General features: G+C 52.3%; 2 protein-coding genes across 2 annotated transcripts; both read left to right on the forward strand.

Annotated features, from left to right (window-relative positions):
* Window positions 1–8,734: 8,734 nt before the first annotated feature.
* On the forward strand, window positions 8,735–10,199 carry LOC129148881 (transcription initiation factor TFIID subunit 11-like). The gene is made up of 2 exons (XM_054715258.1): window positions 8,735–8,828; window positions 8,956–10,199. Exon 2 carries the CDS (start codon window positions 9,010–9,012, stop codon window positions 9,667–9,669), a length of 660 nt encoding a protein of 219 aa, XP_054571233.1. The 5' UTR covers window positions 8,735–8,828; window positions 8,956–9,009; the 3' UTR covers window positions 9,670–10,199.
* A 1,551-nt stretch (window positions 10,200–11,750) lies between these two features.
* LOC129148880 (uncharacterized) lies at window positions 11,751–52,416 on the forward strand. Its single transcript, XM_054715257.1, has 15 exons — window positions 11,751–11,844; window positions 11,972–12,517; window positions 15,369–15,533; window positions 18,384–18,548; window positions 21,400–21,564; window positions 24,416–24,580; window positions 27,430–27,594; window positions 30,444–30,608; window positions 33,460–33,624; window positions 36,476–36,640; window positions 39,490–39,654; window positions 42,504–42,668; window positions 45,520–45,684; window positions 48,536–48,700; window positions 51,554–52,416. Exons 2-15 carry the CDS (start codon window positions 12,026–12,028, stop codon window positions 51,884–51,886), a joined length of 2,805 nt encoding a protein of 934 aa, XP_054571232.1. The 5' UTR covers window positions 11,751–11,844; window positions 11,972–12,025; the 3' UTR covers window positions 51,887–52,416.
* The last annotated feature ends 18,273 nt before the right edge of the window (window positions 52,417–70,689 follow it).

Below are 70,689 nucleotides of genomic sequence, written 5' to 3' on the forward strand. Positions count from 1 at the left end.
TACATAATTAGAGGGCAGATACTAAACTCTGAATGTCAGGAAATATGGAGGCCCGTTTCAACTATGTAACTATGCTACAGATAGATATTGTGAAGATAGAGGATAAGGTACCTATTTTTGTTTAGAAGAGTTGTGAAGTTCAAACAAAAGATATGAACTTCAAGCAGGGACATGGTGAAGAATCATATGTTTTGCCACAAGGAACAAAGAAGGCTATTTTATTTCTTGTAGACATAATAGACAGTACAGATAAAGTCGTGAATGGAAAGAGAGGGTCCTTTTAGTTGGATCTCAGATTTTGTGAGAAAGATGTGGATTATGGGAAGTGAGATCAAAATGACAAATTGGGACCCTAGCTGGTTTGGCATCTGCCTGCAGATTGAAGGGTCCCGGGCTTGATTCTGGTCAAGGGCACATGCCCTGGTTGTGGGCTCGATCCCCAGTAGGGGGCATGCAGGAGGCAGCAGATCAATGATTCTCTTTCATCATTGATGTTTCTATCTCCCTCTTCCTTCCTCTCTGCAATCAATAATAAACTGATGAACAAAAATAGATCCAGAGACAGAGAAACATCGATCAGACCATCAAACCTCAGAGGGAAGGTAGGGGAGGGTGGGGGTAAGGGGGAAAGATCAACCAAAGGACTTGTATGCATGCATATAAGCCTAACCAATGGACACAGACAACAGGGGGGTGAGGGCATGAGTGGGGAGGGATGAAAAGGGGGTAATGGGGGAATAAGGACACATATGTAATACCTTAATCAATAAAGAAAAAAATATTTTTTTAAATGACAAATTAGGGTCAATTGTAAAGGGTTTCTTCAAGTTAGGAATTCATCCTCAAGGCAACAGGAAGGAGATGGGAGTTTTAACAGTGGATATGTGATAGCATCCGGTTTGCTTTTTAATGAAATGGAAATTCTAGCAGCAGTGTGGGAGGGAAACTGGTGTCTATGGGGTTGATTCTCCAACCAGAATCTACAGTTAATTTCCACCCAATCTACATTTCCTGGTAACATGCAGTGGCATAGCAGCTATTTAAATTAACACCTGTGATCACCTAGAAAGACACACCCATTGACTATTAGATTTTCATCAAAGGGCAAACCACACTATCTGAGTGTAGCATGCATAGTTTGAAACATTACATTTGATGTATTCTTTCATACTTCTAAAATGAAGAAGTACCTCTATTTATATACAATTCTGTATTAAAAATGGATAGGAGATTTTAATGCTTATAAAAGGGAGGCGTGCCTTCAGAAAGTCTGGAAAGGCTGCCTTAAGTTAGGAGGCTTAGGTCAGCTCACGTAGAAAGTTCCCAGGCTGGACGGCTGGATGCTGAAGCAAGCTGACTATTTCTCAATCCACTTCCTCATCTCCATTCAACTGGTTCCAGGTGCTGTTTTTCTAGATAACGTGAATTTTTTTGTCACATCTGCTGACTCTGCTATCATAATCTGTCATCAACCTCTGATACCACTTCTCCTTTTTTCTGTCAGCACCATCATTTTTCAGCTTTCCAGTGTTTTTTTTAATATATACTTTATTGATTTCAGAGAGGAAGGGAGAGAGAGATAGAAACATCAATGATGAGAGCGAATCATTGATTGGCTGCCTCCTGCACACCCCCTACTGGGGATTGAGACTGCAACCCAGGCATGTGCCCTAACCAGGAATCAAACTGTGACCTCCTGGTTCAAAGGTTGCTGCTCAACCAATGAACAATGCCGGCCGGACCAGCTCTCCAGTTTTTTAAATATATGTATTACATATATTTTGGGTTGAAAAGAATGGTCTTCTCCCACTTGAAGAGCAATATTGTTATCCTTTTTTTTATGATTCATAACTTCTTTCAGCCAAGGATGCCACTAAAGATTGATGACAGATCATTTACCTGAACCAGTTTTTATATCAGTAAAAATGGGTTTTAATGATTATTGCCATGGGGAGACTGCAAAGGTTCTAGAACACAGAATAGGCATTTGTCTTATTTGGTGTGAGCTTGAAGTGACAGAGATGGGCCCTGGGCCAACAGAAGAAGTTGTCTTTGTAATCCACAAATCCTTCATCTCACTAACTGTGGTAGGCAGGAGCAGAGCAAGGATAATGGTCCAGGTACAGAAGGTCACCAGGATAGAAAGTGCCAGGTGCCTAGCAGAGAACAATTGTAGGGTGGGACCTTAATTCCAGGGTGACCTTTCCTCCCCTAGCATATTGCTGGTCATGAGGTTTAGACCACCAACCTTTCCACCCTAGAGATAAAATCTAGGCCTCAGTTGTATTTCATCTCCAGGCCCAGAAAAGCAGCAAAACCAGACAAGTGATCCCTCCACTGACCTCAGGATCAGCTGCATTGGATAATGACCCTGTCCTAGCACCAACCAATCAGTCAATGGAGACCTAGACCCTGAAAGGACACACCTGAAAAGCTGCTGAATATTCTTTGAGATCTTCCCCTGGGTCCTCGACTAAAATCTCCACCCTTAAAACCCTGAGGATGGAGGACCCAGTGTGCTTTCCTTCCTGGGAGCATACCAACACCTTTTCCTCCCCCTCCCCTACACCCAGGTACATTATCATTATTTTCCTCACTCCTAAACTCCTACGGCCCTTCCTTTGCCTCGATATTTTGTTTCTTCAGCTCATTTCTTCTACAAATTACTTCCTCTACCTCTGTCATTTTATAAATTTTATAAATAAATGTTCTCTTATAGTTTGGGTCTTGGTTTTGAATTTCTTCCTCGCCAGAACTCAAGTACTGAGTTTGCTGAACTCCGGTCTGGTCTGACCCCACTGGTTTCACACCTGGCGCCCTTCCCCAGAGAATGACTAGAAAATGGGTTTTCTCTCTTGCCTACCAGATTCAGTCAATTTGGATTGATAGTAAATCACAGTATTAGTAATTAGGGGGATGAGGATTAGAGATTAAAGAAAATATTAACATAGCCCCTTGCCTTCCATCATGACCACAAATCTGAGGGAGACACCATTGCAAAGCCTTAGCGCAGTGTGCCAAAGGAGACAGCTCACATAGAGCCCGGTGTCTGCATTTATACAAAAACTCATCAAAGGTATTTATGTTCCTCTCTGAAAGAACCCAACCCAAGGCCTTCTGCTCACAAATGCTGCTGTCAAGATCCAGTCCTCTCACCCTGGGCTACCCCTCGGACTAGGCAAGGACATTGACCCCAACCATTTAACAACTTTTTATTCTTAAAATTTAATTTTCTTTTACATTCAGACACCAATAACTCACTTCAATGCCAGAACAATCCTGACAGCCCATAGGAGCTCCTAACAGTGCAGACACACAGCTGGCAGGAATTTTCCTGTAATCACAACCACCTGATGCATAAGACCTATGGAATATTCTGTTGCCTTTTATCTGGAATAGGTTTGGATAAGTATAGGAGAGCTGGAGGTAAAACCTTTATAGAAATGCTATTTCAAACACTGGCCAAACTTTTCAAAATTAGAAATACCTCTTCCCATATCAGTGGGAAAATATGGAAATGCATGCCATACATTCAGCAATTTCTGGCCTTCTGTTGTGCTATGTAAACAGAGATCCATCACATGCAAATGAGTGCTTTCACTTTACCTTAAAGGGCACTAAATCCTGCTTACTGCAGATCTGGTGGCTATCAGGATAAGGTTCCCTCAAATCTCATACATTTTACCTTAGCCAAAATAAGAAGGATGTGAGCTCTGAAGAGGGAGAAATACTACCTACACATTCTTAAGAATAAATGACTAAGGGTTTAGGGACAGGGACAAGGAGGGTAGATGTTGCTATAAAAGGTAAAGAAATCTTTGTGACAATGGACCTGTTCTGAGTCTTGTAGTGGTAACTACACAAATCCACACATGTGGTAAAATTGCATGGAACTTTATATGCACGCAACTGATTACATGTTGTAATCAGTTCACAACAAACAAACTAGTGAAATCTGAATAAATTATTTGGACTGAACTAATGTCAATTTTCTATTGTCTATAGTATACAAGATATTACCATGAGGGAAACTGAATGAAGAATGCTTGGAAACTAAAATCTAAATGCTAAGGGCCTTTATTTTTGCTCATTAGTGGTCATAGATTACCATATTCAGATTACTTTCTGTAACATCAGAAAATATATGAACAGCTTTTTTGTTATGTCAGCAGAAAAGCTTTAGGATTTATCTTTTCTCGTGTTTTACATAAAGGCATAAAAATGATGAATCTGATAGATTTATAACCTATGAACTATATTTATGTGTGATTTTTAGTCTATCAATATCCTCTACCAGTCATTCTCAAGTGAGGTTTCTGGAACATCCGTATTAGGAAGGACAGGGGATCTGTGCTTTAGCAACCAATTGTGCAGATCTTTTTGATGGACCTTAAGGTTTGAGAACCACTGCTGTCCTTCAACATTCCTGTAAGATATCTAGCAAACATTCACATTTCAAAAGAGAAAGAAAACTGCCCTGATCAGTGTGGCTCAGTTGTTTAAGCATCCTCCCATGCACCAAGAGGTCTCTGGTTTCAATTCCGTGTCAGGGCACATGCCAGGCTTTTGGGCTTGATCCCCAGTAGAGGGTGTGCAGGAGGCAGCTGATCTATGATTCTCTCGCATCTTTGATGTTTCTCTCTCTCTTTCTCTCTGTCTCTAAAACTCAATGAAAAAAGTATTTTTTTCAAAAAGAGAAACATCCTGGCTGGTGTCGCTCAGTGGTTGAGTGTCGACTTATGAACCAGGAGGTTACCAGTTTGATTCCTGGTCAGGACACATGCCCAGGTTGCAGGCTCAATTTCTAGGGGGCATGCAGGAGGCAGCAGATCTATGATTTTCTCTCATCACTGATGTTTCTCTTCCTCTCTGAAATCAATGAAAATGTAAAAAAAGAGAGAGAAACAAACAAAACATGCACAAATTTTAACCTCCAGAGCAGTACCCTCTCTGTTGCACCTCCCTCCACAGTATGTGAACTTCTAATACTCCCTGAAGACCCCAGCCCATAATGCTAGGTCATATACCTCCAATTTGTTAATTTTTTAACTCTTTCTAGAAGCTTTTTCAAGAATATTGAATGTAAACAAAGTTTGATTAACTGGCATCCAATTCTGTTTAATTAAAGTACTTTCCACACACTAACCTTATAATTCCCCCAATAAATATTCATTGATTATAAATTTTCATATATCCCTGTTTCACTCTGGAATTTCTAAAGAAAAACTGATGATTGGTAAGACTAACAGAGTATGCTGATAATTCAAATCAAATAAATAATCCCAAGTTCATTTCTATTTATCCTGGAGTCAAGCTCATAATTCTTCATTTGTTTATTTTGGTGACAGTAGAGTGTTTTTAATTATACTCTTCTTAAGACAATATCACCAGAGTTCACAGAGCTGGGTTGGTTATAGTTAGCCTGGAACATTCTGGCTGATGTTAATAAGAAAAGACACTAATAAAATTAGTTACAATTAATCCCAAAAATACATTTCTATATTTTCATCTAGCCAGTTCCTTAAGGAGGAGTCACCCAACTATTGGCTTCAATACTCTATAGTGTTCATGCCAGATGTGAAACTCTTCACTGTAGATACCACCCAAATTGATGTATCTTGCTTGGATAAAGAAAATGTCACTGACACTCTCTGATCAGACAATCATACCACATTGTCCCATATGCTTTAAAGTTAATTACTTAAAATCGAATATACTTAGAATGGTAAAATGGAAGTCTTAAAATGTAGGGAAAGGGTATAAGCACAGTTGTGGGCCCAGACCCACACCTGTAGTTACCAATATTCAAACAGCAAGATATAAAATTCCTCCTCTTGGGAATCTTATGCTCTAACGGGAGAGACCAGAGGTTGATTTATACTGAAGCTCGGACAACAAAACGTCAGGGCCCCTCATTTGCACGGTTCTTTCCAAAGAGGTCTTCTACCTAACTTTGAATTCGTGAATTTGAATTATTTTCTTTGAATGAATCACTAAAATTGTGTAAGCTTCAGACCCCCCACAACACTTGGATTCACCCCCGGATTAGATAGATTGTGAGAGAGTAAATATATAAACAAGATCATTTCAAGTACTGGCAAGTGCTATGCAGGAACAAGAAGTTGATTTGATAGACAATGACAGGACTATTTTAAAATGGGAGATCAGGGAAGAACTCATGAGCTAAGACCTAGATAAAAATGTCTTAGAGGGATTTGGAAGTGGAATGACTAAGAGTTTTTAAACATTGCTTCTCATTGAGTTTACTTACATACTTACCATGTATTAGGTAAAAATTTATTCTTGCAGTAGAGTGATATTAAATTTGGAGAGATTAATCACTTTGCAGAAGTTAACCCCTGCATATGTTTTGTTTTTCACAGGTATGTTCAGTACAACTCACAAAAGTTGATCTCCTTTGTGACTTGCAGATTTTATTATCAATACATTGGTGTTTGTTCCAGGTATTTTTATTTTAATATCTCATGACTCTTATAATAGAAACATTTAAATATTTAATATATATGTGAGATTTATTCAGTAAGAATCTATGTTTAAGACATTTCAGTAAGGGCCATGGGAATCCTAAAACAGATAATACAGTGTTCATGCTTCAAGGAGTTTATAATCTACTAAAGGAAGAAAGTCTAAGCAATGACTAAAATACGTTTAAGGAAATATGAATTTTTTAAAAAGATAAAAGATTTTATAACCTGGTCACACAGATCATTTCTACTACGAAGATGCCTTTGTTATAGGTTTGGCAAACATGCCAGCAGGAATACTGACTTGTCATGAAATATTTTCTCGAAAGTATGTTATTTCTGCACTTCCTAAAGACCACAGCTCACTTTTGAGGTGGGTAAGGATATTCCTGCCCTTTCAACTTGGTTGGTTTTTCATGAGGCTCCAGTGATAAAAATTTATAAAAGAATTTTGAGGATTTCTAAATATAAGATAATTTCATTATTAGATCTGAAGATAATGTTTCTGTTTTACCATTTTTAGGAATCAACAGAATCCCATGACAGACTCCTCCCACTTGTCCTTCAAAATCTTTCCTCATTTCTTCTCTTCATGTGGCTGCCCAGTAGTTAAAAGTGTGGCCATCTGCTTAATAAGTTCTATTCCCAGGCCTAAGTCTCAATTTCATGACATGTTTTGTCCCCACTCTCTTCTCCTTAGTCCCACCTGGAATCCAATGAAGCCAATTTCCCCCATGGAGATGATGACATTGCCCAAGGGGAAGATGGAATAATGTTTGTTTCTTTTCCTTCCAAGAGTGCTTTATGTCACCGAGTGGTCTTTCCCACAGTCTCCTGGCCTCCAATGAGACTAGAGATCAAATCCAATCGTCAGAAACACCTGGACACCGGCAGCCAGGACAATTTCCTCATCTGTGCAGGCTCCCACACTTGCCCTAAGGGTCTGAGAGGCCAGCGTTTCCAGGGGCACCTGAATTGATGTCCAAACCTTGTAGGGCGATCCATGGGTTTGGCGATTTTACCCAGAAGCCCTAGAACCTCAGCACCCCAGTCAAGCACAGAGACAGACGCTGTTATTCACGGAAACTAAGCAGGCTTAAAAGGGGGTTGGGGGGGGGGAGGCGGGGGGAGAGCATAAAGACTCCAGGTTTACTTGTGCATGTAGGGCACCACACAACTCTTCCTGACACAGTCCAAGGTTTCCTTCCAAACAACCATCACGGTTCAGAGCACAACTCCTCCGATGATGTCCGCAGTGCTATGGCAGTCTGTTAGGCCTCTGAAACACCCAGTTCCCGCAAAAGCATATAAGCCCCACTCCACTGTGCCACTCTAGTGCTCAAGGGATGGTGTCCTCCACTTTGCATCTCCTCCCAAAGGCAGAAACGATCCCCTTCTCCTAATCCCCCACCACACACATACACATACACGCACACACACACACACACACACACACACACACACAATGGTCTTTTCTTTCTCCTCACATTTCCTTTCAGCCTTTTCAGAGACAGAATCCAAAAGTATGTTGGTGTGCGTTTTCTGGTAAGCTTGGTGACTTCAGGAGAGTAAGCGAGTTCTACTTCATACCAACATACCCGCGCTCTCACACTCTTCTTTACCAACTGACCCATGTGTTTCCTCTGGTTACGATGAGAGACTTCCCAAACACACAAAGCCAAGACATATTCAAAACGCGAGCACGAAAATGGACCCCACACCTGGTCCAGAGAAACGATGAGTCCCATGGGAGTTGGAGGCCCACGGAGGAGAAGAGCCAGAGCAGTCTATGCTGTAGCTCTGTGGGTGTGGATGCGTTTAGCAGCCATTTCACAAGGGCCCATAACGCAACCGAGGAGTCCTGAGTCCTAGGAGACCTGCCCTGAATGACAGGGATGAGAGAGACAGAATCTAGAGGTCCAGTCCTCACTTGGGGATTCCTGTTAAGACGCATCAACAGCCTGCCTCTTCTTTTCCTAAAACGCACCCTCCAGGGACCCTATCCAAGCTGCAAATGGAGAGGGGATGGATGGGTCCAAGGGTCAGTGACCCGCCCTGTGGCCCCTCCTCCTGCTGGGGGTGGCAGGTCACGCCCCCAGCCCACACCTGCTCCCACCCCGCCCCTCCACACCACGCCCCATTGAGAGGGACTGTGGCCACGCCCCCGGGGGGAATTTCCAAGTGGGCGTGGTTCCGCCCTATATAAGGGCTGCTGGCCTCCCCCAAGTCCACGCATCCCAGATCACAGAGCAGAGCAGTGCTCCAGAGCAGGGCTGCTTCTCCTCTGGGCCTTTGCAGAAGGAAGGATCCAGAGGCACATTTCTGACCTGCTCCAGGTCACCGGTGAGTGTGGGGGTTCGCCGAGGGGGTTGCGGGGGACAGGGGCTGTGGGGGGCAGTGGTGAAAAAGTGATAGGAAACCAGCCACCAGCCTGACCCTGACGCTTCTCTTCTTGCCATTCCCTTGGCAGGTCCCTGACCAGGCGTCGCACCACCGGGCCCAGAGGCTTCCCGAGCCCGCCAGGATGGAGAAGGGCAGAAAGCGTCCCAGGGACCACTGTGGCCACTCCACGCGTGTGCGCCACCGTCAGCCCCCTGTGGCCCCCGCGGGCTCCGGGGCTAGCGACACCCACGCCCTCCCGGGACACCGACCTGAGGAACTGAAGGAAGCCTCTGAACCCCAAGGCCAAGGCCAAGGCCCCAGCAGGCGCCTACAGGGCTCCAACCTCCAGGCAGGTGCGAGCAAAGAGTCCCCGTCTTCTCGGCCTGCAGCCCGAAGGCCAAGGCTGAAGGGACAAGCCGCCAAGGAGGAGAAGGAGGGGCAGTGGGTGCCCAAAGGGGACCCCGAGGAGGCCCTGAAGGTGCGAGTGCTGCTGGCTTCTTTTTCCGAGGAGCAGCTGACCCGGTACGAAGTGTACCGCAGGTCCGCCTTCCCCAGGGCAGCCTTGAAGCGTGTGGTCCAGAGCGCGGCGGGCGGCGCCCCGGTGGAGCACAATGCGCTCATCGCCATGGCCGGGGTGGCCAAGGTCTTCGTCGGGGAGGTGGTGGAAGAGGCCCTGGACGTGTGCGAGAGCTGGGGGGAAAGGCCCCCCCTGCAGCCCAAGCATCTCCGGGAGGCCGTGCGCAGGTTGAGCGCCAAGGGCAGAGTGCCCCGCGTCAAGCCCAGAAACGCCTTGTTCCCCTAGGCCGGATGCCGGGGCCCAGCCTGGGTGCGCTGCAGCCCCTCCATCTCCGTCCCTCCTTCCGCGGATGGACCTTCCTCCCTGGACGGATCACCTTCTCCTCCAAACTCCCCAGGCTGGGCCCCCACTCTTTGAAGGCACGCTGGCTGCCTGCCAGGTCCCTCCAGGCTGACTGGGGTCACCTCCTAGGGAAGGGGGGCGGGCACCTGGAGGCAGGGAACTCTCTGGCTAGGTGAGCCCAGCCTGGTCAACAAGGGTGCCTGCCAGGAAGGGTCCCGGCACCCACGGGGGCAACAGCGGCTGGCAAAGAGGACACAGCCTCCCTCCCGAGGTGGCGCCATGCTCTCCCAGGGAACCCGCGAGCCAGAGGAGGCTGGGACTTGGGCGGCTTCTTCCCTTTGCTCCCGGGGACATGAGATCACCCGCACCTTCTCAGGGCTCACCCTCTGCCCTGAAGGATGTGCGCAGAGCAGAAGTGAGCACCTCTGTGCTTGGGAGCCCTGACCTTAAATCCGTGTTGTTGTTGTTTTCTTTTGCAGATCAATAAATTCTTTTTAACTTGCAAAAATAAACTTAAAATCTGCATATCCTTTTGGTCTCCGAAATGACTATGTTTCTTTTCCTTCCCATCGTGCTTTCTGTCACCGAGTGCTCTTTCCCAGTCTCCCGGCCTCCCTTGAGTCTACACACCAAATCCAACCGCCAGAAACACCTGGGCACCGGCCGCCAGGACACTTTCCTCATCTCTGCAGGACCCACACTTGCCCTAAGGGTCTGAGAGGCCAGCGTTTCCAGGGGCGCCCCAATTGTTGTCCAAACCTTGTAGCGAGATCCATGAGTTTGGCCATTTTACCCAGAATTCCTAGAACCTCAGCACCCCAGTTGTTGTTCACAGAAAATAAGCAGGCTTATGGCGGAGAAGTAGCGAGGGGGTGGGGGGGTTCGGACTGGGGGAGTGGGAGGGGGAGAAAACAGACTCAGGTTCACTTGTGCATGTAGGGCACCAGACAACTCTTCCTGACACAGTCCAAGGTTTCCTTCCAAACGGTCATCACCGTTCAGAGCACAGCTCCTCCGATAATCTTCGCAGGGCTGTTTGGCCTCCGAAACACCCAGTTTCTGAAAAAGCATATAAGCCCCTCGCACTGTGTCACTCTAGTGCTCAAGGGATGGTGTCCTCCACTTTGCATCTCCTCCCAAAGGCTGAAACGATGCCCTCCCCCCAACCCCCCACCACACACATACACATACACGCGCGCGCGCGCACACACACACACACACACACACACACACACACACAATGGTCTTTTCTTTCTCCTCACATTTCCTTTCAGCCTTTTCAGAGACAGAATCCAAAAGTATGTTGGTGTGCGTTTTCTGGTAAGCTTTGTGACTTCAGGAGAGTAAGCGAGTTCTACTTCATACCAACATACCCGCGCTCTCACACTCTTCTTTACCAACTGACCCATGTGTTTCCTCTGGTTACGATGAGAGACTTCCCAAACACACAAAGCCAAGACATATTCAAAACGCGAGCACGAAAATGGACCCCACACCTGGTCCAGAGAAACGATGAGTCCCATGGGAGTTGGAGGCCCACGGAGGGGAAGAGCCAGAGCAGTCTATGCTGTAGCTCTGTGGGTGTGGATGCGTTTAGCAGCCATTTCACAAGGGCCCATAACGCAACCGAGGAGTCCTGAGTCCTAGGAGACCTGCCCTGAATGACAGGGATGAGAGAGACAGAATCTAGAGGTCCAGTCCTCACTTGGGGATTCCTGTTAAGACGCATCAACAGCCTGCCTCTTCTTTTCCTAAAACGCACCCTCCAGGGACCCTATCCAAGCTGCAAATGGAGAGGGGATGGATGGGTCCAAGGGTCAGTGACCCGCCCTGTGGCCCCTCCTCCTGCTGGGGGTGGCAGGTCACGCCCCCAGCCCACACCTGCTCCCACCCCGCCCCTCCACACCACGCCCCATTGAGAGGGACTGTGGCCACGCCCCCGGGGGGAATTTCCAAGTGGGCGTGGTTCCGCCCTATATAAGGGCTGCTGGCCTCCCCCAAGTCCACGCATCCCAGATCACAGAGCAGAGCAGTGCTCCAGAGCAGGGCTGCTTCTCCTCTGGGCCTTTGCAGAAGGAAGGATCCAGAGGCACATTTCTGACCTGCTCCAGGTCACCGGTGAGTGTGGGGGTTCGCCGAGGGGGTTGCGGGGGACAGGGGCTGTGGGGGGCAGTGGTGAAAAAGTGATAGGAAACCAGCCACCAGCCTGACCCTGACGCTTCTCTTCTTGCCATTCCCTTGGCAGGTCCCTGACCAGGCGTCGCACCACCGGGCCCAGAGGCTTCCCGAGCCCGCCAGGATGGAGAAGGGCAGAAAGCGTCCCAGGGACCACTGTGGCCACTCCACGCGTGTGCGCCACCGTCAGCCCCCTGTGGCCCCCGCGGGCTCCGGGGCTAGCGACACCCACGCCCTCCCGGGACACCGACCTGAGGAACTGAAGGAAGCCTCTGAACCCCAAGGCCAAGGCCAAGGCCCCAGCAGGCGCCTACAGGGCTCCAACCTCCAGGCAGGTGCGAGCAAAGAGTCCCCGTCTTCTCGGCCTGCAGCCCGAAGGCCAAGGCTGAAGGGACAAGCCGCCAAGGAGGAGAAGGAGGGGCAGTGGGTGCCCAAAGGGGACCCCGAGGAGGCCCTGAAGGTGCGAGTGCTGCTGGCTTCTTTTTCCGAGGAGCAGCTGACCCGGTACGAAGTGTACCGCAGGTCCGCCTTCCCCAGGGCAGCCTTGAAGCGTGTGGTCCAGAGCGCGGCGGGCGGCGCCCCGGTGGAGCACAATGCGCTCATCGCCATGGCCGGGGTGGCCAAGGTCTTCGTCGGGGAGGTGGTGGAAGAGGCCCTGGACGTGTGCGAGAGCTGGGGGGAAAGGCCCCCCCTGCAGCCCAAGCATCTCCGGGAGGCCGTGCGCAGGTTGAGCGCCAAGGGCAGAGTGCCCCGCGTCAAGCCCAGAAACGCCTTGTTCCCCTAGGCCGGATGCCGGGGCCCAGCCTGGGTGCGCTGCAGCCCCTCCATCTCCGTCCCTCCTTCCGCGGATGGACCTTCCTCCCTGGACGGATCACCTTCTCCTCCAAACTCCCCAGGCTGGGCCCCCACTCTTTGAAGGCACGCTGGCTGCCTGCCAGGTCCCTCCAGGCTGACTGGGGTCACCTCCTAGGGAAGGGGGGCGGGCACCTGGAGGCAGGGAACTCTCTGGCTAGGTGAGCCCAGCCTGGTCAACAAGGGTGCCTGCCAGGAAGGGTCCCGGCACCCACGGGGGCAACAGCGGCTGGCAAAGAGGACACAGCCTCCCTCCCGAGGTGGCGCCATGCTCTCCCAGGGAACCCGCGAGCCAGAGGAGGCTGGGACTTGGGCGGCTTCTTCCCTTTGCTCCCGGGGACATGAGATCACCCGCACCTTCTCAGGGCTCACCCTCTGCCCTGAAGGATGTGCGCAGAGCAGAAGTGAGCACCTCTGTGCTTGGGAGCCCTGACCTTAAATCCGTGTTGTTGTTGTTTTCTTTTGCAGATCAATAAATTCTTTTTAACTTGCAAAAATAAACTTAAAATCTGCATATCCTTTTGGTCTCCGAAATGACTATGTTTCTTTTCCTTCCCATCGTGCTTTCTGTCACCGAGTGCTCTTTCCCAGTCTCCCGGCCTCCCTTGAGTCTACACACCAAATCCAACCGCCAGAAACACCTGGGCACCGGCCGCCAGGACACTTTCCTCATCTCTGCAGGACCCACACTTGCCCTAAGGGTCTGAGAGGCCAGCGTTTCCAGGGGCGCCCCAATTGTTGTCCAAACCTTGTAGCGAGATCCATGAGTTTGGCCATTTTACCCAGAATTCCTAGAACCTCAGCACCCCAGTTGTTGTTCACAGAAAATAAGCAGGCTTATGGCGGAGAAGTAGCGAGGGGGTGGGGGGGTTCGGACTGGGGGAGTGGGAGGGGGAGAAAACAGACTCAGGTTCACTTGTGCATGTAGGGCACCAGACAACTCTTCCTGACACAGTCCAAGGTTTCCTTCCAAACGGTCATCACCGTTCAGAGCACAGCTCCTCCGATAATCTTCGCAGGGCTGTTTGGCCTCCGAAACACCCAGTTTCTGAAAAAGCATATAAGCCCCTCGCACTGTGTCACTCTAGTGCTCAAGGGATGGTGTCCTCCACTTTGCATCTCCTCCCAAAGGCTGAAACGATGCCCTCCCCCCAACCCCCCACCACACACATACACATACACGCGCGCGCGCGCACACACACACACACACACACACACACACACACACAATGGTCTTTTCTTTCTCCTCACATTTCCTTTCAGCCTTTTCAGAGACAGAATCCAAAAGTATGTTGGTGTGCGTTTTCTGGTAAGCTTTGTGACTTCAGGAGAGTAAGCGAGTTCTACTTCATACCAACATACCCGCGCTCTCACACTCTTCTTTACCAACTGACCCATGTGTTTCCTCTGGTTACGATGAGAGACTTCCCAAACACACAAAGCCAAGACATATTCAAAACGCGAGCACGAAAATGGACCCCACACCTGGTCCAGAGAAACGATGAGTCCCATGGGAGTTGGAGGCCCACGGAGGGGAAGAGCCAGAGCAGTCTATGCTGTAGCTCTGTGGGTGTGGATGCGTTTAGCAGCCATTTCACAAGGGCCCATAACGCAACCGAGGAGTCCTGAGTCCTAGGAGACCTGCCCTGAATGACAGGGATGAGAGAGACAGAATCTAGAGGTCCAGTCCTCACTTGGGGATTCCTGTTAAGACGCATCAACAGCCTGCCTCTTCTTTTCCTAAAACGCACCCTCCAGGGACCCTATCCAAGCTGCAAATGGAGAGGGGATGGATGGGTCCAAGGGTCAGTGACCCGCCCTGTGGCCCCTCCTCCTGCTGGGGGTGGCAGGTCACGCCCCCAGCCCACACCTGCTCCCACCCCGCCCCTCCACACCACGCCCCATTGAGAGGGACTGTGGCCACGCCCCCGGGGGGAATTTCCAAGTGGGCGTGGTTCCGCCCTATATAAGGGCTGCTGGCCTCCCCCAAGTCCACGCATCCCAGATCACAGAGCAGAGCAGTGCTCCAGAGCAGGGCTGCTTCTCCTCTGGGCCTTTGCAGAAGGAAGGATCCAGAGGCACATTTCTGACCTGCTCCAGGTCACCGGTGAGTGTGGGGGTTCGCCGAGGGGGTTGCGGGGGACAGGGGCTGTGGGGGGCAGTGGTGAAAAAGTGATAGGAAACCAGCCACCAGCCTGACCCTGACGCTTCTCTTCTTGCCATTCCCTTGGCAGGTCCCTGACCAGGCGTCGCACCACCGGGCCCAGAGGCTTCCCGAGCCCGCCAGGATGGAGAAGGGCAGAAAGCGTCCCAGGGACCACTGTGGCCACTCCACGCGTGTGCGCCACCGTCAGCCCCCTGTGGCCCCCGCGGGCTCCGGGGCTAGCGACACCCACGCCCTCCCGGGACACCGACCTGAGGAACTGAAGGAAGCCTCTGAACCCCAAGGCCAAGGCCAAGGCCCCAGCAGGCGCCTACAGGGCTCCAACCTCCAGGCAGGTGCGAGCAAAGAGTCCCCGTCTTCTCGGCCTGCAGCCCGAAGGCCAAGGCTGAAGGGACAAGCCGCCAAGGAGGAGAAGGAGGGGCAGTGGGTGCCCAAAGGGGACCCCGAGGAGGCCCTGAAGGTGCGAGTGCTGCTGGCTTCTTTTTCCGAGGAGCAGCTGACCCGGTACGAAGTGTACCGCAGGTCCGCCTTCCCCAGGGCAGCCTTGAAGCGTGTGGTCCAGAGCGCGGCGGGCGGCGCCCCGGTGGAGCACAATGCGCTCATCGCCATGGCCGGGGTGGCCAAGGTCTTCGTCGGGGAGGTGGTGGAAGAGGCCCTGGACGTGTGCGAGAGCTGGGGGGAAAGGCCCCCCCTGCAGCCCAAGCATCTCCGGGAGGCCGTGCGCAGGTTGAGCGCCAAGGGCAGAGTGCCCCGCGTCAAGCCCAGAAACGCCTTGTTCCCCTAGGCCGGATGCCGGGGCCCAGCCTGGGTGCGCTGCAGCCCCTCCATCTCCGTCCCTCCTTCCGCGGATGGACCTTCCTCCCTGGACGGATCACCTTCTCCTCCAAACTCCCCAGGCTGGGCCCCCACTCTTTGAAGGCACGCTGGCTGCCTGCCAGGTCCCTCCAGGCTGACTGGGGTCACCTCCTAGGGAAGGGGGGCGGGCACCTGGAGGCAGGGAACTCTCTGGCTAGGTGAGCCCAGCCTGGTCAACAAGGGTGCCTGCCAGGAAGGGTCCCGGCACCCACGGGGGCAACAGCGGCTGGCAAAGAGGACACAGCCTCCCTCCCGAGGTGGCGCCATGCTCTCCCAGGGAACCCGCGAGCCAGAGGAGGCTGGGACTTGGGCGGCTTCTTCCCTTTGCTCCCGGGGACATGAGATCACCCGCACCTTCTCAGGGCTCACCCTCTGCCCTGAAGGATGTGCGCAGAGCAGAAGTGAGCACCTCTGTGCTTGGGAGCCCTGACCTTAAATCCGTGTTGTTGTTGTTTTCTTTTGCAGATCAATAAATTCTTTTTAACTTGCAAAAATAAACTTAAAATCTGCATATCCTTTTGGTCTCCGAAATGACTATGTTTCTTTTCCTTCCCATCGTGCTTTCTGTCACCGAGTGCTCTTTCCCAGTCTCCCGGCCTCCCTTGAGTCTACACACCAAATCCAACCGCCAGAAACACCTGGGCACCGGCCGCCAGGACACTTTCCTCATCTCTGCAGGACCCACACTTGCCCTAAGGGTCTGAGAGGCCAGCGTTTCCAGGGGCGCCCCAATTGTTGTCCAAACCTTGTAGCGAGATCCATGAGTTTGGCCATTTTACCCAGAATTCCTAGAACCTCAGCACCCCAGTTGTTGTTCACAGAAAATAAGCAGGCTTATGGCGGAGAAGTAGCGAGGGGGTGGGGGGGGTTCGGACTGGGGGAGTGGGAGGGGGAGAAAACAGACTCAGGTTCACTTGTGCATGTAGGGCACCAGACAACTCTTCCTGACACAGTCCAAGGTTTCCTTCCAAACGGTCATCACCGTTCAGAGCACAGCTCCTCCGATAATCTTCGCAGGGCTGTTTGGCCTCCGAAACACCCAGTTTCTGAAAAAGCATATAAGCCCCTCGCACTGTGTCACTCTAGTGCTCAAGGGATGGTGTCCTCCACTTTGCATCTCCTCCCAAAGGCTGAAACGATGCCCTCCCCCCAACCCCCCACCACACACATACACATACACGCGCGCGCGCACACACACACACACACACACACACACACACACACAATGGTCTTTTCTTTCTCCTCACATTTCCTTTCAGCCTTTTCAGAGACAGAATCCAAAAGTATGTTGGTGTGCGTTTTCTGGTAAGCTTTGTGACTTCAGGAGAGTAAGCGAGTTCTACTTCATACCAACATACCCGCGCTCTCACACTCTTCTTTACCAACTGACCCATGTGTTTCCTCTGGTTACGATGAGAGACTTCCCAAACACACAAAGCCAAGACATATTCAAAACGCGAGCACGAAAATGGACCCCACACCTGGTCCAGAGAAACGATGAGTCCCATGGGAGTTGGAGGCCCACGGAGGGGAAGAGCCAGAGCAGTCTATGCTGTAGCTCTGTGGGTGTGGATGCGTTTAGCAGCCATTTCACAAGGGCCCATAACGCAACCGAGGAGTCCTGAGTCCTAGGAGACCTGCCCTGAATGACAGGGATGAGAGAGACAGAATCTAGAGGTCCAGTCCTCACTTGGGGATTCCTGTTAAGACGCATCAACAGCCTGCCTCTTCTTTTCCTAAAACGCACCCTCCAGGGACCCTATCCAAGCTGCAAATGGAGAGGGGATGGATGGGTCCAAGGGTCAGTGACCCGCCCTGTGGCCCCTCCTCCTGCTGGGGGTGGCAGGTCACGCCCCCAGCCCACACCTGCTCCCACCCCGCCCCTCCACACCACGCCCCATTGAGAGGGACTGTGGCCACGCCCCCGGGGGGAATTTCCAAGTGGGCGTGGTTCCGCCCTATATAAGGGCTGCTGGCCTCCCCCAAGTCCACGCATCCCAGATCACAGAGCAGAGCAGTGCTCCAGAGCAGGGCTGCTTCTCCTCTGGGCCTTTGCAGAAGGAAGGATCCAGAGGCACATTTCTGACCTGCTCCAGGTCACCGGTGAGTGTGGGGGTTCGCCGAGGGGGTTGCGGGGGACAGGGGCTGTGGGGGGCAGTGGTGAAAAAGTGATAGGAAACCAGCCACCAGCCTGACCCTGACGCTTCTCTTCTTGCCATTCCCTTGGCAGGTCCCTGACCAGGCGTCGCACCACCGGGCCCAGAGGCTTCCCGAGCCCGCCAGGATGGAGAAGGGCAGAAAGCGTCCCAGGGACCACTGTGGCCACTCCACGCGTGTGCGCCACCGTCAGCCCCCTGTGGCCCCCGCGGGCTCCGGGGCTAGCGACACCCACGCCCTCCCGGGACACCGACCTGAGGAACTGAAGGAAGCCTCTGAACCCCAAGGCCAAGGCCAAGGCCCCAGCAGGCGCCTACAGGGCTCCAACCTCCAGGCAGGTGCGAGCAAAGAGTCCCCGTCTTCTCGGCCTGCAGCCCGAAGGCCAAGGCTGAAGGGACAAGCCGCCAAGGAGGAGAAGGAGGGGCAGTGGGTGCCCAAAGGGGACCCCGAGGAGGCCCTGAAGGTGCGAGTGCTGCTGGCTTCTTTTTCCGAGGAGCAGCTGACCCGGTACGAAGTGTACCGCAGGTCCGCCTTCCCCAGGGCAGCCTTGAAGCGTGTGGTCCAGAGCGCGGCGGGCGGCGCCCCGGTGGAGCACAATGCGCTCATCGCCATGGCCGGGGTGGCCAAGGTCTTCGTCGGGGAGGTGGTGGAAGAGGCCCTGGACGTGTGCGAGAGCTGGGGGGAAAGGCCCCCCCTGCAGCCCAAGCATCTCCGGGAGGCCGTGCGCAGGTTGAGCGCCAAGGGCAGAGTGCCCCGCGTCAAGCCCAGAAACGCCTTGTTCCCCTAGGCCGGATGCCGGGGCCCAGCCTGGGTGCGCTGCAGCCCCTCCATCTCCGTCCCTCCTTCCGCGGATGGACCTTCCTCCCTGGACGGATCACCTTCTCCTCCAAACTCCCCAGGCTGGGCCCCCACTCTTTGAAGGCACGCTGGCTGCCTGCCAGGTCCCTCCAGGCTGACTGGGGTCACCTCCTAGGGAAGGGGGGCGGGCACCTGGAGGCAGGGAACTCTCTGGCTAGGTGAGCCCAGCCTGGTCAACAAGGGTGCCTGCCAGGAAGGGTCCCGGCACCCACGGGGGCAACAGCGGCTGGCAAAGAGGACACAGCCTCCCTCCCGAGGTGGCGCCATGCTCTCCCAGGGAACCCGCGAGCCAGAGGAGGCTGGGACTTGGGCGGCTTCTTCCCTTTGCTCCCGGGGACATGAGATCACCCGCACCTTCTCAGGGCTCACCCTCTGCCCTGAAGGATGTGCGCAGAGCAGAAGTGAGCACCTCTGTGCTTGGGAGCCCTGACCTTAAATCCGTGTTGTTGTTGTTTTCTTTTGCAGATCAATAAATTCTTTTTAACTTGCAAAAATAAACTTAAAATCTGCATATCCTTTTGGTCTCCGAAATGACTATGTTTCTTTTCCTTCCCATCGTGCTTTCTGTCACCGAGTGCTCTTTCCCAGTCTCCCGGCCTCCCTTGAGTCTACACACCAAATCCAACCGCCAGAAACACCTGGGCACCGGCCGCCAGGACACTTTCCTCATCTCTGCAGGACCCACACTTGCCCTAAGGGTCTGAGAGGCCAGCGTTTCCAGGGGCGCCCCAATTGTTGTCCAAACCTTGTAGCGAGATCCATGAGTTTGGCCATTTTACCCAGAATTCCTAGAACCTCAGCACCCCAGTTGTTGTTCACAGAAAATAAGCAGGCTTATGGCGGAGAAGTAGCGAGGGGGTGGGGGGGTTCGGACTGGGGGAGTGGGAGGGGGAGAAAACAGACTCAGGTTCACTTGTGCATGTAGGGCACCAGACAACTCTTCCTGACACAGTCCAAGGTTTCCTTCCAAACGGTCATCACCGTTCAGAGCACAGCTCCTCCGATAATCTTCGCAGGGCTGTTTGGCCTCCGAAACACCCAGTTTCTGAAAAAGCATATAAGCCCCTCGCACTGTGTCACTCTAGTGCTCAAGGGATGGTGTCCTCCACTTTGCATCTCCTCCCAAAGGCTGAAACGATGCCCTCCCCCCAACCCCCCACCACACACATACACATACACGCGCGCGCGCGCGCACACACACACACACACACACACACACACACACAATGGTCTTTTCTTTCTCCTCACATTTCCTTTCAGCCTTTTCAGAGACAGAATCCAAAAGTATGTTGGTGTGCGTTTTCTGGTAAGCTTTGTGACTTCAGGAGAGTAAGCGAGTTCTACTTCATACCAACATACCCGCGCTCTCACACTCTTCTTTACCAACTGACCCATGTGTTTCCTCTGGTTACGATGAGAGACTTCCCAAACACACAAAGCCAAGACATATTCAAAACGCGAGCACGAAAATGGACCCCACACCTGGTCCAGAGAAACGATGAGTCCCATGGGAGTTGGAGGCCCACGGAGGAGAAGAGCCAGAGCAGTCTATGCTGTAGCTCTGTGGGTGTGGATGCGTTTAGCAGCCATTTCACAAGGGCCCATAACGCAACCGAGGAGTCCTGAGTCCTAGGAGACCTGCCCTGAATGACAGGGATGAGAGAGACAGAATCTAGAGGTCCAGTCCTCACTTGGGGATTCCTGTTAAGACGCATCAACAGCCTGCCTCTTCTTTTCCTAAAACGCACCCTCCAGGGACCCTATCCAAGCTGCAAATGGAGAGGGGATGGATGGGTCCAAGGGTCAGTGACCCGCCCTGTGGCCCCTCCTCCTGCTGGGGGTGGCAGGTCACGCCCCCAGCCCACACCTGCTCCCACCCCGCCCCTCCACACCACGCCCCATTGAGAGGGACTGTGGCCACGCCCCCGGGGGGAATTTCCAAGTGGGCGTGGTTCCGCCCTATATAAGGGCTGCTGGCCTCCCCCAAGTCCACGCATCCCAGATCACAGAGCAGAGCAGTGCTCCAGAGCAGGGCTGCTTCTCCTCTGGGCCTTTGCAGAAGGAAGGATCCAGAGGCACATTTCTGACCTGCTCCAGGTCACCGGTGAGTGTGGGGGTTCGCCGAGGGGGTTGCGGGGGACAGGGGCTGTGGGGGGCAGTGGTGAAAAAGTGATAGGAAACCAGCCACCAGCCTGACCCTGACGCTTCTCTTCTTGCCATTCCCTTGGCAGGTCCCTGACCAGGCGTCGCACCACCGGGCCCAGAGGCTTCCCGAGCCCGCCAGGATGGAGAAGGGCAGAAAGCGTCCCAGGGACCACTGTGGCCACTCCACGCGTGTGCGCCACCGTCAGCCCCCTGTGGCCCCCGCGGGCTCCGGGGCTAGCGACACCCACGCCCTCCCGGGACACCGACCTGAGGAACTGAAGGAAGCCTCTGAACCCCAAGGCCAAGGCCAAGGCCCCAGCAGGCGCCTACAGGGCTCCAACCTCCAGGCAGGTGCGAGCAAAGAGTCCCCGTCTTCTCGGCCTGCAGCCCGAAGGCCAAGGCTGAAGGGACAAGCCGCCAAGGAGGAGAAGGAGGGGCAGTGGGTGCCCAAAGGGGACCCCGAGGAGGCCCTGAAGGTGCGAGTGCTGCTGGCTTCTTTTTCCGAGGAGCAGCTGACCCGGTACGAAGTGTACCGCAGGTCCGCCTTCCCCAGGGCAGCCTTGAAGCGTGTGGTCCAGAGCGCGGCGGGCGGCGCCCCGGTGGAGCACAATGCGCTCATCGCCATGGCCGGGGTGGCCAAGGTCTTCGTCGGGGAGGTGGTGGAAGAGGCCCTGGACGTGTGCGAGAGCTGGGGGGAAAGGCCCCCCCTGCAGCCCAAGCATCTCCGGGAGGCCGTGCGCAGGTTGAGCGCCAAGGGCAGAGTGCCCCGCGTCAAGCCCAGAAACGCCTTGTTCCCCTAGGCCGGATGCCGGGGCCCAGCCTGGGTGCGCTGCAGCCCCTCCATCTCCGTCCCTCCTTCCGCGGATGGACCTTCCTCCCTGGACGGATCACCTTCTCCTCCAAACTCCCCAGGCTGGGCCCCCACTCTTTGAAGGCACGCTGGCTGCCTGCCAGGTCCCTCCAGGCTGACTGGGGTCACCTCCTAGGGAAGGGGGGCGGGCACCTGGAGGCAGGGAACTCTCTGGCTAGGTGAGCCCAGCCTGGTCAACAAGGGTGCCTGCCAGGAAGGGTCCCGGCACCCACGGGGGCAACAGCGGCTGGCAAAGAGGACACAGCCTCCCTCCCGAGGTGGCGCCATGCTCTCCCAGGGAACCCGCGAGCCAGAGGAGGCTGGGACTTGGGCGGCTTCTTCCCTTTGCTCCCGGGGACATGAGATCACCCGCACCTTCTCAGGGCTCACCCTCTGCCCTGAAGGATGTGCGCAGAGCAGAAGTGAGCACCTCTGTGCTTGGGAGCCCTGACCTTAAATCCGTGTTGTTGTTGTTTTCTTTTGCAGATCAATAAATTCTTTTTAACTTGCAAAAATAAACTTAAAATCTGCATATCCTTTTGGTCTCCGAAATGACTATGTTTCTTTTCCTTCCCATCGTGCTTTCTGTCACCGAGTGCTCTTTCCCAGTCTCCCGGCCTCCCTTGAGTCTACACACCAAATCCAACCGCCAGAAACACCTGGGCACCGGCCGCCAGGACACTTTCCTCATCTCTGCAGGACCCACACTTGCCCTAAGGGTCTGAGAGGCCAGCGTTTCCAGGGGCGCCCCAATTGTTGTCCAAACCTTGTAGCGAGATCCATGAGTTTGGCCATTTTACCCAGAATTCCTAGAACCTCAGCACCCCAGTTGTTGTTCACAGAAAATAAGCAGGCTTATGGCGGAGAAGTAGCGAGGGGGTGGGGGGGTTCGGACTGGGGGAGTGGGAGGGGGAGAAAACAGACTCAGGTTCACTTGTGCATGTAGGGCACCAGACAACTCTTCCTGACACAGTCCAAGGTTTCCTTCCAAACGGTCATCACCGTTCAGAGCACAGCTCCTCCGATAATCTTCGCAGGGCTGTTTGGCCTCCGAAACACCCAGTTTCTGAAAAAGCATATAAGCCCCTCGCACTGTGTCACTCTAGTGCTCAAGGGATGGTGTCCTCCACTTTGCATCTCCTCCCAAAGGCTGAAACGATGCCCTCCCCCCAACCCCCCACCACACACATACACATACACGCGCGCGCGCGCACACACACACACACACACACACACACACACACACAATGGTCTTTTCTTTCTCCTCACATTTCCTTTCAGCCTTTTCAGAGACAGAATCCAAAAGTATGTTGGTGTGCGTTTTCTGGTAAGCTTTGTGACTTCAGGAGAGTAAGCGAGTTCTACTTCATACCAACATACCCGCGCTCTCACACTCTTCTTTACCAACTGACCCATGTGTTTCCTCTGGTTACGATGAGAGACTTCCCAAACACACAAAGCCAAGACATATTCAAAACGCGAGCACGAAAATGGACCCCACACCTGGTCCAGAGAAACGATGAGTCCCATGGGAGTTGGAGGCCCACGGAGGAGAAGAGCCAGAGCAGTCTATGCTGTAGCTCTGTGGGTGTGGATGCGTTTAGCAGCCATTTCACAAGGGCCCATAACGCAACCGAGGAGTCCTGAGTCCTAGGAGACCTGCCCTGAATGACAGGGATGAGAGAGACAGAATCTAGAGGTCCAGTCCTCACTTGGGGATTCCTGTTAAGACGCATCAACAGCCTGCCTCTTCTTTTCCTAAAACGCACCCTCCAGGGACCCTATCCAAGCTGCAAATGGAGAGGGGATGGATGGGTCCAAGGGTCAGTGACCCGCCCTGTGGCCCCTCCTCCTGCTGGGGGTGGCAGGTCACGCCCCCAGCCCACACCTGCTCCCACCCCGCCCCTCCACACCACGCCCCATTGAGAGGGACTGTGGCCACGCCCCCGGGGGGAATTTCCAAGTGGGCGTGGTTCCGCCCTATATAAGGGCTGCTGGCCTCCCCCAAGTCCACGCATCCCAGATCACAGAGCAGAGCAGTGCTCCAGAGCAGGGCTGCTTCTCCTCTGGGCCTTTGCAGAAGGAAGGATCCAGAGGCACATTTCTGACCTGCTCCAGGTCACCGGTGAGTGTGGGGGTTCGCCGAGGGGGTTGCGGGGGACAGGGGCTGTGGGGGGCAGTGGTGAAAAAGTGATAGGAAACCAGCCACCAGCCTGACCCTGACGCTTCTCTTCTTGCCATTCCCTTGGCAGGTCCCTGACCAGGCGTCGCACCACCGGGCCCAGAGGCTTCCCGAGCCCGCCAGGATGGAGAAGGGCAGAAAGCGTCCCAGGGACCACTGTGGCCACTCCACGCGTGTGCGCCACCGTCAGCCCCCTGTGGCCCCCGCGGGCTCCGGGGCTAGCGACACCCACGCCCTCCCGGGACACCGACCTGAGGAACTGAAGGAAGCCTCTGAACCCCAAGGCCAAGGCCAAGGCCCCAGCAGGCGCCTACAGGGCTCCAACCTCCAGGCAGGTGCGAGCAAAGAGTCCCCGTCTTCTCGGCCTGCAGCCCGAAGGCCAAGGCTGAAGGGACAAGCCGCCAAGGAGGAGAAGGAGGGGCAGTGGGTGCCCAAAGGGGACCCCGAGGAGGCCCTGAAGGTGCGAGTGCTGCTGGCTTCTTTTTCCGAGGAGCAGCTGACCCGGTACGAAGTGTACCGCAGGTCCGCCTTCCCCAGGGCAGCCTTGAAGCGTGTGGTCCAGAGCGCGGCGGGCGGCGCCCCGGTGGAGCACAATGCGCTCATCGCCATGGCCGGGGTGGCCAAGGTCTTCGTCGGGGAGGTGGTGGAAGAGGCCCTGGACGTGTGCGAGAGCTGGGGGGAAAGGCCCCCCCTGCAGCCCAAGCATCTCCGGGAGGCCGTGCGCAGGTTGAGCGCCAAGGGCAGAGTGCCCCGCGTCAAGCCCAGAAACGCCTTGTTCCCCTAGGCCGGATGCCGGGGCCCAGCCTGGGTGCGCTGCAGCCCCTCCATCTCCGTCCCTCCTTCCGCGGATGGACCTTCCTCCCTGGACGGATCACCTTCTCCTCCAAACTCCCCAGGCTGGGCCCCCACTCTTTGAAGGCACGCTGGCTGCCTGCCAGGTCCCTCCAGGCTGACTGGGGTCACCTCCTAGGGAAGGGGGGCGGGCACCTGGAGGCAGGGAACTCTCTGGCTAGGTGAGCCCAGCCTGGTCAACAAGGGTGCCTGCCAGGAAGGGTCCCGGCACCCACGGGGGCAACAGCGGCTGGCAAAGAGGACACAGCCTCCCTCCCGAGGTGGCGCCATGCTCTCCCAGGGAACCCGCGAGCCAGAGGAGGCTGGGACTTGGGCGGCTTCTTCCCTTTGCTCCCGGGGACATGAGATCACCCGCACCTTCTCAGGGCTCACCCTCTGCCCTGAAGGATGTGCGCAGAGCAGAAGTGAGCACCTCTGTGCTTGGGAGCCCTGACCTTAAATCCGTGTTGTTGTTGTTTTCTTTTGCAGATCAATAAATTCTTTTTAACTTGCAAAAATAAACTTAAAATCTGCATATCCTTTTGGTCTCCGAAATGACTATGTTTCTTTTCCTTCCCATCGTGCTTTCTGTCACCGAGTGCTCTTTCCCAGTCTCCCGGCCTCCCTTGAGTCTACACACCAAATCCAACCGCCAGAAACACCTGGGCACCGGCCGCCAGGACACTTTCCTCATCTCTGCAGGACCCACACTTGCCCTAAGGGTCTGAGAGGCCAGCGTTTCCAGGGGCGCCCCAATTGTTGTCCAAACCTTGTAGCGAGATCCATGAGTTTGGCCATTTTACCCAGAATTCCTAGAACCTCAGCACCCCAGTTGTTGTTCACAGAAAATAAGCAGGCTTATGGCGGAGAAGTAGCGAGGGGGTGGGGGGGTTCGGACTGGGGGAGTGGGAGGGGGAGAAAACAGACTCAGGTTCACTTGTGCATGTAGGGCACCAGACAACTCTTCCTGACACAGTCCAAGGTTTCCTTCCAAACGGTCATCACCGTTCAGAGCACAGCTCCTCCGATAATCTTCGCAGGGCTGTTTGGCCTCCGAAACACCCAGTTTCTGAAAAAGCATATAAGCCCCTCGCACTGTGTCACTCTAGTGCTCAAGGGATGGTGTCCTCCACTTTGCATCTCCTCCCAAAGGCTGAAACGATGCCCTCCCCCCAACCCCCCACCACACACATACACATACACGCGCGCGCGCGCACACACACACACACACACACACACACACACACAATGGTCTTTTCTTTCTCCTCACATTTCCTTTCAGCCTTTTCAGAGACAGAATCCAAAAGTATGTTGGTGTGCGTTTTCTGGTAAGCTTTGTGACTTCAGGAGAGTAAGCGAGTTCTACTTCATACCAACATACCCGCGCTCTCACACTCTTCTTTACCAACTGACCCATGTGTTTCCTCTGGTTACGATGAGAGACTTCCCAAACACACAAAGCCAAGACATATTCAAAACGCGAGCACGAAAATGGACCCCACACCTGGTCCAGAGAAACGATGAGTCCCATGGGAGTTGGAGGCCCACGGAGGAGAAGAGCCAGAGCAGTCTATGCTGTAGCTCTGTGGGTGTGGATGCGTTTAGCAGCCATTTCACAAGGGCCCATAACGCAACCGAGGAGTCCTGAGTCCTAGGAGACCTGCCCTGAATGACAGGGATGAGAGAGACAGAATCTAGAGGTCCAGTCCTCACTTGGGGATTCCTGTTAAGACGCATCAACAGCCTGCCTCTTCTTTTCCTAAAACGCACCCTCCAGGGACCCTATCCAAGCTGCAAATGGAGAGGGGATGGATGGGTCCAAGGGTCAGTGACCCGCCCTGTGGCCCCTCCTCCTGCTGGGGGTGGCAGGTCACGCCCCCAGCCCACACCTGCTCCCACCCCGCCCCTCCACACCACGCCCCATTGAGAGGGACTGTGGCCACGCCCCCGGGGGGAATTTCCAAGTGGGCGTGGTTCCGCCCTATATAAGGGCTGCTGGCCTCCCCCAAGTCCACGCATCCCAGATCACAGAGCAGAGCAGTGCTCCAGAGCAGGGCTGCTTCTCCTCTGGGCCTTTGCAGAAGGAAGGATCCAGAGGCACATTTCTGACCTGCTCCAGGTCACCGGTGAGTGTGGGGGTTCGCCGAGGGGGTTGCGGGGGACAGGGGCTGTGGGGGGCAGTGGTGAAAAAGTGATAGGAAACCAGCCACCAGCCTGACCCTGACGCTTCTCTTCTTGCCATTCCCTTGGCAGGTCCCTGACCAGGCGTCGCACCACCGGGCCCAGAGGCTTCCCGAGCCCGCCAGGATGGAGAAGGGCAGAAAGCGTCCCAGGGACCACTGTGGCCACTCCACGCGTGTGCGCCACCGTCAGCCCCCTGTGGCCCCCGCGGGCTCCGGGGCTAGCGACACCCACGCCCTCCCGGGACACCGACCTGAGGAACTGAAGGAAGCCTCTGAACCCCAAGGCCAAGGCCAAGGCCCCAGCAGGCGCCTACAGGGCTCCAACCTCCAGGCAGGTGCGAGCAAAGAGTCCCCGTCTTCTCGGCCTGCAGCCCGAAGGCCAAGGCTGAAGGGACAAGCCGCCAAGGAGGAGAAGGAGGGGCAGTGGGTGCCCAAAGGGGACCCCGAGGAGGCCCTGAAGGTGCGAGTGCTGCTGGCTTCTTTTTCCGAGGAGCAGCTGACCCGGTACGAAGTGTACCGCAGGTCCGCCTTCCCCAGGGCAGCCTTGAAGCGTGTGGTCCAGAGCGCGGCGGGCGGCGCCCCGGTGGAGCACAATGCGCTCATCGCCATGGCCGGGGTGGCCAAGGTCTTCGTCGGGGAGGTGGTGGAAGAGGCCCTGGACGTGTGCGAGAGCTGGGGGGAAAGGCCCCCCCTGCAGCCCAAGCATCTCCGGGAGGCCGTGCGCAGGTTGAGCGCCAAGGGCAGAGTGCCCCGCGTCAAGCCCAGAAACGCCTTGTTCCCCTAGGCCGGATGCCGGGGCCCAGCCTGGGTGCGCTGCAGCCCCTCCATCTCCGTCCCTCCTTCCGCGGATGGACCTTCCTCCCTGGACGGATCACCTTCTCCTCCAAACTCCCCAGGCTGGGCCCCCACTCTTTGAAGGCACGCTGGCTGCCTGCCAGGTCCCTCCAGGCTGACTGGGGTCACCTCCTAGGGAAGGGGGGCGGGCACCTGGAGGCAGGGAACTCTCTGGCTAGGTGAGCCCAGCCTGGTCAACAAGGGTGCCTGCCAGGAAGGGTCCCGGCACCCACGGGGGCAACAGCGGCTGGCAAAGAGGACACAGCCTCCCTCCCGAGGTGGCGCCATGCTCTCCCAGGGAACCCGCGAGCCAGAGGAGGCTGGGACTTGGGCGGCTTCTTCCCTTTGCTCCCGGGGACATGAGATCACCCGCACCTTCTCAGGGCTCACCCTCTGCCCTGAAGGATGTGCGCAGAGCAGAAGTGAGCACCTCTGTGCTTGGGAGCCCTGACCTTAAATCCGTGTTGTTGTTGTTTTCTTTTGCAGATCAATAAATTCTTTTTAACTTGCAAAAATAAACTTAAAATCTGCATATCCTTTTGGTCTCCGAAATGACTATGTTTCTTTTCCTTCCCATCGTGCTTTCTGTCACCGAGTGCTCTTTCCCAGTCTCCCGGCCTCCCTTGAGTCTACACACCAAATCCAACCGCCAGAAACACCTGGGCACCGGCCGCCAGGACACTTTCCTCATCTCTGCAGGACCCACACTTGCCCTAAGGGTCTGAGAGGCCAGCGTTTCCAGGGGCGCCCCAATTGTTGTCCAAACCTTGTAGCGAGATCCATGAGTTTGGCCATTTTACCCAGAATTCCTAGAACCTCAGCACCCCAGTTGTTGTTCACAGAAAATAAGCAGGCTTATGGCGGAGAAGTAGCGAGGGGGTGGGGGGGTTCGGACTGGGGGAGTGGGAGGGGGAGAAAACAGACTCAGGTTCACTTGTGCATGTAGGGCACCAGACAACTCTTCCTGACACAGTCCAAGGTTTCCTTCCAAACGGTCATCACCGTTCAGAGCACAGCTCCTCCGATAATCTTCGCAGGGCTGTTTGGCCTCCGAAACACCCAGTTTCTGAAAAAGCATATAAGCCCCTCGCACTGTGTCACTCTAGTGCTCAAGGGATGGTGTCCTCCACTTTGCATCTCCTCCCAAAGGCTGAAACGATGCCCTCCCCCCAACCCCCCACCACACACATACACATACACGCGCGCGCGCGCACACACACACACACACACACACACACACACACAATGGTCTTTTCTTTCTCCTCACATTTCCTTTCAGCCTTTTCAGAGACAGAATCCAAAAGTATGTTGGTGTGCGTTTTCTGGTAAGCTTTGTGACTTCAGGAGAGTAAGCGAGTTCTACTTCATACCAACATACCCGCGCTCTCACACTCTTCTTTACCAACTGACCCATGTGTTTCCTCTGGTTACGATGAGAGACTTCCCAAACACACAAAGCCAAGACATATTCAAAACGCGAGCACGAAAATGGACCCCACACCTGGTCCAGAGAAACGATGAGTCCCATGGGAGTTGGAGGCCCACGGAGGAGAAGAGCCAGAGCAGTCTATGCTGTAGCTCTGTGGGTGTGGATGCGTTTAGCAGCCATTTCACAAGGGCCCATAACGCAACCGAGGAGTCCTGAGTCCTAGGAGACCTGCCCTGAATGACAGGGATGAGAGAGACAGAATCTAGAGGTCCAGTCCTCACTTGGGGATTCCTGTTAAGACGCATCAACAGCCTGCCTCTTCTTTTCCTAAAACGCACCCTCCAGGGACCCTATCCAAGCTGCAAATGGAGAGGGGATGGATGGGTCCAAGGGTCAGTGACCCGCCCTGTGGCCCCTCCTCCTGCTGGGGGTGGCAGGTCACGCCCCCAGCCCACACCTGCTCCCACCCCGCCCCTCCACACCACGCCCCATTGAGAGGGACTGTGGCCACGCCCCCGGGGGGAATTTCCAAGTGGGCGTGGTTCCGCCCTATATAAGGGCTGCTGGCCTCCCCCAAGTCCACGCATCCCAGATCACAGAGCAGAGCAGTGCTCCAGAGCAGGGCTGCTTCTCCTCTGGGCCTTTGCAGAAGGAAGGATCCAGAGGCACATTTCTGACCTGCTCCAGGTCACCGGTGAGTGTGGGGGTTCGCCGAGGGGGTTGCGGGGGACAGGGGCTGTGGGGGGCAGTGGTGAAAAAGTGATAGGAAACCAGCCACCAGCCTGACCCTGACGCTTCTCTTCTTGCCATTCCCTTGGCAGGTCCCTGACCAGGCGTCGCACCACCGGGCCCAGAGGCTTCCCGAGCCCGCCAGGATGGAGAAGGGCAGAAAGCGTCCCAGGGACCACTGTGGCCACTCCACGCGTGTGCGCCACCGTCAGCCCCCTGTGGCCCCCGCGGGCTCCGGGGCTAGCGACACCCACGCCCTCCCGGGACACCGACCTGAGGAACTGAAGGAAGCCTCTGAACCCCAAGGCCAAGGCCAAGGCCCCAGCAGGCGCCTACAGGGCTCCAACCTCCAGGCAGGTGCGAGCAAAGAGTCCCCGTCTTCTCGGCCTGCAGCCCGAAGGCCAAGGCTGAAGGGACAAGCCGCCAAGGAGGAGAAGGAGGGGCAGTGGGTGCCCAAAGGGGACCCCGAGGAGGCCCTGAAGGTGCGAGTGCTGCTGGCTTCTTTTTCCGAGGAGCAGCTGACCCGGTACGAAGTGTACCGCAGGTCCGCCTTCCCCAGGGCAGCCTTGAAGCGTGTGGTCCAGAGCGCGGCGGGCGGCGCCCCGGTGGAGCACAATGCGCTCATCGCCATGGCCGGGGTGGCCAAGGTCTTCGTCGGGGAGGTGGTGGAAGAGGCCCTGGACGTGTGCGAGAGCTGGGGGGAAAGGCCCCCCCTGCAGCCCAAGCATCTCCGGGAGGCCGTGCGCAGGTTGAGCGCCAAGGGCAGAGTGCCCCGCGTCAAGCCCAGAAACGCCTTGTTCCCCTAGGCCGGATGCCGGGGCCCAGCCTGGGTGCGCTGCAGCCCCTCCATCTCCGTCCCTCCTTCCGCGGATGGACCTTCCTCCCTGGACGGATCACCTTCTCCTCCAAACTCCCCAGGCTGGGCCCCCACTCTTTGAAGGCACGCTGGCTGCCTGCCAGGTCCCTCCAGGCTGACTGGGGTCACCTCCTAGGGAAGGGGGGCGGGCACCTGGAGGCAGGGAACTCTCTGGCTAGGTGAGCCCAGCCTGGTCAACAAGGGTGCCTGCCAGGAAGGGTCCCGGCACCCACGGGGGCAACAGCGGCTGGCAAAGAGGACACAGCCTCCCTCCCGAGGTGGCGCCATGCTCTCCCAGGGAACCCGCGAGCCAGAGGAGGCTGGGACTTGGGCGGCTTCTTCCCTTTGCTCCCGGGGACATGAGATCACCCGCACCTTCTCAGGGCTCACCCTCTGCCCTGAAGGATGTGCGCAGAGCAGAAGTGAGCACCTCTGTGCTTGGGAGCCCTGACCTTAAATCCGTGTTGTTGTTGTTTTCTTTTGCAGATCAATAAATTCTTTTTAACTTGCAAAAATAAACTTAAAATCTGCATATCCTTTTGGTCTCCGAAATGACTATGTTTCTTTTCCTTCCCATCGTGCTTTCTGTCACCGAGTGCTCTTTCCCAGTCTCCCGGCCTCCCTTGAGTCTACACACCAAATCCAACCGCCAGAAACACCTGGGCACCGGCCGCCAGGACACTTTCCTCATCTCTGCAGGACCCACACTTGCCCTAAGGGTCTGAGAGGCCAGCGTTTCCAGGGGCGCCCCAATTGTTGTCCAAACCTTGTAGCGAGATCCATGAGTTTGGCCATTTTACCCAGAATTCCTAGAACCTCAGCACCCCAGTTGTTGTTCACAGAAAATAAGCAGGCTTATGGCGGAGAAGTAGCGAGGGGGTGGGGGGGTTCGGACTGGGGGAGTGGGAGGGGGAGAAAACAGACTCAGGTTCACTTGTGCATGTAGGGCACCAGACAACTCTTCCTGACACAGTCCAAGGTTTCCTTCCAAACGGTCATCACCGTTCAGAGCACAGCTCCTCCGATAATCTTCGCAGGGCTGTTTGGCCTCCGAAACACCCAGTTTCTGAAAAAGCATATAAGCCCCTCGCACTGTGTCACTCTAGTGCTCAAGGGATGGTGTCCTCCACTTTGCATCTCCTCCCAAAGGCTGAAACGATGCCCTCCCCCCAACCCCCCACCACACACATACACATACACGCGCGCGCGCGCACACACACACACACACACACACACACACACACACAATGGTCTTTTCTTTCTCCTCACATTTCCTTTCAGCCTTTTCAGAGACAGAATCCAAAAGTATGTTGGTGTGCGTTTTCTGGTAAGCTTTGTGACTTCAGGAGAGTAAGCGAGTTCTACTTCATACCAACATACCCGCGCTCTCACACTCTTCTTTACCAACTGACCCATGTGTTTCCTCTGGTTACGATGAGAGACTTCCCAAACACACAAAGCCAAGACATATTCAAAACGCGAGCACGAAAATGGACCCCACACCTGGTCCAGAGAAACGATGAGTCCCATGGGAGTTGGAGGCCCACGGAGGAGAAGAGCCAGAGCAGTCTATGCTGTAGCTCTGTGGGTGTGGATGCGTTTAGCAGCCATTTCACAAGGGCCCATAACGCAACCGAGGAGTCCTGAGTCCTAGGAGACCTGCCCTGAATGACAGGGATGAGAGAGACAGAATCTAGAGGTCCAGTCCTCACTTGGGGATTCCTGTTAAGACGCATCAACAGCCTGCCTCTTCTTTTCCTAAAACGCACCCTCCAGGGACCCTATCCAAGCTGCAAATGGAGAGGGGATGGATGGGTCCAAGGGTCAGTGACCCGCCCTGTGGCCCCTCCTCCTGCTGGGGGTGGCAGGTCACGCCCCCAGCCCACACCTGCTCCCACCCCGCCCCTCCACACCACGCCCCATTGAGAGGGACTGTGGCCACGCCCCCGGGGGGAATTTCCAAGTGGGCGTGGTTCCGCCCTATATAAGGGCTGCTGGCCTCCCCCAAGTCCACGCATCCCAGATCACAGAGCAGAGCAGTGCTCCAGAGCAGGGCTGCTTCTCCTCTGGGCCTTTGCAGAAGGAAGGATCCAGAGGCACATTTCTGACCTGCTCCAGGTCACCGGTGAGTGTGGGGGTTCGCCGAGGGGGTTGCGGGGGACAGGGGCTGTGGGGGGCAGTGGTGAAAAAGTGATAGGAAACCAGCCACCAGCCTGACCCTGACGCTTCTCTTCTTGCCATTCCCTTGGCAGGTCCCTGACCAGGCGTCGCACCACCGGGCCCAGAGGCTTCCCGAGCCCGCCAGGATGGAGAAGGGCAGAAAGCGTCCCAGGGACCACTGTGGCCACTCCACGCGTGTGCGCCACCGTCAGCCCCCTGTGGCCCCCGCGGGCTCCGGGGCTAGCGACACCCACGCCCTCCCGGGACACCGACCTGAGGAACTGAAGGAAGCCTCTGAACCCCAAGGCCAAGGCCAAGGCCCCAGCAGGCGCCTACAGGGCTCCAACCTCCAGGCAGGTGCGAGCAAAGAGTCCCCGTCTTCTCGGCCTGCAGCCCGAAGGCCAAGGCTGAAGGGACAAGCCGCCAAGGAGGAGAAGGAGGGGCAGTGGGTGCCCAAAGGGGACCCCGAGGAGGCCCTGAAGGTGCGAGTGCTGCTGGCTTCTTTTTCCGAGGAGCAGCTGACCCGGTACGAAGTGTACCGCAGGTCCGCCTTCCCCAGGGCAGCCTTGAAGCGTGTGGTCCAGAGCGCGGCGGGCGGCGCCCCGGTGGAGCACAATGCGCTCATCGCCATGGCCGGGGTGGCCAAGGTCTTCGTCGGGGAGGTGGTGGAAGAGGCCCTGGACGTGTGCGAGAGCTGGGGGGAAAGGCCCCCCCTGCAGCCCAAGCATCTCCGGGAGGCCGTGCGCAGGTTGAGCGCCAAGGGCAGAGTGCCCCGCGTCAAGCCCAGAAACGCCTTGTTCCCCTAGGCCGGATGCCGGGGCCCAGCCTGGGTGCGCTGCAGCCCCTCCATCTCCGTCCCTCCTTCCGCGGATGGACCTTCCTCCCTGGACGGATCACCTTCTCCTCCAAACTCCCCAGGCTGGGCCCCCACTCTTTGAAGGCACGCTGGCTGCCTGCCAGGTCCCTCCAGGCTGACTGGGGTCACCTCCTAGGGAAGGGGGGCGGGCACCTGGAGGCAGGGAACTCTCTGGCTAGGTGAGCCCAGCCTGGTCAACAAGGGTGCCTGCCAGGAAGGGTCCCGGCACCCACGGGGGCAACAGCGGCTGGCAAAGAGGACACAGCCTCCCTCCCGAGGTGGCGCCATGCTCTCCCAGGGAACCCGCGAGCCAGAGGAGGCTGGGACTTGGGCGGCTTCTTCCCTTTGCTCCCGGGGACATGAGATCACCCGCACCTTCTCAGGGCTCACCCTCTGCCCTGAAGGATGTGCGCAGAGCAGAAGTGAGCACCTCTGTGCTTGGGAGCCCTGACCTTAAATCCGTGTTGTTGTTGTTTTCTTTTGCAGATCAATAAATTCTTTTTAACTTGCAAAAATAAACTTAAAATCTGCATATCCTTTTGGTCTCCGAAATGACTATGTTTCTTTTCCTTCCCATCGTGCTTTCTGTCACCGAGTGCTCTTTCCCAGTCTCCCGGCCTCCCTTGAGTCTACACACCAAATCCAACCGCCAGAAACACCTGGGCACCGGCCGCCAGGACACTTTCCTCATCTCTGCAGGACCCACACTTGCCCTAAGGGTCTGAGAGGCCAGCGTTTCCAGGGGCGCCCCAATTGTTGTCCAAACCTTGTAGCGAGATCCATGAGTTTGGCCATTTTACCCAGAATTCCTAGAACCTCAGCACCCCAGTTGTTGTTCACAGAAAATAAGCAGGCTTATGGCGGAGAAGTAGCGAGGGGGTGGGGGGGTTCGGACTGGGGGAGTGGGAGGGGGAGAAAACAGACTCAGGTTCACTTGTGCATGTAGGGCACCAGACAACTCTTCCTGACACAGTCCAAGGTTTCCTTCCAAACGGTCATCACCGTTCAGAGCACAGCTCCTCCGATAATCTTCGCAGGGCTGTTTGGCCTCCGAAACACCCAGTTTCTGAAAAAGCATATAAGCCCCTCGCACTGTGTCACTCTAGTGCTCAAGGGATGGTGTCCTCCACTTTGCATCTCCTCCCAAAGGCTGAAACGATGCCCTCCCCCCAACCCCCCACCACACACATACACATACACGCGCGCGCGCGCACACACACACACACACACACACACACACACACACAATGGTCTTTTCTTTCTCCTCACATTTCCTTTCAGCCTTTTCAGAGACAGAATCCAAAAGTATGTTGGTGTGCGTTTTCTGGTAAGCTTTGTGACTTCAGGAGAGTAAGCGAGTTCTACTTCATACCAACATACCCGCGCTCTCACACTCTTCTTTACCAACTGACCCATGTGTTTCCTCTGGTTACGATGAGAGACTTCCCAAACACACAAAGCCAAGACATATTCAAAACGCGAGCACGAAAATGGACCCCACACCTGGTCCAGAGAAACGATGAGTCCCATGGGAGTTGGAGGCCCACGGAGGAGAAGAGCCAGAGCAGTCTATGCTGTAGCTCTGTGGGTGTGGATGCGTTTAGCAGCCATTTCACAAGGGCCCATAACGCAACCGAGGAGTCCTGAGTCCTAGGAGACCTGCCCTGAATGACAGGGATGAGAGAGACAGAATCTAGAGGTCCAGTCCTCACTTGGGGATTCCTGTTAAGACGCATCAACAGCCTGCCTCTTCTTTTCCTAAAACGCACCCTCCAGGGACCCTATCCAAGCTGCAAATGGAGAGGGGATGGATGGGTCCAAGGGTCAGTGACCCGCCCTGTGGCCCCTCCTCCTGCTGGGGGTGGCAGGTCACGCCCCCAGCCCACACCTGCTCCCACCCCGCCCCTCCACACCACGCCCCATTGAGAGGGACTGTGGCCACGCCCCCGGGGGGAATTTCCAAGTGGGCGTGGTTCCGCCCTATATAAGGGCTGCTGGCCTCCCCCAAGTCCACGCATCCCAGATCACAGAGCAGAGCAGTGCTCCAGAGCAGGGCTGCTTCTCCTCTGGGCCTTTGCAGAAGGAAGGATCCAGAGGCACATTTCTGACCTGCTCCAGGTCACCGGTGAGTGTGGGGGTTCGCCGAGGGGGTTGCGGGGGACAGGGGCTGTGGGGGGCAGTGGTGAAAAAGTGATAGGAAACCAGCCACCAGCCTGACCCTGACGCTTCTCTTCTTGCCATTCCCTTGGCAGGTCCCTGACCAGGCGTCGCACCACCGGGCCCAGAGGCTTCCCGAGCCCGCCAGGATGGAGAAGGGCAGAAAGCGTCCCAGGGACCACTGTGGCCACTCCACGCGTGTGCGCCACCGTCAGCCCCCTGTGGCCCCCGCGGGCTCCGGGGCTAGCGACACCCACGCCCTCCCGGGACACCGACCTGAGGAACTGAAGGAAGCCTCTGAACCCCAAGGCCAAGGCCAAGGCCCCAGCAGGCGCCTACAGGGCTCCAACCTCCAGGCAGGTGCGAGCAAAGAGTCCCCGTCTTCTCGGCCTGCAGCCCGAAGGCCAAGGCTGAAGGGACAAGCCGCCAAGGAGGAGAAGGAGGGGCAGTGGGTGCCCAAAGGGGACCCCGAGGAGGCCCTGAAGGTGCGAGTGCTGCTGGCTTCTTTTTCCGAGGAGCAGCTGACCCGGTACGAAGTGTACCGCAGGTCCGCCTTCCCCAGGGCAGCCTTGAAGCGTGTGGTCCAGAGCGCGGCGGGCGGCGCCCCGGTGGAGCACAATGCGCTCATCGCCATGGCCGGGGTGGCCAAGGTCTTCGTCGGGGAGGTGGTGGAAGAGGCCCTGGACGTGTGCGAGAGCTGGGGGGAAAGGCCCCCCCTGCAGCCCAAGCATCTCCGGGAGGCCGTGCGCAGGTTGAGCGCCAAGGGCAGAGTGCCCCGCGTCAAGCCCAGAAACGCCTTGTTCCCCTAGGCCGGATGCCGGGGCCCAGCCTGGGTGCGCTGCAGCCCCTCCATCTCCGTCCCTCCTTCCGCGGATGGACCTTCCTCCCTGGACGGATCACCTTCTCCTCCAAACTCCCCAGGCTGGGCCCCCACTCTTTGAAGGCACGCTGGCTGCCTGCCAGGTCCCTCCAGGCTGACTGGGGTCACCTCCTAGGGAAGGGGGGCGGGCACCTGGAGGCAGGGAACTCTCTGGCTAGGTGAGCCCAGCCTGGTCAACAAGGGTGCCTGCCAGGAAGGGTCCCGGCACCCACGGGGGCAACAGCGGCTGGCAAAGAGGACACAGCCTCCCTCCCGAGGTGGCGCCATGCTCTCCCAGGGAACCCGCGAGCCAGAGGAGGCTGGGACTTGGGCGGCTTCTTCCCTTTGCTCCCGGGGACATGAGATCACCCGCACCTTCTCAGGGCTCACCCTCTGCCCTGAAGGATGTGCGCAGAGCAGAAGTGAGCACCTCTGTGCTTGGGAGCCCTGACCTTAAATCCGTGTTGTTGTTGTTTTCTTTTGCAGATCAATAAATTCTTTTTAACTTGCAAAAATAAACTTAAAATCTGCATATCCTTTTGGTCTCCGAAATGACTATGTTTCTTTTCCTTCCCATCGTGCTTTCTGTCACCGAGTGCTCTTTCCCAGTCTCCCGGCCTCCCTTGAGTCTACACACCAAATCCAACCGCCAGAAACACCTGGGCACCGGCCGCCAGGACACTTTCCTCATCTCTGCAGGACCCACACTTGCCCTAAGGGTCTGAGAGGCCAGCGTTTCCAGGGGCGCCCCAATTGTTGTCCAAACCTTGTAGCGAGATCCATGAGTTTGGCCATTTTACCCAGAATTCCTAGAACCTCAGCACCCCAGTTGTTGTTCACAGAAAATAAGCAGGCTTATGGCGGAGAAGTAGCGAGGGGGTGGGGGGGTTCGGACTGGGGGAGTGGGAGGGGGAGAAAACAGACTCAGGTTCACTTGTGCATGTAGGGCACCAGACAACTCTTCCTGACACAGTCCAAGGTTTCCTTCCAAACGGTCATCACCGTTCAGAGCACAGCTCCTCCGATAATCTTCGCAGGGCTGTTTGGCCTCCGAAACACCCAGTTTCTGAAAAAGCATATAAGCCCCTCGCACTGTGTCACTCTAGTGCTCAAGGGATGGTGTCCTCCACTTTGCATCTCCTCCCAAAGGCTGAAACGATGCCCTCCCCCCAACCCCCCACCACACACATACACATACACGCGCGCGCGCGCACACACACACACACACACACACACACACACACAATGGTCTTTTCTTTCTCCTCACATTTCCTTTCAGCCTTTTCAGAGACAGAATCCAAAAGTATGTTGGTGTGCGTTTTCTGGTAAGCTTTGTGACTTCAGGAGAGTAAGCGAGTTCTACTTCATACCAACATACCCGCGCTCTCACACTCTTCTTTACCAACTGACCCATGTGTTTCCTCTGGTTACGATGAGAGACTTCCCAAACACACAAAGCCAAGACATATTCAAAACGCGAGCACGAAAATGGACCCCACACCTGGTCCAGAGAAACGATGAGTCCCATGGGAGTTGGAGGCCCACGGAGGAGAAGAGCCAGAGCAGTCTATGCTGTAGCTCTGTGGGTGTGGATGCGTTTAGCAGCCATTTCACAAGGGCCCATAACGCAACCGAGGAGTCCTGAGTCCTAGGAGACCTGCCCTGAATGACAGGGATGAGAGAGACAGAATCTAGAGGTCCAGTCCTCACTTGGGGATTCCTGTTAAGACGCATCAACAGCCTGCCTCTTCTTTTCCTAAAACGCACCCTCCAGGGACCCTATCCAAGCTGCAAATGGAGAGGGGATGGATGGGTCCAAGGGTCAGTGACCCGCCCTGTGGCCCCTCCTCCTGCTGGGGGTGGCAGGTCACGCCCCCAGCCCACACCTGCTCCCACCCCGCCCCTCCACACCACGCCCCATTGAGAGGGACTGTGGCCACGCCCCCGGGGGGAATTTCCAAGTGGGCGTGGTTCCGCCCTATATAAGGGCTGCTGGCCTCCCCCAAGTCCACGCATCCCAGATCACAGAGCAGAGCAGTGCTCCAGAGCAGGGCTGCTTCTCCTCTGGGCCTTTGCAGAAGGAAGGATCCAGAGGCACATTTCTGACCTGCTCCAGGTCACCGGTGAGTGTGGGGGTTCGCCGAGGGGGTTGCGGGGGACAGGGGCTGTGGGGGGCAGTGGTGAAAAAGTGATAGGAAACCAGCCACCAGCCTGACCCTGACGCTTCTCTTCTTGCCATTCCCTTGGCAGGTCCCTGACCAGGCGTCGCACCACCGGGCCCAGAGGCTTCCCGAGCCCGCCAGGATGGAGAAGGGCAGAAAGCGTCCCAGGGACCACTGTGGCCACTCCACGCGTGTGCGCCACCGTCAGCCCCCTGTGGCCCCCGCGGGCTCCGGGGCTAGCGACACCCACGCCCTCCCGGGACACCGACCTGAGGAACTGAAGGAAGCCTCTGAACCCCAAGGCCAAGGCCAAGGCCCCAGCAGGCGCCTACAGGGCTCCAACCTCCAGGCAGGTGCGAGCAAAGAGTCCCCGTCTTCTCGGCCTGCAGCCCGAAGGCCAAGGCTGAAGGGACAAGCCGCCAAGGAGGAGAAGGAGGGGCAGTGGGTGCCCAAAGGGGACCCCGAGGAGGCCCTGAAGGTGCGAGTGCTGCTGGCTTCTTTTTCCGAGGAGCAGCTGACCCGGTACGAAGTGTACCGCAGGTCCGCCTTCCCCAGGGCAGCCTTGAAGCGTGTGGTCCAGAGCGCGGCGGGCGGCGCCCCGGTGGAGCACAATGCGCTCATCGCCATGGCCGGGGTGGCCAAGGTCTTCGTCGGGGAGGTGGTGGAAGAGGCCCTGGACGTGTGCGAGAGCTGGGGGGAAAGGCCCCCCCTGCAGCCCAAGCATCTCCGGGAGGCCGTGCGCAGGTTGAGCGCCAAGGGCAGAGTGCCCCGCGTCAAGCCCAGAAACGCCTTGTTCCCCTAGGCCGGATGCCGGGGCCCAGCCTGGGTGCGCTGCAGCCCCTCCATCTCCGTCCCTCCTTCCGCGGATGGACCTTCCTCCCTGGACGGATCACCTTCTCCTCCAAACTCCCCAGGCTGGGCCCCCACTCTTTGAAGGCACGCTGGCTGCCTGCCAGGTCCCTCCAGGCTGACTGGGGTCACCTCCTAGGGAAGGGGGGCGGGCACCTGGAGGCAGGGAACTCTCTGGCTAGGTGAGCCCAGCCTGGTCAACAAGGGTGCCTGCCAGGAAGGGTCCCGGCACCCACGGGGGCAACAGCGGCTGGCAAAGAGGACACAGCCTCCCTCCCGAGGTGGCGCCATGCTCTCCCAGGGAACCCGCGAGCCAGAGGAGGCTGGGACTTGGGCGGCTTCTTCCCTTTGCTCCCGGGGACATGAGATCACCCGCACCTTCTCAGGGCTCACCCTCTGCCCTGAAGGATGTGCGCAGAGCAGAAGTGAGCACCTCTGTGCTTGGGAGCCCTGACCTTAAATCCGTGTTGTTGTTGTTTTCTTTTGCAGATCAATAAATTCTTTTTAACTTGCAAAAATAAACTTAAAATCTGCATATCCTTTTGGTCTCCGAAATGACTATGTTTCTTTTCCTTCCCATCGTGCTTTCTGTCACCGAGTGCTCTTTCCCAGTCTCCCGGCCTCCCTTGAGTCTACACACCAAATCCAACCGCCAGAAACACCTGGGCACCGGCCGCCAGGACACTTTCCTCATCTCTGCAGGACCCACACTTGCCCTAAGGGTCTGAGAGGCCAGCGTTTCCAGGGGCGCCCCAATTGTTGTCCAAACCTTGTAGCGAGATCCATGAGTTTGGCCATTTTACCCAGAATTCCTAGAACCTCAGCACCCCAGTTGTTGTTCACAGAAAATAAGCAGGCTTATGGCGGAGAAGTAGCGAGGGGGTGGGGGGGTTCGGACTGGGGGAGTGGGAGGGGGAGAAAACAGACTCAGGTTCACTTGTGCATGTAGGGCACCAGACAACTCTTCCTGACACAGTCCAAGGTTTCCTTCCAAACGGTCATCACCGTTCAGAGCACAGCTCCTCCGATAATCTTCGCAGGGCTGTTTGGCCTCCGAAACACCCAGTTTCTGAAAAAGCATATAAGCCCCTCGCACTGTGTCACTCTAGTGCTCAAGGGATGGTGTCCTCCACTTTGCATCTCCTCCCAAAGGCTGAAACGATGCCCTCCCCCCAACCCCCCACCACACACATACACATACACGCGCGCGCGCGCACACACACACACACACACACACACACACACACAATGGTCTTTTCTTTCTCCTCACATTTCCTTTCAGCCTTTTCAGAGACAGAATCCAAAAGTATGTTGGTGTGCGTTTTCTGGTAAGCTTTGTGACTTCAGGAGAGTAAGCGAGTTCTACTTCATACCAACATACCCGCGCTCTCACACTCTTCTTTACCAACTGACCCATGTGTTTCCTCTGGTTACGATGAGAGACTTCCCAAACACACAAAGCCAAGACATATTCAAAACGCGAGCACGAAAATGGACCCCACACCTGGTCCAGAGAAACGATGAGTCCCATGGGAGTTGGAGGCCCACGGAGGAGAAGAGCCAGAGCAGTCTATGCTGTAGCTCTGTGGGTGTGGATGCGTTTAGCAGCCATTTCACAAGGGCCCATAACGCAACCGAGGAGTCCTGAGTCCTAGGAGACCTGCCCTGAATGACAGGGATGAGAGAGACAGAATCTAGAGGTCCAGTCCTCACTTGGGGATTCCTGTTAAGACGCATCAACAGCCTGCCTCTTCTTTTCCTAAAACGCACCCTCCAGGGACCCTATCCAAGCTGCAAATGGAGAGGGGATGGATGGGTCCAAGGGTCAGTGACCCGCCCTGTGGCCCCTCCTCCTGCTGGGGGTGGCAGGTCACGCCCCCAGCCCACACCTGCTCCCACCCCGCCCCTCCACACCACGCCCCATTGAGAGGGACTGTGGCCACGCCCCCGGGGGGAATTTCCAAGTGGGCGTGGTTCCGCCCTATATAAGGGCTGCTGGCCTCCCCCAAGTCCACGCATCCCAGATCACAGAGCAGAGCAGTGCTCCAGAGCAGGGCTGCTTCTCCTCTGGGCCTTTGCAGAAGGAAGGATCCAGAGGCACATTTCTGACCTGCTCCAGGTCACCGGTGAGTGTGGGGGTTCGCCGAGGGGGTTGCGGGGGACAGGGGCTGTGGGGGGCAGTGGTGAAAAAGTGATAGGAAACCAGCCACCAGCCTGACCCTGACGCTTCTCTTCTTGCCATTCCCTTGGCAGGTCCCTGACCAGGCGTCGCACCACCGGGCCCAGAGGCTTCCCGAGCCCGCCAGGATGGAGAAGGGCAGAAAGCGTCCCAGGGACCACTGTGGCCACTCCACGCGTGTGCGCCACCGTCAGCCCCCTGTGGCCCCCGCGGGCTCCGGGGCTAGCGACACCCACGCCCTCCCGGGACACCGACCTGAGGAACTGAAGGAAGCCTCTGAACCCCAAGGCCAAGGCCAAGGCCCCAGCAGGCGCCTACAGGGCTCCAACCTCCAGGCAGGTGCGAGCAAAGAGTCCCCGTCTTCTCGGCCTGCAGCCCGAAGGCCAAGGCTGAAGGGACAAGCCGCCAAGGAGGAGAAGGAGGGGCAGTGGGTGCCCAAAGGGGACCCCGAGGAGGCCCTGAAGGTGCGAGTGCTGCTGGCTTCTTTTTCCGAGGAGCAGCTGACCCGGTACGAAGTGTACCGCAGGTCCGCCTTCCCCAGGGCAGCCTTGAAGCGTGTGGTCCAGAGCGCGGCGGGCGGCGCCCCGGTGGAGCACAATGCGCTCATCGCCATGGCCGGGGTGGCCAAGGTCTTCGTCGGGGAGGTGGTGGAAGAGGCCCTGGACGTGTGCGAGAGCTGGGGGGAAAGGCCCCCCCTGCAGCCCAAGCATCTCCGGGAGGCCGTGCGCAGGTTGAGCGCCAAGGGCAGAGTGCCCCGCGTCAAGCCCAGAAACGCCTTGTTCCCCTAGGCCGGATGCCGGGGCCCAGCCTGGGTGCGCTGCAGCCCCTCCATCTCCGTCCCTCCTTCCGCGGATGGACCTTCCTCCCTGGACGGATCACCTTCTCCTCCAAACTCCCCAGGCTGGGCCCCCACTCTTTGAAGGCACGCTGGCTGCCTGCCAGGTCCCTCCAGGCTGACTGGGGTCACCTCCTAGGGAAGGGGGGCGGGCACCTGGAGGCAGGGAACTCTCTGGCTAGGTGAGCCCAGCCTGGTCAACAAGGGTGCCTGCCAGGAAGGGTCCCGGCACCCACGGGGGCAACAGCGGCTGGCAAAGAGGACACAGCCTCCCTCCCGAGGTGGCGCCATGCTCTCCCAGGGAACCCGCGAGCCAGAGGAGGCTGGGACTTGGGCGGCTTCTTCCCTTTGCTCCCGGGGACATGAGATCACCCGCACCTTCTCAGGGCTCACCCTCTGCCCTGAAGGATGTGCGCAGAGCAGAAGTGAGCACCTCTGTGCTTGGGAGCCCTGACCTTAAATCCGTGTTGTTGTTGTTTTCTTTTGCAGATCAATAAATTCTTTTTAACTTGCAAAAATAAACTTAAAATCTGCATATCCTTTTGGTCTCCGAAATGACTATGTTTCTTTTCCTTCCCATCGTGCTTTCTGTCACCGAGTGCTCTTTCCCAGTCTCCCGGCCTCCCTTGAGTCTACACACCAAATCCAACCGCCAGAAACACCTGGGCACCGGCCGCCAGGACACTTTCCTCATCTCTGCAGGACCCACACTTGCCCTAAGGGTCTGAGAGGCCAGCGTTTCCAGGGGCGCCCCAATTGTTGTCCAAACCTTGTAGCGAGATCCATGAGTTTGGCCATTTTACCCAGAATTCCTAGAACCTCAGCACCCCAGTTGTTGTTCACAGAAAATAAGCAGGCTTATGGCGGAGAAGTAGCGAGGGGGTGGGGGGGTTCGGACTGGGGGAGTGGGAGGGGGAGAAAACAGACTCAGGTTCACTTGTGCATGTAGGGCACCAGACAACTCTTCCTGACACAGTCCAAGGTTTCCTTCCAAACGGTCATCACCGTTCAGAGCACAGCTCCTCCGATAATCTTCGCAGGGCTGTTTGGCCTCCGAAACACCCAGTTTCTGAAAAAGCATATAAGCCCCTCGCACTGTGTCACTCTAGTGCTCAAGGGATGGTGTCCTCCACTTTGCATCTCCTCCCAAAGGCTGAAACGATGCCCTCCCCCCAACCCCCCACCACACACATACACATACACGCGCGCGCGCGCACACACACACACACACACACACACACACACACACAATGGTCTTTTCTTTCTCCTCACATTTCCTTTCAGCCTTTTCAGAGACAGAATCCAAAAGTATGTTGGTGTGCGTTTTCTGGTAAGCTTTGTGACTTCAGGAGAGTAAGCGAGTTCTACTTCATACCAACATACCCGCGCTCTCACACTCTTCTTTACCAACTGACCCATGTGTTTCCTCTGGTTACGATGAGAGACTTCCCAAACACACAAAGCCAAGACATATTCAAAACGCGAGCACGAAAATGGACCCCACACCTGGTCCAGAGAAACGATGAGTCCCATGGGAGTTGGAGGCCCACGGAGGGGAAGAGCCAGAGCAGTCTATGCTGTAGCTCTGTGGGTGTGGATGCGTTTAGCAGCCATTTCACAAGGGCCCATAACGCAACCGAGGAGTCCTGAGTCCTAGGAGACCTGCCCTGAATGACAGGGATGAGAGAGACAGAATCTAGAGGTCCAGTCCTCACTTGGGGATTCCTGTTAAGACGCATCAACAGCCTGCCTCTTCTTTTCCTAAAACGCACCCTCCAGGGACCCTATCCAAGCTGCAAATGGAGAGGGGATGGATGGGTCCAAGGGTCAGTGACCCGCCCTGTGGCCCCTCCTCCTGCTGGGGGTGGCAGGTCACGCCCCCAGCCCACACCTGCTCCCACCCCGCCCCTCCACACCACGCCCCATTGAGAGGGACTGTGGCCACGCCCCCGGGGGGAATTTCCAAGTGGGCGTGGTTCCGCCCTATATAAGGGCTGCTGGCCTCCCCCAAGTCCACGCATCCCAGATCACAGAGCAGAGCAGTGCTCCAGAGCAGGGCTGCTTCTCCTCTGGGCCTTTGCAGAAGGAAGGATCCAGAGGCACATTTCTGACCTGCTCCAGGTCACCGGTGAGTGTGGGGGTTCGCCGAGGGGGTTGCGGGGGACAGGGGCTGTGGGGGGCAGTGGTGAAAAAGTGATAGGAAACCAGCCACCAGCCTGACCCTGACGCTTCTCTTCTTGCCATTCCCTTGGCAGGTCCCTGACCAGGCGTCGCACCACCGGGCCCAGAGGCTTCCCGAGCCCGCCAGGATGGAGAAGGGCAGAAAGCGTCCCAGGGACCACTGTGGCCACTCCACGCGTGTGCGCCACCGTCAGCCCCCTGTGGCCCCCGCGGGCTCCGGGGCTAGCGACACCCACGCCCTCCCGGGACACCGACCTGAGGAACTGAAGGAAGCCTCTGAACCCCAAGGCCAAGGCCAAGGCCCCAGCAGGCGCCTACAGGGCTCCAACCTCCAGGCAGGTGCGAGCAAAGAGTCCCCGTCTTCTCGGCCTGCAGCCCGAAGGCCAAGGCTGAAGGGACAAGCCGCCAAGGAGGAGAAGGAGGGGCAGTGGGTGCCCAAAGGGGACCCCGAGGAGGCCCTGAAGGTGCGAGTGCTGCTGGCTTCTTTTTCCGAGGAGCAGCTGACCCGGTACGAAGTGTACCGCAGGTCCGCCTTCCCCAGGGCAGCCTTGAAGCGTGTGGTCCAGAGCGCGGCGGGCGGCGCCCCGGTGGAGCACAATGCGCTCATCGCCATGGCCGGGGTGGCCAAGGTCTTCGTCGGGGAGGTGGTGGAAGAGGCCCTGGACGTGTGCGAGAGCTGGGGGGAAAGGCCCCCCCTGCAGCCCAAGCATCTCCGGGAGGCCGTGCGCAGGTTGAGCGCCAAGGGCAGAGTGCCCCGCGTCAAGCCCAGAAACGCCTTGTTCCCCTAGGCCGGATGCCGGGGCCCAGCCTGGGTGCGCTGCAGCCCCTCCATCTCCGTCCCTCCTTCCGCGGATGGACCTTCCTCCCTGGACGGATCACCTTCTCCTCCAAACTCCCCAGGCTGGGCCCCCACTCTTTGAAGGCACGCTGGCTGCCTGCCAGGTCCCTCCAGGCTGACTGGGGTCACCTCCTAGGGAAGGGGGGCGGGCACCTGGAGGCAGGGAACTCTCTGGCTAGGTGAGCCCAGCCTGGTCAACAAGGGTGCCTGCCAGGAAGGGTCCCGGCACCCACGGGGGCAACAGCGGCTGGCAAAGAGGACACAGCCTCCCTCCCGAGGTGGCGCCATGCTCTCCCAGGGAACCCGCGAGCCAGAGGAGGCTGGGACTTGGGCGGCTTCTTCCCTTTGCTCCCGGGGACATGAGATCACCCGCACCTTCTCAGGGCTCACCCTCTGCCCTGAAGGATGTGCGCAGAGCAGAAGTGAGCACCTCTGTGCTTGGGAGCCCTGACCTTAAATCCGTGTTGTTGTTGTTTTCTTTTGCAGATCAATAAATTCTTTTTAACTTGCAAAAATAAACTTAAAATCTGCATATCCTTTTGGTCTCCGAAATGACTATGTTTCTTTTCCTTCCCATCGTGCTTTCTGTCACCGAGTGCTCTTTCCCAGTCTCCCGGCCTCCCTTGAGTCTACACACCAAATCCAACCGCCAGAAACACCTGGGCACCGGCCGCCAGGACACTTTCCTCATCTCTGCAGGACCCACACTTGCCCTAAGGGTCTGAGAGGCCAGCGTTTCCAGGGGCGCCCCAATTGTTGTCCAAACCTTGTAGCGAGATCCATGAGTTTGGCCATTTTACCCAGAATTCCTAGAACCTCAGCACCCCAGTTGTTGTTCACAGAAAATAAGCAGGCTTATGGCGGAGAAGTAGCGAGGGGGTGGGGGGGTTCGGACTGGGGGAGTGGGAGGGGGAGAAAACAGACTCAGGTTCACTTGTGCATGTAGGGCACCAGACAACTCTTCCTGACACAGTCCAAGGTTTCCTTCCAAACGGTCATCACCGTTCAGAGCACAGCTCCTCCGATAATCTTCGCAGGGCTGTTTGGCCTCCGAAACACCCAGTTTCTGAAAAAGCATATAAGCCCCTCGCACTGTGTCACTCTAGTGCTCAAGGGATGGTGTCCTCCACTTTGCATCTCCTCCCAAAGGCTGAAACGATGCCCTCCCCCCAACCCCCCACCACACACATACACATACACGCGCGCGCGCGCACACACACACACACACACACACACACACACACACAATGGTCTTTTCTTTCTCCTCACATTTCCTTTCAGCCTTTTCAGAGACAGAATCCAAAAGTATGTTGGTGTGCGTTTTCTGGTAAGCTTTGTGACTTCAGGAGAGTAAGCGAGTTCTACTTCATACCAACATACCCGCGCTCTCACACTCTTCTTTACCAACTGACCCATGTGTTTCCTCTGGTTACGATGAGAGACTTCCCAAACACACAAAGCCAAGACATATTCAAAACGCGAGCACGAAAATGGACCCCACACCTGGTCCAGAGAAACGATGAGTCCCATGGGAGTTGGAGGCCCACGGAGGGGAAGAGCCAGAGCAGTCTATGCTGTAGCTCTGTGGGTGTGGATGCGTTTAGCAGCCATTTCACAAGGGCCCATAACGCAACCGAGGAGTCCTGAGTCCTAGGAGACCTGCCCTGAATGACAGGGATGAGAGAGACAGAATCTAGAGGTCCAGTCCTCACTTGGGGATTCCTGTTAAGACGCATCAACAGCCTGCCTCTTCTTTTCCTAAAACGCACCCTCCAGGGACCCTATCCAAGCTGCAAATGGAGAGGGGATGGATGGGTCCAAGGGTCAGTGACCCGCCCTGTGGCCCCTCCTCCTGCTGGGGGTGGCAGGTCACGCCCCCAGCCCACACCTGCTCCCACCCCGCCCCTCCACACCACGCCCCATTGAGAGGGACTGTGGCCACGCCCCCGGGGGGAATTTCCAAGTGGGCGTGGTTCCGCCCTATATAAGGGCTGCTGGCCTCCCCCAAGTCCACGCATCCCAGATCACAGAGCAGAGCAGTGCTCCAGAGCAGGGCTGCTTCTCCTCTGGGCCTTTGCAGAAGGAAGGATCCAGAGGCACATTTCTGACCTGCTCCAGGTCACCGGTGAGTGTGGGGGTTCGCCGAGGGGGTTGCGGGGGACAGGGGCTGTGGGGGGCAGTGGTGAAAAAGTGATAGGAAACCAGCCACCAGCCTGACCCTGACGCTTCTCTTCTTGCCATTCCCTTGGCAGGTCCCTGACCAGGCGTCGCACCACCGGGCCCAGAGGCTTCCCGAGCCCGCCAGGATGGAGAAGGGCAGAAAGCGTCCCAGGGACCACTGTGGCCACTCCACGCGTGTGCGCCACCGTCAGCCCCCTGTGGCCCCCGCGGGCTCCGGGGCTAGCGACACCCACGCCCTCCCGGGACACCGACCTGAGGAACTGAAGGAAGCCTCTGAACCCCAAGGCCAAGGCCAAGGCCCCAGCAGGCGCCTACAGGGCTCCAACCTCCAGGCAGGTGCGAGCAAAGAGTCCCCGTCTTCTCGGCCTGCAGCCCGAAGGCCAAGGCTGAAGGGACAAGCCGCCAAGGAGGAGAAGGAGGGGCAGTGGGTGCCCAAAGGGGACCCCGAGGAGGCCCTGAAGGTGCGAGTGCTGCTGGCTTCTTTTTCCGAGGAGCAGCTGACCCGGTACGAAGTGTACCGCAGGTCCGCCTTCCCCAGGGCAGCCTTGAAGCGTGTGGTCCAGAGCGCGGCGGGCGGCGCCCCGGTGGAGCACAATGCGCTCATCGCCATGGCCGGGGTGGCCAAGGTCTTCGTCGGGGAGGTGGTGGAAGAGGCCCTGGACGTGTGCGAGAGCTGGGGGGAAAGGCCCCCCCTGCAGCCCAAGCATCTCCGGGAGGCCGTGCGCAGGTTGAGCGCCAAGGGCAGAGTGCCCCGCGTCAAGCCCAGAAACGCCTTGTTCCCCTAGGCCGGATGCCGGGGCCCAGCCTGGGTGCGCTGCAGCCCCTCCATCTCCGTCCCTCCTTCCGCGGATGGACCTTCCTCCCTGGACGGATCACCTTCTCCTCCAAACTCCCCAGGCTGGGCCCCCACTCTTTGAAGGCACGCTGGCTGCCTGCCAGGTCCCTCCAGGCTGACTGGGGTCACCTCCTAGGGAAGGGGGGCGGGCACCTGGAGGCAGGGAACTCTCTGGCTAGGTGAGCCCAGCCTGGTCAACAAGGGTGCCTGCCAGGAAGGGTCCCGGCACCCACGGGGGCAACAGCGGCTGGCAAAGAGGACACAGCCTCCCTCCCGAGGTGGCGCCATGCTCTCCCAGGGAACCCGCGAGCCAGAGGAGGCTGGGACTTGGGCGGCTTCTTCCCTTTGCTCCCGGGGACATGAGATCACCCGAACCTTCTCAGGGCTCACCCTCTGCCCTGAAGGATGTGCGCAGAGCAGAAGTGAGCACCTCTGTGCTTGGGAGCCCTGACCTTAAATCCGTGTTGTTGTTGTTTTCTTTTGCAGATCAATAAATTCTTTTTAACTTGCAAAAATAAACTTAAAATCTGCATATCCTTTTGGTCTCCGAAATGACTATGTTTCTTTTCCTTCCCATCGTGCTTTCTGTCACCGAGTGCTCTTTCCCAGTCTCCCGGCCTCCCTTGAGTCTACACACCAAATCCAACCGCCAGAAACACCTGGGCACCGGCCGCCAGGACACTTTCCTCATCTCTGCAGGACCCACACTTGCCCTAAGGGTCTGAGAGGCCAGCGTTTCCAGGGGCGCCCCAATTGTTGTCCAAACCTTGTAGCGAGATCCATGAGTTTGGCCATTTTACCCAGAATTCCTAGAACCTCAGCACCCCAGTTGTTGTTCACAGAAAATAAGCAGGCTTATGGCGGAGAAGTAGCGAGGGGGTGGGGGGGTTCGGACTGGGGGAGTGGGAGGGGGAGAAAACAGACTCAGGTTCACTTGTGCATGTAGGGCACCAGACAACTCTTCCTGACACAGTCCAAGGTTTCCTTCCAAACGGTCATCACCGTTCAGAGCACAGCTCCTCCGATAATCTTCGCAGGGCTGTTTGGCCTCCGAAACACCCAGTTTCTGAAAAAGCATATAAGCCCCTCGCACTGTGTCACTCTAGTGCTCAAGGGATGGTGTCCTCCACTTTGCATCTCCTCCCAAAGGCTGAAACGATGCCCTCCCCCCAACCCCCCACCACACACATACACATACACGCGCGCGCGCGCGCACACACACACACACACACACACACACACACACACAATGGTCTTTTCTTTCTCCTCACATTTCCTTTCAGCCTTTTCAGAGACAGAATCCAAAAGTATGTTGGTGTGCGTTTTCTGGTAAGCTTTGTGACTTCAGGAGAGTAAGCGAGTTCTACTTCATACCAACATACCCGCGCTCTCACACTCTTCTTTACCAACTGACCCATGTGTTTCCTCTGGTTACGATGAGAGACTTCCCAAACACACAAAGCCAAGACATATTCAAAACGCGAGCACGAAAATGGACCCCACACCTGGTCCAGAGAAACGATGAGTCCCATGGGAGTTGGAGGCCCACGGAGGGGAAGAGCCAGAGCAGTCTATGCTGTAGCTCTGTGGGTGTGGATGCGTTTAGCAGCCATTTCACAAGGGCCCATAACGCAACCGAGGAGTCCTGAGTCCTAGGAGACCTGCCCTGAATGACAGGGATGAGAGAGACAGAATCTAGAGGTCCAGTCCTCACTTGGGGATTCCTGTTAAGACGCATCAACAGCCTGCCTCTTCTTTTCCTAAAACGCACCCTCCAGGGACCCTATCCAAGCTGCAAATGGAGAGGGGATGGATGGGTCCAAGGGTCAGTGACCCGCCCTGTGGCCCCTCCTCCTGCTGGGGGTGGCAGGTCACGCCCCCAGCCCACACCTGCTCCCACCCCGCCCCTCCACACCACGCCCCATTGAGAGGGACTGTGGCCACGCCCCCGGGGGGAATTTCCAAGTGGGCGTGGTTCCGCCCTATATAAGGGCTGCTGGCCTCCCCCAAGTCCACGCATCCCAGATCACAGAGCAGAGCAGTGCTCCAGAGCAGGGCTGCTTCTCCTCTGGGCCTTTGCAGAAGGAAGGATCCAGAGGCACATTTCTGACCTGCTCCAGGTCACCGGTGAGTGTGGGGGTTCGCCGAGGGGGTTGCGGGGGACAGGGGCTGTGGGGGGCAGTGGTGAAAAAGTGATAGGAAACCAGCCACCAGCCTGACCCTGACGCTTCTCTTCTTGCCATTCCCTTGGCAGGTCCCTGACCAGGCGTCGCACCACCGGGCCCAGAGGCTTCCCGAGCCCGCCAGGATGGAGAAGGGCAGAAAGCGTCCCAGGGACCACTGTGGCCACTCCACGCGTGTGCGCCACCGTCAGCCCCCTGTGGCCCCCGCGGGCTCCGGGGCTAGCGACACCCACGCCCTCCCGGGACACCGACCTGAGGAACTGAAGGAAGCCTCTGAACCCCAAGGCCAAGGCCAAGGCCCCAGCAGGCGCCTACAGGGCTCCAACCTCCAGGCAGGTGCGAGCAAAGAGTCCCCGTCTTCTCGGCCTGCAGCCCGAAGGCCAAGGCTGAAGGGACAAGCCGCCAAGGAGGAGAAGGAGGGGCAGTGGGTGCCCAAAGGGGACCCCGAGGAGGCCCTGAAGGTGCGAGTGCTGCTGGCTTCTTTTTCCGAGGAGCAGCTGACCCGGTACGAAGTGTACCGCAGGTCCGCCTTCCCCAGGGCAGCCTTGAAGCGTGTGGTCCAGAGCGCGGCGGGCGGCGCCCCGGTGGAGCACAATGCGCTCATCGCCATGGCCGGGGTGGCCAAGGTCTTCGTCGGGGAGGTGGTGGAAGAGGCCCTGGACGTGTGCGAGAGCTGGGGGGAAAGGCCCCCCCTGCAGCCCAAGCATCTCCGGGAGGCCGTGCGCAGGTTGAGCGCCAAGGGCAGAGTGCCCCGCGTCAAGCCCAGAAACGCCTTGTTCCCCTAGGCCGGATGCCGGGGCCCAGCCTGGGTGCGCTGCAGCCCCTCCATCTCCGTCCCTCCTTCCGCGGATGGACCTTCCTCCCTGGACGGATCACCTTCTCCTCCAAACTCCCCAGGCTGGGCCCCCACTCTTTGAAGGCACGCTGGCTGCCTGCCAGGTCCCTCCAGGCTGACTGGGGTCACCTCCTAGGGAAGGGGGGCGGGCACCTGGAGGCAGGGAACTCTCTGGCTAGGTGAGCCCAGCCTGGTCAACAAGGGTGCCTGCCAGGAAGGGTCCCGGCACCCACGGGGGCAACAGCGGCTGGCAAAGAGGACACAGCCTCCCTCCCGAGGTGGCGCCATGCTCTCCCAGGGAACCCGCGAGCCAGAGGAGGCTGGGACTTGGGCGGCTTCTTCCCTTTGCTCCCGGGGACATGAGATCACCCGAACCTTCTCAGGGCTCACCCTCTGCCCTGAAGGATGTGCGCAGAGCAGAAGTGAGCACCTCTGTGCTTGGGAGCCCTGACCTTAAATCCGTGTTGTTGTTGTTTTCTTTTGCAGATCAATAAATTCTTTTTAACTTGCAAAAATAAACTTAAAATCTGCATATCCTTTTGGTCTCCGAAATGACTATGTTTCTTTTCCTTCCCATCGTGCTTTCTGTCACCGAGTGCTCTTTCCCAGTCTCCCGGCCTCCCTTGAGTCTACACACCAAATCCAACCGCCAGAAACACCTGGGCACCGGCCGCCAGGACACTTTCCTCATCTCTGCAGGACCCACACTTGCCCTAAGGGTCTGAGAGGCCAGCGTTTCCAGGGGCGCCCCAATTGTTGTCCAAACCTTGTAGCGAGATCCATGAGTTTGGCCATTTTACCCAGAATTCCTAGAACCTCAGCACCCCAGTTGTTGTTCACAGAAAATAAGCAGGCTTATGGCGGAGAAGTAGCGAGGGGGTGGGGGGGTTCGGACTGGGGGAGTGGGAGGGGGAGAAAACAGACTCAGGTTTACTTGTGCATGTAGGGCACCAGACAACTCTTCCTGACACAGTCCAAGGTTTCCTTCCAAACGGTCATCACCGTTCAGAGCACAGCTCCTCCGATAATCTTCGCAGGGCTGTTTGGCCTCCGAAACACCCAGTTTCTGAAAAAGCATATAAGCCCCTCGCACTGTGTCACTCTAGTGCTCAAGGGATGGTGTCCTCCACTTTGCATCTCCTCCCAAAGGCTGAAACGATGCCCTCCCCCCAACCCCCCACCACACACATACACATACACGCGCGCGCACACACACACACACACACACACACACACACACACACACAATGGTCTTTTCTTTCTCCTCACATTTCCTTTCAGCCTTTTCAGAGACAGAATCCAAAAGTATGTTGGTGTGCGTTTTCTGGTAAGCTTGGTGACTCTAGGACAGTAAGCGAGTTCTACTTCATACCAACATACCTTCTCTCTCACACTTCTTGACCAACTGACCCATGCGTTTCCTCTGGCTACCATGAGAGACTTCCAAACACACAAAGTCAACACACGTTCACAAACTTAGCTCGAAAATGTACCCCGCACCATTGTCCAGAGAAATGATGAGTCCCATGGGAGTTGGAGGCCCACGGAGGAGAAGAGCCAGAGCAGTCTATGCTGTAGCTCTGTGGGTGTCGATGCGTTTAGCAGCCATTTCACAAGGGCCCATAATGCAACCAAGGAGTCCTGAGTCCTAGGAGACCTTCCCTGAATGACAGGGATGAGAGAGACAGAATCTAGAGGTCCAGTCCTCACTTGGGGATTCCTCTTCAGACATGTCAGCTGCAGCATTCTACTTTTCCAACTCTTCTTTTCCTTAAACACACCCTCCAGTGTCTCTATCCATGCTTCAGATAGAAATGGTTGTAAAAGTGACATATGTTTCAGTCATTAGGAAGGTATATACTTTATAGAAATACCTAGGATAGAATTGCATGTGTACTCTTTGGAGCACTCCTCTGTCCAATGACTTTCCCAACATGATTAAAAAGCACCCATTAGTGGGGCAGAGTTAGGGTTTCTGAATTTGCCTCCCTGTCCAGCATTTTCTTCTAAAAACCTATAAAGGATTGGCTGTGAATCCAATGGTATTGTTTATTGGGCGTCTTTTTGCTTTGTTTTTCTCAGTCATTTAAGATTCTTTAAATGTAGCTTTGGGGATAGTTCTTGTTTATACTGGCTATGTTTCCCACAGTTATTATGATGAAATGTAAACTTACAGACACTGGGTAGCACAGGATTCTGGAGAAGGGAGGGTTTCTCCCCATCCCTGGGCAACATCCCCTGTGGCCCCTCCCATCCATGGGTGTGGTTGGTAAACCGATTTACAGAGTCCATACCTATTCACAAATATGTCAAATGCTGAAGAATGAAAACAGATTCACATGGCCAATCTCTTGCATAACAGATACATTTAAGTACAAATATTTTTACATTTTAGTTCAACCAAAGTTCTGCCCGCTGAACCATGATGGTCTCAGAGGACCTCCAGTACATTGTTACTGATCAGCAATTGCCAAATGTTTAACTACCAGTAAAACCTATGAATGTGCTCAACCTATGAATGATACCCAGGTCAAAGCAGAAGTGCTTCCAAACATCACATTATTGTTTTGACATTGTTCTCAAATCCTAGGATGTAGCCAGCAAACAAAAATCAGCCTTTGTTTGTGGCCTAATTACTTTGTTATCACAGCCATAGATTCTCCAGTAAGAATAGCTACCCTGACTAAAGCAAATCTCAGTATTACCATTCTGGAAAGAAGCAGTCGAATGTGGGTGACTACAGATGCCAGCATCACTTGTCAGGGAAAATTTTGGTGTGATGTCATGGGATTTTCAACAAAGACAGTTTGGTTCCCTCCTGACACAGAGGGTTCGATGTGATTCATCAAATATTTATTAAATTCTATCACTGTTCTTCATTTTCTCTTCCTACATCAAGCCACGTCTCTCTGGGCTTTTTTCTCTTACTCTCAAAACCATCCTTCTATAATAGGACTTATCCACTGAAACAGATGCAGTTAAAAACACATTCAAGAAATATACTTTTAGTTTTGATGTTTGTATATACGCTTTCTTCTAGTAACTATTTTATTCCCTTGACATCAAGCAAAGAAAGGTTATTTTGAACAGGAAATTAATTTGATATTCATAAAACTTTGGAACTAGAAGGGCCTCAAGTCTACATTTTATAAAGTAAACCCTGAGGACCAAAGAAGTTGAGAAACTCAGTTGGGTTGCACAAACCAGACTAATTTCCAAACTGAGGTCCTTGTACTGTCCCTTTAAGCCCATCATTTTTCCACAGTGTGCTACTTTAAACTACTGGTATCTACAAGATCCACTATCTACAACTGGTCAAAAAACATCAAGTGACATTTCATGGGCGTAGTTCGTGGAAACTTTCTTATGCTTAAACAAAACAAACAAGTACAAAATGTTTATTAGAAGTTAAATATCATTGTTAGTTATAAACAGCACTACTCATATATATAACATCATCCAGAACCCTTAGTAATGGATTGGCTTTTATAAAACTAATTTAAAATATTCAAGAAGACTTTCATTGATAATCATCAGGGTATCGGAAACTATATGGGATAAACACTATTTTTGAAAATGTTATCACCAGTCTATGTTAGGTTTTTTTCACCAAACTAATTAGAAGGAAAAAAAAAACTGTTAGTTTCCCATAGTTCTCTAGATTTTTGAGTTGCAGATGAAGGGTTGACACAAAGAGGGACTATTACCTTCAACTGGTGGATCGTCCATTGGTTTAATGGTTAAATAACACCAGAATATCATCCTATCTAATAAAGAGGGAATATGCTAATTGACCATCATGCCCTCACAAGCTGGCAGCGTCCACGGCCAATAAAGAGGGAATATGCTAATTGACTGCCAAGCCCTCACAAGATGGCGGTTCCCACAGCCACAAAATCCTGACGCCCAGTCCCCTCAGCCCACCTCATCCAGCTGGAGTCCCCCAGTCCCCTCAGCCCCACCTCATCCAGCTGGAGTCCCCCAGTCCCCTCAGCCCCACCGGGGAAGGCAGGTGGGGGTGATCAGGCTGGCAGGGAAGGGCAGTTGGAGGTGATTGGGCTGGCAGGGGAGGGAAGTTGGGGACAATCATACCAGCAGGGGAGCAGTTAGGGGTCAATCAGGCCAGCAGGGGAGGGGTTAGGGGGCTATCAGGTTGGCAGGCAGAGTGGTTAGGAGCAATCAGGCAGGCAGGTGAGTGGTTAGGAGCCAGCAGTCCTAAACCAGCAGAAAGACATCCCCCAAGGGGCCCCTGATTTGAGAGGGTGCAGGCTGGGCTGAGGGACACACACACACACACACACACCCACACTCACACACACACCCATGCATGAATTTCATGCACCGGGCCTCTAGTCATACTATAATGCTTGTGCCATAAATAACATCTAGGAACTGAGGCTGAAAAAGGAGTTTCTGTCTCCTGTACCATTCCCAAGACAGGACACCTGGCTAATGAGTGGAGTGAAAGCCACAATCACTCCCAATATGTAACATCTTCTACTATTTTTTTCTTAGTCAAATTGTAGTTAAATTTTTGTGTCCTAAACATTTATATAACATGAATCTTTTGTGTCAGCAGAAAACTCATTCTTGTCATAACTTCAGCATTCACTGAGTCCTAGAAATCAGGAAAGGATTCACATATTTATAAAAGATTAAGAAAATTAACAACAGCCTAGCTGGCATGGTTCAGTGATTGAGCATGGACCTATGAACCCAGAGGTCACAGTCAATTCCCAATCAGGACACATGTCTGGTTGTGGACTCAATCCCCTGTATGGGGCATGCAAGAGGTAGCAGATCAATGATTCTCTCTCATCATTGATGTTTCTATCTCTCTCTTCTTTTCCCTTCCTCTTTGAAATCAATAGAAATATATTTTAAAAATAAAATTAACAACAAAAAGGATAAAGATAAATATTTGTTGCCCTAACCAGTTTGGCTCAGTGGATAGAGTGTCGGCCTGAGGACTGAAGGGTCCCAGGTTCGATTCCAGTCAAGGACATATCCCCAGTGGAGGGTGTGCAAGAGGCAGATGATCAATATTTCTCTCTCATTGATGTTTCTAACTCTCTATCCCTCTCCCTTCCTGTTTGTGAAAAACCAATAAAATATGTTTTTTTTAAAGATAAATATTTGTTATGCTTCTTTTTTCTTTATATTTTTTCCCTCTCTCCTTACTCTTTCACCCCAGAAATGGTGAAATTTAAACAGAGAGTAACCCATCAAAATAAGAGGCTATGCTAAATTACCTCCTTCAGGTAGACAGGATAAAATTGAAGGACATTGAAATTTATCATACAAATGGTTCTGATCATTTAAGTTAGGAAGAAGAGACCATGTCAGTGGCACTCAGTTCCTAAGCAAACTTGGCAATCCTCCTTTCACTTCCCTTTTTGATACTTTCTTGTCTCACCTTTATCTATGGTTCTCTCTATCGGCAATAAAAACATTTATCTTTCTCAATCCCTACCTCACTTCCTTTTAAGAGTTTTTAACTAATTAAATAATTTATAACTACAGTCTGGTCAAGAAAATAAAGCACATCACTTTCTGGAAATAAGTTGTAATTTAAAATAATTTTCTACTCAAAATAATATCTGTTCTGCAGTTCATAGAGGAGCATTCCTGAGCTCTTTGCTTATTTTCTGCTACCCCAATGCATCCCATGCTGTGTTTCCATGAACACCCAGACACATGCTCACACTGAGTTTAAAATAGAACTAAATAAAAATAGTCATTCTTTCCAGAGAATACAATGGCTACCTCAAAAAACCACAAGTCATAAATAGGAGGTAAAGAGAGCCTTTTAGACTTTATTTCTGACACACAACTTGAGCCAGTTCTCTTCCCCTCAAAAGAAACGCCTTTATAATAGCTTTTCCTACTAAAATTATCTCAAATAATAAATGTAGAGGATACCAAATTGATTTTTTTCACCCAATTTAGGGGTTTTGACCAACTTCTCTTATCACTACACAAGTAATCACAAATTTCAGCCAGATGTCCAACTTTGCTATTGTCACAGCTGAGTGGTTCAGTTAACACATATCCTAATCATTATTTTTTAAATATATTTTATTGATTTTTTACAGAGAGGAAGGGAGAGGGATAGAGAGTTAGAAACATGGATGAGAGAGAAACATCGATCAGCTGCCTCCTGCACACCCCCCACTGGGGATGTGCCCGCAGCCAAGGTATATGCCCTTGACCAGAATCGAACCTGGGACCTTTCAGTCCGCAGGCTGATGCTCTATCCACTGAGCCAAACCAGTTTCGGCCTAATCATTATTTTGTTCACAAACCATCATTTCAGCCTTTATGATCTAATTTTATTTCCTCCATTGTCATCAATGCTTTCTGGTAAGTTGCATAATTCCCTAGAGCTTGATCTTACCTAAACAATCGCTCTATTATTAATGGCTAATATTATTAGAGAGATTAACTCTCCACTATTGAAAATCTAAACAAATAATGGAAGTTAGTAATTCATGTTGATTTTTAAAATTGATTTTAGAGAGAGAAGAATGGAAAGGTTTCTGATTCCTATTGTCTGACTTCGTGTTTCTTACCTGTTTAGACCCATTGTGCCCATTGACTCCTCCATAACCAACTTACTACTTCTCTGGACCAGAAATCTTGACCTAGTCCAAATTTCAAAACTAATTTCTTCAGCCTGTGGTATCCTTTGGCCATACCTACTTGGTATTCTAGTTGGAAAACCAGGGAAAATGTACTCCCTATAGTTAGTTTCATGAAGTTTGTTCCTGCACTAGCCTTTATCTTTATCTGCAACCCAGTTGTATCAGTCAATCACACTATAATTTCTCAGCCTTTGCTTTCTCAATCTAGTGAGATACTGATTTGGCTCTTTCTGAACCCCACCAGTGTGCTTTATTTGCCAACTACAACTTTGTCAAATTTGAAAAGGTATAGCACTAAAATCAAGCACATACATATATATATGTAAACAAGCAAAAAAAAAGTTTCCCTTTGATCAAAACGCCCCATACTTAAGTGGCCAACTACAGTTCAACAGACATCTCAGATATAAAATAAAATGCTAATGCTTTGCTGAAAATTAGGAGAAATGTTGAGCCTCAATCTATGTGCAGGTATAATGGCCACCTATTTACCTAATGTTCTGCTGGCACATACTGGACCTTTAGTGCAAATTAGAAAAACTTCCTATCCAGGTAGATGATTCACAAAAAGATACCTGCTTTGGGTGTGTGATGTCCAGAAGTTGATCCAACCCTAACAAACAGAGCCCCAGCTACCCCACCTTACTCTAAGCCAGGAACTACCTAATTATAATCATAATGGGATGCCTCGAGACCCAGAACCCAATAGAATCATGTTGTTCTTCAGTAAACTACAGCTTATAGATCATGTTTGCATGTAAGCAAGCATCCTGAGGCCCTCACCCCTCCCTTAAATTCTGATTACTGATTGCTTCTTGTGGTTGATTATTTTTAGAAAAAGCACAAAAAATACCCACTGTTGAATGCTGAAAAGGAATGGCATTATATTAATTTAAAGGTTTTATTGTTCTTGTTTTGATCATCCCAATCCTAACAGAAGACAGGCATGGCTGCAAAATGGCATGAAAGATACAGACAGACACACAGGAATAAAACGTGCTTATTGTAGGTTTTAACATGTGTCTACCTGAACATTTCCAGATGTGAAGAAAAAAGGACAGGTTGCAGACTAATCAGAGAAACTCACTTTATTTTATGTTTTCATAGTTATTGTGTATTTTTTCCTTCAAACTAGAAAAATTCCTTACCACTGAGAAGTGGGAGGTTGCAGGAAGAGTGATATAAAAATCAGAGATAACTAACTGAAAGTTTTCCAATGTTATAGTTTTCCAAACTGTTTGGAACATTTCCTCCTTTTAGATAGAGCAGATACTGATTCACATCCAAATTTTTAAAAATGAAGTCTACTTTCCAAACTGGATAATGCTAGAGATAAAATGTTTGTTTGATAAATCAGAATCTTACGATAACTGGACCAACTCTAACCAAAGACATTATTTAACTCGAACATGTAAGTACCTTGTCCTTCACATATAACTACTGCTCTGGGAAAGTTGCTTTGCAAGCTCTGCTCACATTTCATTCTTAGAAGGGTCTCAGGAAAAGTGACCCATGTGACCTATTTCACACTGCCAAGAGAAACACAGGATTCAAAATCCATCCTTGGAGTTTGAGACATGATAATAAAGACTCAGTTGGTTGAGCATCTTGTCCCATGCATCAAAAGGTTGCTGGTTCCATTCCTAGTAATGGCACATGCCTGCGTTGCAGGCTTGATCCCTAGTAGGAGGCATGTAGGAGGCAGCTGATGGATATTTCTCTCTCCCTTTCCTTTCCTCTCTCTAAAATCAATAAAAACATATTTCAAGAATATTTTAATTAAAAGATAAGAGCCAAGCATGTTATGACTATTTAACCATTTTCATATAATGTATGTAATAAGTTTTCAAATACAGAACTAGTAGTATTTGCTTCCCATGGGAAGCATTTCAGAACAGACTTTTAGTAACTTCCTCATACAGAAGTAACCTTAGGTACTTCAGTGCTTTCACAGTGGGCATTCCCACTCTGCCCTGCACTACAAAGCTTACTCTAAGCTAAGGAAAGAAAAATACCAAGAACATTTTCAGGATATAGATAGGTCAAGATTTCATTCTAAAAAAAAATAACTTTATATTTTAAAATTAAAATGTCTATAAATCATTTTACTCTATTTGCTTCTTGAGTGCTAATGTTCATTCTGTCAAGTGTCAATTGTAAAATGTTTAGAGTTCAAATAAGAAAAAACTGAAATACGATTAGCATTGATAACTAACAGAAACCTACTTAGAAACCTACTTATATTCTTTATCCCAACCATACTGTTTTAATCTTCTCAGGATGCCATGACAAAATACCAGAGACTGGGTAGTTCAAACAACATAAATTTATTTCTCACAGTTTTGGAAGCTGGAAAGTCAAAGATCAAAGTGCTGGCCTGATTTATTTTCAGGTAAAAGCCTTCTTTCTGAGTTGTAGTTGGCTGCCTTCTTGCTGTGTGAGGACACAGTGGGGGACAGGGAAGCATACTCTGGTGTCTCATAAAGGCAAGAATCCTATAGAATTAGGGACCCACTTTTATGTCTCATTTAACCCAAATAAGGCCCTATCTCCCACTTTTATGTCTCATCTTAAATACCACTTACTTAAGAAGGAATATCCCAGCTTCTAAGCTAAATGTAGTTCCACTATTAAACCATCTTATAAATTAGGTATATTTTCTTTGCTTTCTTCAAATACATTAGTTATCATATTGTAATTATTCCATTGTTGATTTGAACATGGGAAGTTGGTTTTATTCTAAATTATAAATTGGTTGAAGGCAGAGACCATGGATGTTTTATTCTCAACTATACATCAACTAGCATCATACCTGGCACATAGAAGGTACGAAAGAAATATATATGGCATAGCCCCCACACACAGGTTTTTCCAGTTCATGAATATCTCTATCATGCAGATAATGTTAAATCAAAATTAACATTTTGAGTTTGTTTTTTGTTTGGCTTTTTTTTCTTCTGCCTAACACCAAAACTAATTGCAGCCTTTTTACTTATAAATAGCCTCTTTCTGATTTGTGGGGTAGAAGAGTTCCAGTCCCTGCTGGATGTTCATTGGCTGTGACAAGTGCCTTGCCTAGAGGCTCAGCATTTCTGTAGCAAGAAGTGTGAAGAGAAGCAACAGGGATAAATGACATATGGATATGGAGGAAAAAGAAAGTCAAGGGGTCCTTAGAATTCAAAGATGCCAAGAATCAATCTGCACAGGTTGTGTAATACAGAAGAGAGGAGTAAGATTCTAGTTTTATTGAAAGAGCAGAATTCTTTACATATGGTAATCAGAGCATAAAGATGGCAGAAATGCAAAACACCTCCTTCTCATTCAAGGTATGTGGCTGCAACATAATTTCTCTAGATTGGGAAGATGGAGGAGTCTTCATTCCCAACTCTTCCAACTGCTCCTCCCACCCAATTTCTGACTCCCCAAGGAGGTCAACCCTACATCCAGCTGCACACTACAAGTCACAGTTCACAGCATTTTCAACAGATACCTTCAACTCCTTCTCGGTGGCAATCTGAAAGAAGAGAAAGAAGAAGAGGAAGAAAGAGGGTGAGTTCCAAAGTATTTGCAACCACCCAAAAAAAATCAATAAACACCAATATACATGGAGAAATAAAAAACAGAAATCAGCATAGCAATGTGTTTTCTCATTACTCATCAAGTGACCAGACACAAACCAAGATATATGAGCAACCTGGGCAGCTGTATATTTTGACATGCATTTGCTAAAAGTATCTTCAACATTTACTTAGCGAAGAGGCTGAGAATCACATGGGATGGGTGGGACCAGTGAGAGGTATGAAAGGAGCAGAAAATAGAGAGAACTAGTGGGATGCTCAACTGCATAACTATTGTCCTGATCCTAAAGTTGTGTGTCCTACTCAGAAGCCCTGCCATTTAGCCCATTTCTTTGGGATCTCAGGCCAGCCCCTCAAGTGATTTCAAAGCACCTACCCCACCCCAGTTACATAACATGTTATCTCTGAAAGGAGCCATGATAGATTTTTCATTCAATTTACAAATAGACAAACTAGAGCTCAAAGGACCATATTATTAGCAAAAGTAGCTGGGTCTACACACCTGCCAAAAAAATAAAAATATATAATCATATGAAAGTGTGGACTGATACAGGCCAAACTGCTGAATGATTTAAGTGAATTGTTGTGGTGTTTTTTTAACCAATCAATTAATACTTCTCTATTCAGTCACTTTGGCAGGAATCAAACAAAATCTTTGAAACTACAACACATTGTAGAAACAGGAAATTCCATGACTGTTCTCTTGGCAAGGAAGGTTGCAAATAAATCTCCTGATATGCCAGGTATAAAGACATTTTCCAACAAGAATTATCTGTATAAAATCAAATCACTGGCCTCAAGCATCCTATGTCTTACTATTGACTCAGGGAAACAGGCAAGAGAAAGACAGGGCTTTGAATTTATTTATAAAAGGCTCTGCCAAAGGTAGGCAAAAGAGGAAGAAGTACAATATAATTTACTGGTGGGTGAATTTGCAAGCAAAGGATTCTAAAAAAGAAAGATTATGCTGATCCAATGCTCACAGTTTGCTTTTTAAAGTTGTGGGTAAAATAAATGGCAAACCTTTCTATTTTTCTAAACTTTTGTTCCAAAAAATCAAATTAAAAATAACAATATTCAATCATCTCTAAATTACTTCCCCTGAAAATACTACCAAAGGACTTGTAGTGTTTTTTAAAAATACTTTTTCTCATAATTTCTTTCTTGACCCAGAAAATAACTTGATTTGCATTTTATTCCTTTACTGCCTTTTTACACATCTATTTTGAAATGCTTACTTATGGGAAAGCCATTGCATACCTAGCTTTCATCATGTATGAAATCTACTTCCTTTACCTCAAACTGGCATGTCCTGTTTCCAGCAACATGAGAGACTTTCCAATAAGGAATATATTTTGCTGAAGACATATTTAAACCATAGCTAAAAGTGTTTAAAATATATAACTGATTTCCCAAGAGAGAAAGAGAACCTAGATGCCAAAAACAAGGAAAAGATTGAAAGGCAGACCTGAAAATAAGTGAGCTGCCCCAGTGGCAGCTCCAAGTATAGCAAAATACCAGTGTTATTTAAGTCACCAATACACCTAATGACATCTTCATTTGTAGTTATAGCCCCCAAGGTAATCTTCCTAGAGCTGCAAGCACCTGGCTAATATACAGCAGTACCCGCTTATCAGCTATTTCACTTTCTGTGGTTTCATTTACTCCTGGTCAATCTCAGTCTGAAAATATTAAATAGAAAATTCCAGAAGTAAATAATTCATAAGTTTTCAATTGCGTACTATACTGAGTAGCATGATGAAATTGTGTGTTGTTTCATTCTGTCACGAACCATTCCCTTGTCCAGTGTCTCCTTGCTATAGATGTTACCCACCTGTCTGTCATTTAGTAACAGTCTTGGTTATCAGAACAGTTATCAGAGAGAGAGAGAGAGAGAGAGAGAGAGAGAGAGCACATTCACATACCTCTTATTACAGTATATTGTTATAATTATTCTATTTTCTTAGAAGTTATTGCTGTTAATCTCTTATTCTGCCCAATTTATAAATTATGGTAAACTTTATCATAGGTATTTAAGTATAGAAAAAAAAACATAATTGTATAGGGTTCAGTACTTGCCACAGGTTCAGACTGGGGGTCTTGGAACATATCCCCCACAGAAAAGGGGAGATTATTGTATTACATCTTCAAGTGAGGAAGAAATAATGACTGAGCATTTACTTATTGAAATATTTATTATGTTAGAATTAGGGCACTGTATGGTTTAAAGCATGTATGTACTGTTTATAGATTACATTGTCAAAAATTATTGTTTCAGAATAGAAAAGAAGTTATAAAATATTGGGTTGAATCATATAAAATTGCTAATATTTTATTATTTTTTAAGTTACAAAATTTCAAATGAGAACATTTGATCCAATAAGTTTGCTTTGCCCTCTACAACTAAACCTCTTTCTCAATGAACTGGGAAGTCTTTTATTCAGCTCAGTCCCTCATCCCCTTTAAATGTCTTTCTCTCAGTTTAAAGCATCTCCCATAGGAAGAGAGCCTCCCACTCCCTCAAGTACCTCCTCTCCTTGCCTCAGCCTAGAGATCCAGTCATTTAGTTCTTTTGTTCAGTTTCCTCTAAATGAACCCATTGGGAGGGGGGCGGGGGCAGATCCAGTTCATGAGTGAAGTTGACATTGAAAGAGAGCCAGGAAGGACTTGGACCTCATTAGTGAAAGGCCATCTCCAAGACCATTAGACCTACATTTCTAAGGATGTTCACCTCATGCTATATGATTCTGAGAGTCTCTAGAACATTTTTATTTTTCTACTCTGAGTTGTTACATAAGCCTCCTTTCTGTTAGCTAAGCTTGGTGAGTGCCAGGCCCCAGAAAGGAAGTTACAGAAGAAGGTAAAAATTTCTTCCATATTTGTTTTATGGAATCTTCACTTTTCAACTCTATACCAAATGTAAAGAAGTGTTCTTGTTCAAGTGCCATCTGTTAGGCTTGATTCACATGATTTAGTATAAAAAAAAATAAGTAAAATGACCTGGTTTTAAATCTTGTCACTGTTATTACTGACTGTGCTTAACTTCTTGGCCTATGGTTTTCTTGTCTCTACTGGTAAAGTGGAACTTAGGCTGTGCCTAGCCACATAAGTTCATTGTAAGAATCAAGTCAAGTAAAGTTAGTTTATTATTTTGAAATGCCCAGATACAACAACATGGTCAGGGAAATTTACATAGAGAGCAGAGTTGAGATATCATGGTGGTAGGAAAACCAAAGGAGAAAACCAGAGTGGGCCAAAGTAAAGGATTCCAGAAGTTCAGTTCCAAAAAGAATATATATTCAGGACACATGAAAGGTCTATTGAAGTTGCAAATACAGCCACCATACTTAAGGATAATGACAACTACTTCCTTAGACAGGTTCACTGACTCATAGAAGTTCTCCAGATCCAACACTCTTCACAGTTCACATCCAGATTAGCATCACCTCTTGCATGGAGGATTGCAATGTATGCTCTGTGGGCAGCCAATTATCTCTAAGTACTCAGTGTACTCCTTCTACCCAATGAAGAGAAAAAAGGAGATTCAAGCCTTTCATGTGGGTAAGCCTCATGCCAAGATCTTTAAGGAAACAAGCAGAATTAAATGAAAACTTCCAGAGAGCAGAGATCTTTACCAAGGTGAGCTGTCTTTCGCAGGTTGTTTTTCCCCCTGGGGCATCTCCAATTCTGAGTACAGAGTGAAGATCAGATCTGGTCCATGCAGAAGGACTGTGGGAATGCAACGATAAACCAGCAAAGTTTTTGGCATTCATGCAAGGGACCACAATGACTTGCACACTGAAGTATCTCTAAATGCTTGGCCAGTTTTGCCCATAGTACCTTTGCTGAATCCTGGAGCTGAATACAAGGTGGACTAAAATCTTTGGTAATCCCATAATTACCGAAGTGTTACTTGAGAAAAGGAGCCTGGCTCAGAAACAAATCAGGTCTCGCCAAGATGTCCATGAAATTTGGCAGTAGTGTGTGGCAAGATGCTAAAAACCAAACCTAATCTTCCACAGTCTTTTAGAAATCTCAATCAAAAGTGCAGGACTGGAGGTGGAGAGAACCTTACTAAAATTCCCATTATTCGCTGTGGTTGAGATGATCAGCCCCTCACGTTATCTGCCTTACAGAGGATAAATAGAGCCTTGTCTAGTAGAAATAGCATCATGCAGCCCTGGCCAGTGTACCTCAGTGGTTGAAGCATTGGCCTATACCCCAAAGGGCTGCGGGTTCAATTCCTGGTTAAGGGTGTATACCTGGGTTACAGTTCGCTTCCCGCCCTCAGCAACCAGTCAATGTGTCTCTCTTACATCGATGTTTTTCTCTTTCTCCCTCTCCCTCTCTTCCACTTTCTCTGAAAAGCAATGGAAAAAAAATATCCTCAGGAGAGGATTAACAAAAACAAAAAATAAATAGCATCATACAGATCTCTGATACTTGCTCTATATATAATATCTGGCTACAATAACAAATTAATATGAAAAGAAGCAGGAAAATGTGACCAATAACTAAATGGAACAAACAATATAAGCAGATACAAGAAAAATGGATGATAGTTAGCAGCCAAAACTTTGATACAATGATTAATATGTTAAAGAAATGGAAAGAAAATATGAACAAAGGTGAGGAAAGGGTATGGAATTTCATCAAAGGATTGGAATCTGTAAAAAAAAATCTTGAAAAATACAAGATCTGAAATGAAGTCTCATTGGATGAGTATAATAGCACAGCAAAAGATTAACTAAATGGTCCCAAAGGCAAATCAGTATCAAATATTTGTCTAAAGCACAGAGAAGGCAAAAGAATGCACATATCAGTCACATGTAGTTCTCAATCCAAAATTCTACATCCTTATTAGAGTTAACTGAAAAAGAATAAAGAAAAAATATGGCTGAATAAGTATATGAAGAAAACATGATTAAGAATTATTCAAAATTCTTAAAGAGAGCAACCCTCATCCTAAGAATCTCATCTAACCCCAAATAGGATAAATATAAAGAAAACTATAACTAGGCACATCACCATCAAACTGCTGAAGACAAAAGATTTCCCCTGATTCCAACAGGCTGGATGGTCACTGTGCCACAGTCCTTACTTTAAACTCAAGTGGGATGTGCTACAAATTATTTTTTAATACTGCTCATTTTGAAAGAGAAATTAACTTCCATAACTTCAAAACAACACCAAGTAAAAGATGAATACATTGTATTTATTGTCTAAAGATTTTATCTGCTTTTCAAAAATAATAGAAACCATATGTTTCAAACTGTCCTATAATCAAGATAAATAAAACCAAGTTCAAGAAGAATCTTCATGCCTGACTAGTATGAATAAATTGGAACATTGAGAAAGTAATTCCAAAGGAGAGTTAAGAATCTGACATCTTAACTCTTACTTTAGGTATCTGCTTTAAGAAAACAGACATACACTTTAGAAAACTTGGCTGAAGTTGTTTATACCAGAATAATAGAGAATCGGGCACAAATTGTGGGTGATATCCAAGGTGGAGAGTGAGCACTGACTGTGCCCTTATTAGGTGCCAGGCGAATTCTCAACTCTTTATAGAGATCATTACCATGGAGGTAAAATGAACTTCACATGGATATGATCAGACATGGATATGAAAATGAACTCATTCATCACCTGAACTTTTATCATGTAAATCATTTCATTAAATCAGTCCAATATCTTTAGATACATTTAAATTCCTTATTCCTAAGGGGAAGGGATCAAGAAGTATATATTTTGTACTTCACAGTGATGTGAAGTACAGCATAGGAAGTATAACCAATAATATTGTAATAACTATGTATGGTGCCAGGCGGGTACAGAAATATTGGAGGCAACACTATGTAAAATATATAATTGTCTAACCACTATGCTGTATACCTGAAACCAATCCTATCTAATAAAGAGGGAATATGCTAATTGACCATCACACCCTCACAAAGATGGCGGTGCCTACAGCCACAAGATGGTGGCACCCAGTCCCCTCAGCCTCCCAGCCACTCAGGGCTGGCCCGAGGCACAGGCAAGCCTCAGATGGTGACTGCCCAGCCGCCCAGAGCCGCCTGAGGCTCAGGTAACTAGGGCTAGCTGAGGCTTGCGCTGCTGGCAGTGGCAGCAGCAGAGGTGTGATGGGGTCGCCTCCCACCCCTGAGGGTTCCCAGACTATGAGAGGGGGCAGGCCGGGCTGAGGGACCCCCCATCCAGTGCATGAATTTTCATGCACCAGACCTCCAGTATGAAGTAATATTGAATGTAAACTGTAATTGAAAATAAATTTAAGAAATGAAACTCCATTTTCTTCTATTTAAAGCTAAACATTCCTTCTAGCTGTCAGCTTCTGGAGTTGCACTGGAGTGATGCAGAGTGTGATGGAATCAACTCAGTTCCCACTGCATCCTTTTTCATGGACCAAACCTGCTCTCCTTTCTTGCCTTCTCCTCTCAGACACTTCCAACTCCTCCCTCTCCCTTCCTAGAATTACACTATCCCCTCCCTAACCACAAGCCTAGTTGTGAAATAGGATATAGTCCCCTGACTTTTCCCTTCCTTCTCACTCACACATCCATTTCCTCCTAAATTGTTTCAGCTAATCACTTTGGGAAACAGGGATAATTAAAGTCATAAACGTGAAGAAATTTAAAAATTCATAATATTCTCAGAGCAGGGTTCTCTGGCAGACTCTTTTCCCTGCATCTGAAATTATAACTAAGTTCAGCTGGGAATTCTGGGCCCTATACCTTAATTAATTAAATCTGTTGGTGTCATGAAAATATCTGGTGTCTCTGGCCCCCACATGATTAATTCACAATTCAGACGTACCCCAGAAGAGATCTCTGCTCTGAATCTACAAGCAATCTTCTCCAAAACATGGAAACCTCCCAGGTAAGTGATCTATCAGCACCTGGTACCCCTCACTCCACTGCCTCCTTGGAGGAAAAAGAAAATATAAAATTTGGAACAGAAAGGTTCTCAAGATCTCCTAAGGTGACATTTTGTCCTAACCCCTCTGGGTGGACTTCACCCTTCTATCTTAAGAAAACCTATACAAAAGAAATTTACCATCTATTAAGAAAGGCCTGACATTCCTAACTTTCAAATCAACCATGCATTTCTCCCCACTTCACCCAACTGAGTCATCTTTCTAATCTAAACAAATAGAAGTTATCTTTCCCTCCTTTTTCCCCTCTTCGTTTGCTAAGGCTATTACTTATTTTCTTATATATTGTATAGAGTCACTCTTTCATCCACACTCATTTTCTTTTTTGTTGTTGTTGTTGAATATAAGTATTTGCTAGTTATATGTAGTCACCCTTAAAATATCTTAGAGGAAACTGACACCAATTGGCATTTGAAAGATTTACTTTCTATACTGGTTTCTAATTTCATTTTAATGCTTGTTTCTAATTTCATTCCATTGTTCTTGATTAATATTTATTTTGTATGCCTTAAATAATTTTGCTTCCATGAGGCAGAGTTGTTTTTTGCTTTTTATGTGTGTTTTTTTCCAGCAATTCCTGCTTAAACTCTTTATAGACACAATGAAATAGGAAAGGGAGGATTATTTCACATGCACCTTCCACTATTCTGTCTTTGATTCTAGGCATTTAGCATCAAAAGCAAGCTCATACAGCAGCATAGCAGTTGGCAACTTTCATCACTTTTCACCATTTCCTCCCCGTTACTGGATCTGCCTGAAGAACACATCACTCTGACTGCTGGGAGATGTCAGTACTCAGAAAGGAAGTTTAAAATTATGTAAGAAATGAGCTCAATGACCTCCATTTCCTTGCCTATTTGGTAAATAATTTGTGGTTTCTGAAACTGGAAGCATATTTTAGAGTTCAGGCAAGCTTGGCAGTAAATTGTCCCAAGCCTCATAAAAATGTGCACACAGGGTTTGCAGACACCAAATCAAATAACTAAAGTGAAGTGAAACCAAAACAGAGCTGATACGTGTACGCTCACAGCATACCTCAGCTCAGGACTGCAGACTCGGGGTCTGTCTTCTCCTGTGCATCATAAATTCTCTCATATTAAATAGTTCACTGATTAGGTAAACTGTTTGAGTTGCCTTCCCTTTTTTAACTTTTAAAATATCTCTACACTCAGTTTTGATTTTTTTTTAATGAAAAACATAAGTTGTGGGTTGCAAGTTAGAACCCCAGAATGTCTCAGAGCCTCGCAATCCTAGTGTTTTCCATAGGTGCCAAGGGAGGTCAGAGCTGAGAGCTGAAGTTGAGAGTAGATTTTTGTTAATGACCATTTTTCCCCAATTGAGAAGTTAATGAAGAAATGGGAACTGACCAAAACAAGTAGAAAGCACAATATTATACTTAATTATGGTTTTCTCTGGAAAAGCCAGAAGGGAATGTGAGGAGAAATGAAAGAACGTTTTGTGTGGGAGTTTTCTCTTTTAATTTAGGGACTAGAATTACGATAGCCTCCTCTTATGAACTAAATGATTTGGCAGAATGCAAGTTTTGGGGGCCAGGAATTTTGAAATGTCCCTCAGTATA

The sequence above is a fragment of the Eptesicus fuscus genome, chromosome 4, assembly GCF_027574615.1.
Source record: "Eptesicus fuscus isolate TK198812 chromosome 4, DD_ASM_mEF_20220401, whole genome shotgun sequence".
Taxonomy (NCBI): domain Eukaryota; kingdom Metazoa; phylum Chordata; class Mammalia; order Chiroptera; family Vespertilionidae; genus Eptesicus; species Eptesicus fuscus.

Bases quoted from the DNA above. Each gene is read 5' to 3' on its own strand.
- LOC129148881 (XM_054715258.1), top strand. From the start codon at position 9,010: ATGGAGAAGGGCAGAAAGCGTCCCAGGGACCACTGTGGCCACTCCACG.
- LOC129148880 (XM_054715257.1), top strand. From the start codon at position 12,026: ATGGAGAAGGGCAGAAAGCGTCCCAGGGACCACTGTGGCCACTCCACG. The intron at 24,581-27,429 runs GTGGCCAAGGTC...GACCCCGAGGAG, and splicing joins CGCTCATCGCCATGGCCGGG to GCCCTGAAGGTGCGAGTGCT. The intron at 30,609-33,459 runs GTGGCCAAGGTC...GACCCCGAGGAG, and splicing joins CGCTCATCGCCATGGCCGGG to GCCCTGAAGGTGCGAGTGCT.